Source organism: Gossypium raimondii, chromosome 6 (genome assembly GCF_025698545.1).
Source record: "Gossypium raimondii isolate GPD5lz chromosome 6, ASM2569854v1, whole genome shotgun sequence".
NCBI classification, from domain to species: Eukaryota; Viridiplantae; Streptophyta; class Magnoliopsida; order Malvales; family Malvaceae; genus Gossypium; species Gossypium raimondii.
The window spans coordinates 4,289,581-4,361,669 of NC_068570.1; the positions used below are offsets into that span (position 1 = coordinate 4,289,581).

A 72,089-nucleotide genomic window follows, 5' to 3' on the forward strand; every position below is an offset into this window, starting at 1 on the left:
TATTTGATGTTGTTGGGGATCGACCCAATTAAGCAACGAACAAGTAAAAATAGCAGAAGAAATTGAGAAATTGAACACACAAATTTAACGTGGAAAAACCCCTCCAAAGAGCATAAAAAATCACGGGCAAAGATAATTTTACTATAATGGCCAAAGAATGAAGAGTACAAAAGATGGAGATAAAAAACTAAACCCCAAAAACCCGAAAACAAAGAACCCTCAAAACATAAACACAAAATTCTCTAAATGTGTTATGAGTTCTAATCTCTAATGGGTGTAATTTATAAGGTTGTAAAAGAGCCTATTTATAGGCTAAATTCATAGGTAAATAATAAAATAATCTAAACTAATCAGTGTTTGATTGAAACAAATAAACATAGTTTAACTAGAAGATTATTTCTCAAATTTGACTGAAATAGGAGTCATACTTAACAAATCTCCACCTTGACTCATATTTCCACAACGCCATCTTTGCCAAAGCTTGCCACAAGCCTATCTTAAACTATGCAGGGAATTAACTGAGTCGAATCTATGCTTAGAAATTGGAAGACTTCTAGCCTTCAACTTGTACACTGCCAAATCAAAACTAACTTAGGTCTGATTTCACGAACACAGTGCCCTAACTTTTCAAAACATGCATCCAAAAGAGAACCTCTTCAACGAAACAGTCATACCTTTTTCCCTCCTATGACTAAGTTGCCTTCGCTCCAAACGAGTTGACTTCGACTCCGTAACAGACGAGGGATGTTCGATTTCACCTGTCACTGTAGAACCTTTCAGAATATAAAGACTGCCAGTTCTTTTACCTTTTAACAAAACGAGAGCTCCACGAGATACTTTAATGTCGCTTGACTCGATGTTGATTCTACATCTTTTCAAGTCTAAAATACTCAAGGAGATGGGATTCTTTCGTAAATTAGGTACATACTTGACATCTGAGAGTGTCCTAATCGTCCCATCGTGTATCCTAATTTTAACGGTACCAATACCAATTACCTTACTAGATGAATTGTTTCCCATGCGCAGAACTCCACATTAAACCGAACTATATATGAATAACCATTCTCTATTGGGACACATGTGGAAAGAACATCCCGAATCTAGGATCCACTCAGACATGAGCTTAGAGTTATCGCTCGTTGACACTAACAAGAAATCATCACCGCTTTCATCGGCCAAATTAGCACCAGCTACATCTTCCTCATTACTCTCAGCAGCTCTTTTATTTCGCAGTTTATAACAATCTACTTTGACGTGACCTAACTTTTTACAATAGCGACACATTTTGTCTCGTTTCTTTGATGCTACCAAAACGGAAGCTTGCCTATCTTCCTTGCTATCCAAATGAAGCTCATTGTCGAGTTTTTCTCTACTCAACAAATGACCCTTCACATCTTCGAACGAGAGTTTGTCTCTGCCATAATCAGGGTCTCCCTAAAAGACTTGTATGAAGGGGGTAAAAAACACAATAATAGCATAGCTTGATCTTCATTATCAATATGAACCTTAACATTCTTTAAATCATTTAAAAGAGTAATAAATTGATTGATGTGATCTTTAAGAAGCTCACATTCGTTCATGTGAAACGTAAATAGACGTTGTTTCAACACTAAACGGTTAACCAGAGACTTAGTCGCATAAAGAGTTTCTAACCTTTTTCACAAGGCGGATGAGGTCTTCTCCATCAATACCTCCTGCAATATCATATTCGCGAGGCAAAACTGAATTGCAAACAAAGCCTTTTCATCAAGCTCTTCCCATTCTATTTTATTTATATTCTCAGGCTTTTTCCCGGTAACAACATTTTTCAAACCAGATTGAACTAGAATTGCCATCATCCGAACTTGCCATAGATTGAAATTTGTCTCACCATCGAACTTCTCAATTTCAAACCTTGTTGCTGCCATATCTGAATGAGTTGATCTATGAAAATTGAACTAGCTCTGATACCACTTGTTGGGATCGATCCAATTAAATAACGAACAAGTAAAAATAGCAAAAGAAATTTAGAAATTAAACACACAAATTTAACATGGAAAAACCCCTCCAAAGAGGATAAAAAACCATGAGCAAAGATAATTTTACTATAACAGCCAAAGAACGAATAGTACAAAAGATGGAGATAAAAAACTAAACCCCGAAAACCCGAAAACAAAGAACCCTCAAAACGTAAACACAAAATTTTCTAAATATGTTATGAGTTCTAATCTCTAATGGGTGTAATATCTAAGGTTGTAAAAGAGCATATTTATAGGCTAAATTTATAGGTCAAATAATAATAAAATAATCTAAACTAATCAGTGTTTGATTGAAACAAATAAACATAGTTTAACTAGAAGATTATTTCTCAAAGTTGACTGAAATAGGAGTCATACTTAACAGATGTCCAGAGACATCTTTCATCTATTATTCACTTAATTTCTTCTTTAGAACATCTAATTTAAACATTTAAAACTTATTTCCAAAGTATGCTCAAATCAATTTCAATCATTTTTAACACTAAAGTATCTAAAAGTATCATTCAAACATATTGAATCAACCACCATTCACTTGATTAACAACATATATACTTAAAATTATAACAAAAGGCATTTATTCTCAAAGTAGAGCAAGTAAATTTTCTAACATAGGTTGTATTGCCTTTCTCCTAAAATGATCTTATGTGCGTACTATGCTAAGTCCAGAATTCAAAATACAAAATAAAAAATAATGCAAATACATGTTTCTTTTCAAGTGATGCGATATGAGGTTGAAACCAAAACAAAAATTATCTTTAAGGGTTTATAGCCTCCAACCTACGAATAAAAAAAAAGTGCTAAACATATACAAAGCTTAGTAAATACTCAACGAAATTGTCTTCCTTACCTTATTGTTAAGCCAAATTTATAATCATTCACAATTACAATTGGATTTATAACTATGGGCTTGCATTCACTATAGTTAAAACTTTAACCATGGAATTAATAAAAGATATTTTCCCTAAGTTACACTATCAATTATCCATTTATTTAATGTGTCATTAATTATAATTAATATTAAATTTATCTTATCTCTCTTACCTCAGCTACTAGTTCATATTCTTAGTTACTCCTCAATATTTATATCACTTTAAACACCCCCATTAAGTTCACCAATAAAGCCCCATTAAGTTCACCAATAAAGGATCATTATTTTCCTTAAGAAATGTGTATTTATATTCATTTTCAATTTTGCCCCTTAGTAATTTTTGGTGACTCCACTACACCAAAATAGGCTTTTAGCGGCATTTTTAGTGGCGTTTAGAAAAAAACGCCTCTAAAAATTGAGCATTAGTGGTAATTTACATAAAACGCCGCTAAAGATCGAGCATTAGCGGCGCTTTCAAGAAAGCGACACTAAAAATGAGCATTAGCGGCGTTTTCAAGAAAGCGACACTAAAAATGAGCATTAGCGAAACGCCGCAAAAAATATAAGCCCACCTTTTGGGACATTAGCGGTGTTTTTGAAAAAGCGCCACTAATGCTCAGAGCTTTAGCGGCTTTTTTAAAAAAGCGCCACTAATGCTCAGAGCTTTAGCGGCGTTTTTAAAAAAGCGCCGCTAATGCTCAAGCTTTTATTGGCGTTTTAAAAAAAGCGTCGCTAATGCTCAGAGCTTTAGCGGCGATTTTAAAAAAGCGCCGCTAATGCTCAAGCTTTTAGCGGCATTTTTATAAAAGCGCCGCTAATGCTCAGAGATTTAGCGGCATTTTTGAAAAAGCGCTGCTAATGCTCAGGCTTTTAGCGGCGTTTTTTAAAAAAGCGCCGCTAATGCTCGAGGCTTTAGCGGCATTTTTAAAAAAGCGCTGCTAATGCTCAGGCTTTTAGCGGCGTTTTTAAAAAAGCGCCGCTAATGCTCGAGGCTTTAGCGGCATTTTTGAAAAAGCGCCGCAAAAATATTTTATCTGTCTATTTACTATTTAATTTGTTTATTTATATTAATTAAAATTCAATTTATTTTTAATTGAATATTTGTTAAAAATGGATAAATTTGAAATAATGACACGTAGAAATAATTTGAAATAAAAACATAAAAAATATTTGTTAAAATAGAAAATTAAAATACTATTATTTAAAATAATTTTAAAATTTTTGGGTACATGACTGATTGATTTTTAATTTATATATTAAATAATTTCATATATAATTGCAAAAGATACGATAGTATTAATTTTAAAATATTTAATTAATTATAATTATAGTTTAGGGTTTAATATATATGGTTTATGGTATATGGTTTAGGGTATATGATTAATTTAGGATTTAAGGTCGGTTTAGGAGTTACAATTTTAAGGTTTATAGATTATGGAATCAGGGATTATGGATTACGGATTCTGGTTTAAGGGTTGTGATTTAGGGGTTAGGGGTTAGAGATTAAGAGTTAGGGATATATTTAGGGTTTATGGATTCGGTGTCAGGTTAGAGCTTAGGGTTTAGATTAATTAGTGTGTTTTAATTTATATTAAATAAGGTTTAGGGGTTAGGGGTTAGGGATTTGGGTTAAGATTTAGGGTTTAGATTAATTAGTGTTTTTTAATTATATATTAAATAAGCTTTAGGGATTAGGGGTTAGGGATTAAAGGTTAAGAGAGGGTTTAAGGTTTATGAACATTTCGCTTCTTTACCCTTTTCAAACTCAATTTCTTTTTCCTCTTTTTTCTTTTTCTCGGATCTTCTTTCTCCCTCTCTCCAAAGTTCTTCGATCCTTTCGGTCTCCTTTCCGTCTCCAAAGTTCTCCGAAGTTAGCTGCATACGATTAGCAACTTTGTGGAAAGAAGGATTTTATTTTTGTTTTTCTTCCTTTAATTGCTGATTATTTCTGGGTTTCGAGAATAGATTTAAAATTAGCTCAAGTTGGATATTGCAAGGTTCAGTCGAAGTTTAGTGTTGGAAACTGCAATTATTGACTTAATTCGCTGAATCGATTAGAAACTGCATGTCCAGTGAAACGATTACCAAGTTAATTTTGTCATTATTTTGGGTTGAGGGGTGGGGGAACGGGTTCTGTATCTTCTCTCTATACAAGTTAAATAAATTTATATTTAATTTCTCTAAAAAAAGATTATTACCATTTCCCCAAGTTCTTTCTCTCCCTAACAAAAAGGGGTCGTTTATCTTGTTTCGTTTTAGTTTTTTAGGGTTTCGTTTAATCAAAGGCCGTTGAAGGAGGACGATTTAATGGCGGTGGCGACGGCACAAGGGATGGACCCAGCGGTACTAGACGATATAATCAGATGGTCGACGGAAGTCCGGTCAGCCAGGCCAGGGAAACAAGTGCAATTATCTGAATCTGAGATCAAACAGCTTTGTGTTGCTTCGAAAGATATCTTCGTTCAACAACCTAATTTGCTTGAACTTGAAGCACCCATCAAAATTTGCGGTAAAGTTTTTGGGCTTTTTTTAAAAAAAAATTTTTTTGCTTTATGTTTCGTTAGGGATTGTTATTAGAAAATATTTTGTGGGTTTTGAAGGAAAGCTGAGGATTTAACATGTATTAAATAGGTCGTGATAGTTTTGGTAAAGGTTGTAGTTTTGTAAGTGTTAAATATATAATATTTTAGGGAATAAGATTCTTTTTTAAAAAATGGGGTTTCAATATGTAAGATTTTTGAACTAGATAGAGGTGATTTTCACCTTTTTAAAGCTTAATTTATCCTTTTTTTTATAGTGGCAAGCAGAGTTTGGAAACTTCTAGAGATAACCGAGAAGTGGAACATGGTTTGTCTGTAAAATTGCAAGTTCAAAAGTTAATTCTCCAAGCTACATCACATGAAGATTTGTGCCAGAACTATGTTGGGTATGATGCTCTGCTATTTCGCTGCTTTCCTTGTTTATATTTGTGGTGCATGTCTGTCTATATATGTGTTCTAGAATTTTGTTGAAGGGTATATATTGGATTTTTATTTACATAGTAGGATTAAAATGACAAACAGGAAGGCACCTCAACATATTTTGAGTGTGTTCCTATTCTTCTCTTTTTTTTTAGGTTTGATATTCTGTTCAATCTTTGTCAAGTATCGGGCAAGTCCAGTTGGTGTCCATTAGACTTATTCACATATGATATATAAATTTTATGCTTGCTGTGGATGGGTAGTGCCCATTGATAAAGTTAATGAACTCACTCACTCACTAACTAATCTTGACATTTCCATGCTCATTTGCTGCAGGTGGTGTCCTTCTTGGTGATCTCAAGAACAAAAAAGAAATGGTATATTTGTGCATAACATTTTGTATACATCTGTAATTTATGTGTATATAAAGTATATATTACAGATATCTCGTCTCTTTCTGGCCTTGTGTTGCATACACATTATTTTAAATTAATAATTTTTTGCAGTTTTCTCATGTTTATTCTCATCGACTACATACGACCCTGTGAGGTTAATCAAAATTTACTTATTTCGATAAAGGATTTTTTTGTTACATTTTAATTGGTTCATAGATAAAAGATTTTACATTTTACAAAGGTTACATTTAGATTTTTAATTTTGTTTATAAAATTTTTACATTTTACATTTACATTTTACAAAGCTCTAGCATATGATTTTCTTTTGATGATCATCGTCTTAATTTGTTTACTGCATAAAATTTGTTCATAAATTTTATCATATATTAAGATTCTCCTGTATGCTTTAAAACAATGAACTTAACGTGCAGGATCTTTTCCATCTTTCTGTTGCATGTATCATAAGAATTTGAGTGAAACATAGGAAAATAATTTAGAATCTACGAAGTCTTTTGTCTGTTACCATAATACTCTGTATAGTTACATTATTCTAGTTGTTTTTTACTCATTGCCTTGTCTATTGTGGGTCAGTGTTGGCGCTGGGTGCTCTCGACTACTCTCTGACATGCAGGCTTTCAAGGTGATTTTTTAGCACAAAGAAAAATCCTCTATCTTTACTACTGTTGTAGATATATATGGATGCAACAGAAAACTCTTCCTAGTTTCAATGCATAATCTTTTATTTCTCTTAACACTCGTGTTAGGCTGCAAAGTTTGGGAGATTAGTCGATTTCTTGTGAGAAGATAGGAGATTGAGTTTGGCAGATTACTTGTTAGAAGTTAGGAGATTAAGTTTGGATAAAATGATATGGCTGTGTTGAGTCTCGATTTCTGTTGTGACAGTATCACCAAGTTAAAGATTTTTGGTGTTTTCTGTTGGCTACAAGTTGTACTTCTAAGAAAACCAGCATTGTGTTTTATGTAGGGTGTAAAAAAATTGCTCAAGGAATTTAATTATCTAAAGTTTTTGCCTTCTTTCCAATATTTTAGGGGTTTGGCAGTACTTTTTATATATATTTAAGATGTTTAAGATTCTTTGGTTACTTTATTCAGTAATAGAGGATTAGGATCAGCTTTGCTACTTAGTATGTATGAAGGTTAGGTTTTGCTTCTAGATACGTATTTTATTTTAATATCAGTAGCTTTGGGTTATGAAATATTTATGTATTTGTATTTTTATTATTTATTGTGATTTGAGCTTCTGGCATTTTATATTATTGATTCTGAATACGGTGAAGTTGTTTTGGAGTTGTCAATCATTCTAAAATGGGGGCTCTTTGCGTCTGTGGCTTTTGAATCTACACTTGCTACTGCAGTTTTCTGGTGGTTGCTGATCTTATGATTGATGTTTACTTTGGGGCCTTGTCCAATTAGATTTTATTTGGTTTGGAAAAACTTTAATATCTTATGCTTGTATTTGTTATTTTGGATATCCAATTTTACTCTTATTTATCTATTGCATTAAGAAGACATTGTTTAGGGGTTTATTTCCTGCTATCATTCACTTTACTCTTTGTCAAATTTTTGCTTCTAGGTGAGACACCGTTTAAGGAAAGATCATGGGATTGAGGGTGGAATTCTTGTTGTTTTCTCTTTAGAGAAACCTAAAGCTAAGCTGCTTCCTTTTAGAGGACAAAGTGGTGAGGAAGACAACCCTTCAGATTATCAAGTGAGGATGCTTGCTTCTTACTTTTGCAGTTTTAAAGTACTCTGTTTGATCACCTAACATCATGTAGTGGGGAAATTCATCCAATATATTGAAGCAGAATTTGAAATGAGAATTGAAAGTACATTTGGATGGAGCTAAAGTTGTGTTTCTTTTAGCGATATATTTGAACTTGCTAGTGTTAGGTCCCTGGTTTTTGCTATCTCTAGATTTAAGGGTAGAAGGAAAAGGAAAATATTTTGGTCTACATTAGTATGTAATTGTTTAATCCAACAATTTAATGTGTTATTCTGCTGTCAGATAGTACCTGGGCAGGTTCAACAATTTAATGCATTGTATTTTTTATTACCTTGCAATTTGTATAGTTATAGGCAGGTTCAATTAGTCAGTCTATTTTTCATATGTATTATTTATTTTAGGTTTGATTCTAAATTTTTATTTTTACTTTAATATTTACGACAACTTGAGTTCTAACTTTTGGATTTTAATTGTGTTATTTATTTATTATTTTAAATTCTAAAACTAAATTCATTAATTTTTATATTTAGTTTTAAAGTTAAAATTTTCATAGAAAATTTAATTTAAATAATATTTTTTTATTTATCCTTAAAAAGTATATTTAAAGTTTAAATTTAAAAAATAAAACATAATATAATATTTATCATAAAAATAAATATTATTTGATTAAAATAATTTTTTTAAAGGTTATGTTTTTAGCGCCGTTTTTGCGAGAAGCGTTGCTAAGCTAAAGGTTTGTTCTTTAGCGGCATTTGTGATAAAAGCGTTGCTAAAGGTCATGATTTTTCGCGGCGTTTGTGGGAAAAGCGTCGCTAAAGGTCGTGGTCTATAGCTACGTTTGTGGTAAAAGTGCCGCTAAAGGTCTTGTTTTATAGCGGCGTTTGTGGGAAAAGCGCCGCTAAAGGTTGTGGTCTATAGCGCCGTTTGTGGGAAAAACACCGCTAAAGGTCGTGGTCCATAGCGGCGTTTGTGGGAAAAGCGCCGCTAAAGGTCGTGGTCTATAGCGGCGTTTATTTCTAAAAACATCGCAAATGTTAGCGACGTTGTCAATTAGATGTACATACATTAAAATACTCCAACTTAAACCTGTTTTGGTGTAGTGCTCATACATTAGATGTACATACTATAATCATCTGTCACTCTAATATACGCATCAAAATACTCCAACTTATAAGTGCATCAAAGTTCCATAAACATAAGAAATTTGAATTCATCATATCCCCTATAACCTCTAATCTCGTACCTCGCACATTATTCTATTTTTATTGACATGCCAATTACATCTAAACTAAGTATTACCAAATTACTAGGGCTAATCACAGTTCTCATAAAATCTGCAAGTTCATTCAACTCATCATCCATTCTTTTCACTCAAATTCAACATTATTCACATCAATTTATAATATTTTTTTTCTCAAAAAAGAGGGGTTCTACCCCTAAATCCAATGGCTAGTGTTAGTGTTGAGTCAAATGGTCTAAATGGCTAGATATCACTATTAAAAATGGTCCAAATTTTCCTAAAATTAATGGCTAAGATTGCAAATGAGATTTAAAGTTGAATGACCTGGATTTGCTCCTACACACATTCTTTTGAAAAATTACCACTTTATAGTTGATTACGATAATGTTTGTTTTGAATAACCTCTTCTTTTTCTTCTTCTATTTGAAAATGAAGCTCCCAACAATATTAAAATTAATCTAAACAAAAACCAAAAATTATTTACGGATAGAAAGTTAACCAAAATTACCAACAAGCTTACTGCACTTTAATTTTTCCAACTTGTTGTCTCAAGTGTTTTCCTAAGTGTTGTTTAAACAAGGAATGAAACAATGACATCTTAAACAGTTAAAATCCAAATAGTATTAATCGTAATTTAATTTTCTTGATTATTCTATTTATCCAAAGCTTATAAAGTTTTTAACAAAAGAACCTTAGTGATAAAAAAATCTGTACATATTATTTTTTATGAATCTAATCCTCTTTCTAGAAAGGATTCTCCTGACATTAGTAATATAGACATTTATCAGCTCAAGTGGAGAAGGAAGCTAGTTATGCAAGAGAGCTTGTCTATGTCAAAGATAGACACATCGTAAGTGATCCATGTAAAGGGTAATTGCTAGATCCTCAAGTAAAAATACTTGCTAAAGGAATTGAACCAATTTGAGAGATACCCAGATTTAGTTGATAGATCTAGTGACCACCCCAGTATTCAAACCAAGTGGGTGTTTAGGTACAAATTAGATGAAAGTGATACCACAGTTAGAAATAAAGTTAGAGGAGTTGCCCAAGCTTATAGTGAAGAGAAAAGCATAGATCTGCATCTTTTATTTCCCCTCCCCATCATTCGTTGCCACCGCCCATCACACTTCCTCCCTAACCACTCTCTTTTTCTGAAGTAAGGAGTCCTTGTTTTTCAAAATAATAACTTTGGCTTAGGGGTTGCCCCTTGGCTCCTCCTACAGCTATGAAAAACACTTTCGATCTCAAAATCTATTTGGATGGGCGATTGGGTGCGGTGCGTTTAGTTTACTTTTTGTGTCACATTATAGTATCGCTATAGTATCTAATTTCACCGCCACCGCTCTTTTTACATTAACCGTAGGTAAACACACTGCCCATCTAAACTTACCCTTAAATACTTTTGAACATAGACTAAGGGCCATTCAGCCTCCATTTTTTTCCATCTGGGATGCTGTAATGAACACATCATGCAGGTGTAACGGAGGAAAGAATATCCAGAATTTATGTAAGCAATGAACATGTCACATACTTCAATTCTGGACAAAGAGAAAAAACTAAAAATATACTCCTTCCTGCTAAGACATTTTTGGTTCTTTTACTCCTCAGGAACATGTCTTGTTCTGTAGTAGGACAGTATAGTAAAGCCGGTGGGTACCACTAATCTGTCTTATTGTTCTAAGCTTTGCTGTCAGAAAATAATAACCCGGTAGAGATTTGAAACTTATTTAGCTACTCTTTAATTGACAAATTATGAAGCCAAATCTTTAATTGACACAGTTTAATCCTTTCTTTTTTTATTAAAAGCAGGGTGAGATGGGATCTAAAAAAAAATCTTCAAAAGGGAACTCCTAATCCACTATTATAATCTTGTATATATTTATTTCTGATAATATCAATGATCGTATCCTCTGAATTTTGTCTGGTTTCTCTAACATTTTCCCGCTTGAAAAGGTCATCTCATGTGGTCCCTGTCTGTCACAAAAAATTGTGAGAACACAAAGGTAAAACAGATCCAAACCCAAATAATAATAAACAAAAATGGGGGTTAAGGGGAAAACCCAAGTTTCGAAAATTCAACGTTATAATCCATCAAAATAATCCAACTTTCAGCATTCCTACTTTTCTGGGGTTGACCCTTTCTTTTTTGGTATTTATCATCTCTGACCCTGCAATCCCCCTGAAGTTTTCTCTTCACTTTTCAGGTTAGTTGCCCATTTTTCACCATAAATACACAACTTACTTTTTGTCTTTGGATCTTCACATCTTTCATTTTAACCTTTGACTGCATATATTATTTCTATCATTTTTCTCATTTATATTTTTGGACTGTTTTTATCTAAAATTTTTAAGCTATGGGTTAAATTTGTAATCAAGTGAACTTAATGTGATTTGGATCCTATGACTATGTTTGGTTAGAAGTTTTCAATCCCAGATACAGAATTCTCTGTCACATCAATTGGTTTATTCTTTGGTTAGATCCTTGTTTTGACCAACAAAAGAAAAAGGAGTTTGGGTTTAAATTGTTTCAATCTTGTCTACTTTGAAGTCAATTGTGTTAGTGGTAGATCAATAATCTTGTTTCCTATGATGGATGATCATGCTATGATCTAAAAAAGGGAACTTTGCAGAAGAATTCCTGGTTTCAACTGGACAGGAATGAAAGGAAGCAAATGAACTAAAAATGGTTCCTTTTTGTCTCTTACAGAGATGGTTTTCTTAAAGGCTGTAAAGAGGGGGGAAAGGAGACAAGAAACTGACAAAGAAGTTGCAATAAAGAGCAATCTGATGTTAGTTGTTGTTATGAATAGTTGTAATGAAGGAGTTCTAATTTTGAATTTGCATTGCATTTCATTTAATGCTTGCTTTTGCAACACAAAATGTATTAGATGTAGTGACACGGAGATTAATGATACTACAATTGCTAAGGATTTAAGGTTAACTGCCAACATACAGGGAAACATTTGTTAAACTATGAGTGCGGATTTAAAGAAATCCTCTTCAAATGGCTCTGAGAAGTCCCTAATAAATGAAGAGCAGCAGGCAAAGGTATGTTCTGTTTATATGATCCCTTATCCTTTGTTTCTCATAGGTCATCATTTTGACCTACCGTAGATTTCGATGTTTGCAGATTAGTGAGATAAGAAGGTTAATAGGACCATTGCCTGAGAAGTTGGCCATTTATTGTTCTGATGCAGCCATAGCAAGATATTTAAGGGCACGAAACTGGAATGTCAAGAAGGCTACTAAAATGCTGAAAGAAACCTTGAAATGGAGAGCAGAATACAAACCAGAAGAGATTCGTTGGGTATGTCACATGCGTCCTCCTATGATTCATCTGTAGTTTCCAATAGGAAGTGCCAAATGCATGCTGGATTTGGCCGTTTTAGTATGCTCGTAGCAAGTTCTCTATTTTATTTAGTAACTTGAGGGTACTAAGGTCTAGGAATTGACAATCTGTTGCCTTAGATCTTTCTTAGCAATTGCATTCTTTTGCATTGTTTTCATGCATTCGTTATGGTTCATTGAAGTAGGAATTTAAGTCCACTGAATTTAACCCTTAGAGAGAAACCCATGTTCAATCTAGTTATTAAGGCAGAATTCTAGTGATTAGGCAGGTCAGAGGCTTTATCCTCTTTCATGTGAACAATAGCTGGTTCAGGTCAAATTTTTTTCTTTGCCATATGGTATTTTAACGAAATTTTTTAATTTTTAATTTCTTTATTTTTTATGATGTAGGAAGAGGTTGCTCATGAAGCTGAGACGGGAAAGATCTACAGATCAAATTATATAGATAAGCATGGAAGAACAGTTCTTGTTATGAGACCTAGTTGCCAGGTTTCATCTGACTTCCTCTATATCTCTATAATTCATATATCTGGTACTACATAAAAGTAGACACAAATTTGAGCCTATAGTATTAGATTTCATGTCTGAATATTATCCTATGCTAAGAGAAACTAAAGAAACAAATAACATATAGATCCCAATCTAATGGTTTAAGATTTTTGGTCATGGCAATAGTAGGATTTTCCTTTTATCTCTTAAGCCATTAGTTAGTCCGAATAACAGCTTAAAGCATCAGTGTCTTTTGTGGACTCAAGTCTAATGACATGTTTTATAGTCTTACAGATTAGTAAGTTTGTATTATCGTGCAAGTTTCAAGGTCAAACTACTTAGCTGTGCATTGGTTTGCCTTGACATCTCCGTTTTGTGTTGATTGCAGAACTCAAAATCAACAAAAGGACAGATTAGGTATTTGGTTTATTGCATGGAGAATGCAATTCTAAATCTTCCAGCAGACCAAGAACAGATGGTCTGGTTGATTGACTTCAATGGCTTCAATTTGTCACATATATCGCTGAAAGTGACACGGGAAACAGCACATGTTTTACAGGAACATTATCCAGAGCGTCTAGGTGTAGCAATATTATACAATCCACCCAAGTTCTTCGAACCATTCTGGACGGTAACCATTTTGATTTTTGTCTTCTATGTTCTTTTCTTCCAGGAAATAAAATTATCCCTGAGATTCTTAAGGATGTCCCTGAAAATTGCTCAGATGATTATTTATGCACAGTACACAAAGATATATTTGAGCGTATGAAATTGCTAGCATCTTAATATGGAATTTGCATAAATGGTTCCAAGTCAGAGATTTTGCAGATCTGAAGAGATTCAGATCTGAAGAGATTTTGCTTCGGTTTTCAGCACTATGGTTGTTTTTCTATCAGTTGTTATTGTAAGGGCATCTGCCTTTGCTGCAATCATATTCATTTATGCTTTATATGGGTGATTGATTTAATATTGGAAGTTTGTTCCTTGGCAGGTGGCCAAACCATTTCTGGAGCCCAAGACTCAAAACAAAGTAAAATTTGTATACACTGATGATCCCAATACCAAGAAAATAATGGAGGATCTTTTTGAAATGGAGAAACTGGAGTCTGCCTTTGGTGGAAACGATGACTCAGGTTTTGACATCAACAAGTATGCTGAGAGGATGAGGGAAGAGGACAAGAGGATACCCGCATTTTGGACAAAATCAGAAGCTCCGCCAGAGCCCATGCCGACATCTTCTGTTGATTTGAATTCTTTTGATTCTGATGCCTCTGACAGTGGCAAGGTAGATGGTTCCGCAAGTCATGTTTCAGATTCAGAAAGCCTCATTTCCGATAAAAGTGTCTTGGTTACTAAGGGCAGTGATAATGGTAATGGCTCCAAGGAATTGCTTTACAGATAGAGGAGACTCAAAACTTGAACCATGTCTTGGCTGAGGCTAATAAGGTACAATGATCTGACTGTAAGCGGCACTGTTTAACTGTTCTAGTTAGAAATATGAAGCCAAGGTAGAGAGCTCCCCTCAATTGCATCATTAGCCTATTACAACTTCCGTTTTGAATGGATCTCATTGTTTGTCGTTCGGTTAATTTGATGTATCCTTTTGATAACAGCTTGTCTTGTTTTATCATTTCTCACTCTTTGATTAAAAGTTTATGCAACATAGGTTAACCATGCAGTTTTGTCTTTTTATTTCTTTTTATTATTATTAAGGTTTCCTTGGTATTCAAGTAATCGTATCTTAGTTTACATTCCATACAGACAGAGAGAGAAAGTAACCGATAAACTTTTTCTTATTGCACCCAAAAAAAAAAATATTCGAACTCAATACAAAGACAAACCCTTCTGTCCATATTTTCTCAACAAACTGAAGACGGTAAAAACTGGAAATGAGTATTGTATATCTATAGCACACCTACCTACCTAACCTAATCATCAGCAGGGACTTGCAACTACGTTGCTGCACCATATGAAAAATCAACTGTACGACAGCTAACCTTCGGAGCTATTGGTCCAACATTGTAAACAGAACAATTGTAGATGGTGATGTCAGTAGTGATGCAAAAAGACGGCCCTGGAAAACTTACAGAAAAAAATTTTAACATTTATCGAGAGTTGGAAAGAGGGCTAGCATACAGGATCCGATGTTACCTCTATACTTAGAAGGACATATGTCAAGTCAACATGTCATCTAACTTCTGCCTGTATTGAGCCAACCTCTGCAGAAGTTAATTGGTAGAAGTATTAGTCCTCTTAAATTGAGCTTAATAATCCAAGGTAAAAGGGTTGAAAGAGTCATCGAAAACAAAAGGATAAACAGATAAGTATATCCTAATGCAAAGTTTATTGTTTTTCTTTTTGAGGTCGAGATCTCTATGGTATCAAGGTTAAGACAGAATACAAAGCATAGTGTCAACATGATGAATTCAGCAAGAAAAGCTTCTTTCATAATCAAGTTATTTCCAAGTAAAGCTACTTTTATGATAGAAAGCTATGGCCATATGTGGATATATAGATGACACCTTCCTTTCTGCACATAAGTTCCGAGGCTATTCCTCAAGCTCCAAGACTTCAAGCATGGAACAAGGAAAATTTTGAAAACCCCAAACATTTCTTGATTCCCTACCTCCTTTCCTTCTCAAAAAGGACTGAAAAATCAACTACTTGGTCCTTTTCTATTTTCAAAGCTCTTTTATAAATTTCATGCTTCATGAAGCAAAATCACATATATAAAAGCAGTAGAACAAACTAATTTTACACAGGTCCATGACATATCGATAATAATGCTGAGAGGAAGTTGCATACCCTAGTGTAAGCGTAGACTCCAGCCTCTGTTGGTGCTACTGGACTTCCCCTCCTAATGAACTTTCCCTCTTTAAAAATGTAAAGCATGGGTATCCCAGTGGATAGTTCTAAAGTAATAACCTGTCTCGTGAAGAATACAAAATGAATACAGCATAATAACAAAAAGAGTACCGGGAAAAATTGAAAACATTCCGAATGGAACCGAAAGAAGGGTCCATACCTCCTGGGAGGTTAGTTTGTCAAGATACATGATAATGGACCTTAATGAATTCCCATGGGCAGAAATCAAGATATTCTTTCCAGATAAAAGTTGGGGTTCAATCTGCAAATTAAGATTTGCTATGAGGTGCTACTATGTCGTATTAAAGGACTTCAATCATTTGATGATAGATAAAACCAGATATAGAAGTTACATTATCTCTGAAATATGCAACAGCTCTTTGAGCACACATTTCCAAACTCTCGCCATTGGGTGGAGGTATATCATAACTTCTGCGCCACTCGTGAACTTTTTCATGACCAAATTTATCCGCAGTTTCCTGTTTATTCAGACCTTGTAATTCTCCATACCTGCACGAAGAAGATAGTAAATGAATGATTCATGCAAGAAAAATGAAAAAAAATCTGAGGCAGCCAATAAGAGGACGTCAGAAAGGCATGAGCAATATGACTTGATTAGTCATGATACGGAGAAAAAGAAAAAAAATGATTACATTCTTTCATTCAATTTCCAAGATGTTATAACAGGAATCGATTGTTCTATGGTGTCTTCACTGTATATTTTACTCCACGCTCTTGCTCGCTCATCCTCATTATGAAGGATAATTGGCACCTATCATCAGGTCAATGTTAATAGGTTATCAGTCTAATCAATCAAAGAATGATAAAATAACTGCTCTTGGACTTCTAGTAAGTAGATATGAGGTTTTAAATAACTTCAAAACCATTTAACCAAGTCAGTGGTTTTATCAATGGCAGCATCAACTGCCAAGTATCATCAAGTCACCTTCTTGCGGCGATGTTGAGTCATAGCTAGCATAGCAGTCATCTGTGCACGAATTAGTGACGATGTGTATATCATGTCGACAGGTATGTTGCTGATTCTATGACCAGCTTCAATTGCCTCTTCTACTCCCTTATTGGTTAATGGCACATCAACACAACCTGTAAAAAGGTTCTTCTCATTCCATAAAGATTCACCATGGCGAATCAGTATCAAAGCTACCTCATCTGCAATGAATAGCCGGAAAATTAAAGATCAGAATATTCCCCAAAAAAAAGAACCTAATTCTTGTTCCCCAAGTTATGAGGAAATACCAAATCACTTGCATTAGTTGGAATCAATAGTGCAGTTCGATGGCTTATAATCATGAAGGAAGATGGAGCATTGTCATTTGGTATATTATTTGCTAACTGAATAAGACACTATGTCTAGGACAATCTGGCTTACTTGATTTCATGTGAGAATCAAGGGTGTCACTACTTGAGGGAGCTAAAAGAGGACCAACAACAGAGGTTTGAGATGTTGACGGTTGAATAACGTTGAATTTCCTCTTTCCCGAACTATAAATCGCTCTCTTTGGGAACTCAACTTCCAACTTAAACCCTTTGGGAAGCAACCGTACCGAACGGTTCCCGACATTGCAGTGAGTTCCAGAATTGCTGAGAAGCTGAAGAGTTCCTCCAACTGTTTGTTGCAACATAGCATTGGCCATTCTGAAAATCCAAAATAAGCAAAGCAACGTGCAAATCTAAGAACACCTTCAATAACTAGACAAAAATGAAGCACAAATAGGAAAAAAGAAAGTCATCATTATAGACAAACAAAACACCAATGATTATGCCACTAAGGGATTTTATTCAGTCTAAATAAGTAGTTAAATTAGGGTTAAAGGCAAAATTTAACAAAGCTCAAATCATCATTAAAGGAGAGGCAACAAACTCAAGAAAAATAAAAAAACCTTGCAAAGCCATTCATTTAAAGTGAAGAAAGGGCAAATATCTTGGCCGCCAAGAAGACGATCATAGAAACAAGAATTTAGCAAACACCCTATATTTTATATAATACGACAGATCCAAGAAATAAAAAAGGGAACTCCGATCAAAAGCTAAAAGTTAAACATTTCCCATATGGGGTTTTGTTCCATAAATCAAATACACAGTAAAAGTTTCAATACAGAAAAAATGAAGAAGAAAGAATAAAGCAAACCTTGAAAGACAACAAGTAAGAAGCAAGAAACGCAATGCTGAAAGAGAAAGATGGCATTTAGCTTTGATGGGTACCTGAAAAAACTGACTTTGGGGTGGGGTTTATATAGGAAAACTATAGTTGCAGTTTTTGTTGTTTCTTCAGTATGGGGTCACCTCACCTTGGGAAACTGCTTAATCCCAAGTAACCTTGAAAAAGCTGGGATTTTCTTGGGTGTTTTCTTGATTTTGTTTTCCCACGTTTTTTGTTTTCTTCTTTTTCAAATTCTGTTATTAGTTATTGAAATATGCATCAATTTTGAATTTAATCATTTTTAATCCTAATATAAATAGTAACATTTAAATTTATTACCCAAAATGGCATGATTTTTTATGAACATTTTCAAAATAGCAAACTAAAAATTGTAATGTATATGAGTGACATTTAAAAATTATAATCGTCTCTTTTCTAAAAGGTTTTTTTAATTATAGATCTTGGTCGGTTTCTTGATATTAAATAGACACAAGACCACTTATGAAGTAAAAAAATATTATCGGTGTATCAAATATTAATTTTTTTATAATTCAAACTTTATTATAACAAAAAGGAACTTTATGCGTCACCATTATTAATTTGAAATTACAAGTAGAATTATAAAATATATGATTCAAATGATAATCAAAATTAAAATTTGGAAAACTTGAGAGGTAAATACCATGTTTGACAACCCTTGATGAGATTGTAAGGACCACATGCTACTTCAACTCCAACAAATGAATAAAGAAAAAGAAGCAACCCTTCAAAGCCTCAAGGTTAAAGCACCTAACTCCATTTTTCAATTCTCCAACCCCCCATCTTTTGGTGGGTTTTTATCTTACACGTGCTTAATGTATCATTCAAGGGCTTTTTTTTTTTGTTTTTTTGGTCACACCTACCAAAACCTACCTCAAAACCTGAGGTCTTTGACCAATTTAAATTTTGCTTTGTTTTTTTTCCAAGGTAAAAAAGGGGACACTTCATGTTTATGGGGGCCTAATACTTCTTTGCTGGCATCCTAAAGAATATGCTCTAGCATTGTTCTTTTGCCATGGGCTGTTTGGAATCCTGGCCCTCTGTAAATTATTGTATAACCCAAACCATATAAAAACTAAATTATTGTATAACCCAAGTGCAAAAGACCTATATGGTTTCAACAAATCCAAAACTTATATAATAAATTGTTTTTGAGATAGGAAAATAAATTGGAAGTAAATTCCTGCTGGATGTAAATTATTTCAATATTTAATTTTTCTTATATGAAATATTGAAAAGAGCATTTATATGATGCAATTCATTGAATATGTAGATAAACAAAATCAACGTTTGCAAATTGCTTAGATCTATATATGGATTTAAGTAAGTATACCGCTCATGAAATTGAAAATTTGATCAAGCAATTAAAACTTTTAGATTTGAATAAAACATAAATGAACCTTGTGTTTATAAACGTATTGGGATGGAAAGGTAATCTTTCTAATTTTAATCTTGATAACATTTTACTCATTGGAAATTATATAGGGGCATTATTATCGATTAAATTGTGATTAACTCAACAATTTAACATGAAGGACTTGAGAAATCCTAACTTTGTTCTAGGTATTCGAGTACTAAGGGATAAAAAAAAACAAAATAATAACATTATCACAAGCTTCATACATGGACAAAATATTGGAAAGTTATGCAAATATCGATTCAAAGAAGGGAACTCAACCCTCTATATTGGGGTTTCATCTTTCTTTGGAGGACTGCCCTAAGATAGCTAAAGAAAGAGAGTACATGAGAAAAGTTCATTATGCTTCGGTAACAGAAAGTTTCATGTACACTATGTTATGTACACGTTCAGATATTTGTTTGCAGTAAGGTTGGTGAGTCGATATCAAGCAAATCCTGGTCAAACACACTGGTAACACTACAACAAGATAGGTCAATAATGACACTGAGAACTCTAAGGAGACACGAAATGGCGTCGTTATAGAGTTTGGCGATGCATTCACATGCGTTACCACTGGGTATGTCTTCTTAGGGTTGGCGATGCAAAAACTCACGCGTCTCTATAGCTCAGTCAATATAGATGCATCCATTATGTCTCTACATCTAGTTAGTGGAGACGCATGTACGTGACGCTATAGTTCAATCTATTGTGATGCGAGACATGCATCTTCACTATGTCAATAGAGACACATCCATTGTGTCTCTACCTTTAGTTAGTGAAGAGGCATGTATGCGACTCTAATGCCCCAAAATTTTTAATTTTTGCTTTTGTGTATGTGTGACACAAATATTGTCTGCTTTAGTGGTTAAGTGTTTTGGGGCGTTTGGGAGGTCCCAGGTTCAAGCCATTACTTGGGAAAATTTTTGTATTTTTTATTTTATGAATAAGCCCTATCTTTGGTCAGCAGGCTTTTTAAGTAAAAGCTGGTAAATAATTAATAGAATGGGCCTGCTGGTCTGGTGGTTAAGCGGAGTGTTGATGTGAAGGAGGTTATGTGTTCAAATAGCGGTATGGGCATTATTTTTTCTCACCTATCCAGGAGAGTTTTAGATGAACTAAAAATCTGAATGGTGGAGTGATTTGGGGTTATCAGCTTCTATTCTTAAGGGTTTCTTGTGGGCAATTTCAGCTTCTCTTCTCCTTTCCACCCTTTTTGCTGCCGTTTTTTTCTTCCATTGTTTACTTGTGCTGCCAAAAATTTCCATTGAATCCCCTCCTTTTTTCGTTTTCTTTTTTCCATCTTTTTCATTTGTGTAAAGCGTGCAATAGTGTTGTATGGAGCAAATCAAGGGGCTGGTGGTTTCTAATCGACACTGTGGTTGTGCGGAATCGTGGTTACTTAAGCGAGGTTTTGGAGGCTTGGGAGTGCTTACTCATAAAAAATGATACAGGTCTGTACCCAATTACGCAGAAAACGAGGTTTCGGTGAAAGCTAAAAACCATACTGTCGACGTCACACGGGCGTGTGGTCGTCCATGTGGTAGACCGTGTACCCTGACACGGGCATATGATCGACGAGGCCAGGTCGTGCTTAAAGGACATGGTCGTGATGGCTAGGTAGGCCGTGTGTGATACACGAGCTGGACTGAATTGGGCCGAGTGAGCCACACGAGCGTGTGGGTCCACACAAGTAGTCCACATGGGCGTGTAGAATTTTAGGCCAGGCCGTTTGGGATCACACGGCCAAGGCCAATTTGGGCCGTGTGGGCCCACACGGATAGGCCACACGGTCGTGTGAGCCCATCTTTACTGAATTGTTTGCTAAGGTTGCACGGGTCGCCTAAGTCGACTGTGAACCCACTGTAAGGTCGGTAAGCACTATTTAGACCCTTAACTCTATGAACTGAATAAATGATGATTGAACTGAGCATGATAACTGTATGCCTGCTTACTGATATATATATATGTATATTTACTGATAGTTGCATATAAGCATGTCATTCACTGTATGGTTGCATTGCATTGGGTTGGGATATGAATATTTGGAGGAAGTGTACTGAAACGCCTGTAGGCCTAAGATCTGGCAGCTCAGCTGCAAATTACTGTTTATGTGCCGCATTTGGTACTACTTGGAGTTCAGGGATGGGTGGGTGATTTAATCCCCACATGGAGTGTATGGTTGGACGGAAATGGTGTATAGAGGCTAGTTGGGTAGGACTTTGCTACTGAATACTGTATATCTATTACTGTTACTGTGATGGGCTAAGGCCCTTGTGCATACTGATACTGATATTGATACTGAATTGGGTTAAGGCCAAATTGCTACTGATATTGAAAAAGGGCTTAGGCCCATACTATTTTGACTGTGCATTGTGTTTATTGTTTGTTTGTTTTTTGCGGGATTACACACTGAGTTTACGTAAACTCACCCCTCTCTATTTAATTTGCACAGGTAATCCCTAAACCTAGACAGATTGGTACGACAGAGGACTCGACGGTGACCACAGTTTTTGGACTTCACGATTTTTAACTTATATTTGGGTTACATTATTATTTTTGGGTTATTTTGATGTAATTTGTGGACTTTTAGGGACTCTTGCTTTAATTTGGACTTTTATTTATTTAAGTATTTTATGGATTTATAACTGCTAGTTGTAGGAAATTCAGTTTTCAAAAAGTTAAAGTATTTTCTAAACTCACGATCACCTAAATTATTTTTGGAAAAGCTTTCGCAACGAGATGTGTTTTTTTTAAAAATAATTTAAACGAGTAAAACATTTTCTTTTAGAACTAATAAGAGTTTAAGGAAGATAATAACATGGGAATGTTTTCTTTCGCGACAACTTAGTTATCAAGACACACTATCATGTGACATTGCCAAATTCGGCCATAACGTTTAGGCTGAGTTTGGGGTGTTACAGCGACGATATAGTTCAGTCTATGGTGACGCAAGACATGCATCTTTATAAGCGTGTCAATGGAGACGCATCCATTGTGTCTCTACCTCTAGTTAGTGGGGACACATATGTGCGACACTATAGCTCAGTTTGTATAGACACATTGTCTGCGTCTTGATAGTATTGTAAGAGGAGACACATTGTCTGCGTCTTGATAGCATTGTTAGAGGAGACGCATTATTCGTGTCTCCACTTCTAGTCAGCGGAAACACATATTTGCGTCTCTATAATTCAGTCTACAGAGACACATCTTTTGTTCTTTATAACCTTTTTAGAGAAGATGCATTCTTTGTGTCTGTAACACCCCTATACCCGGTTCGACCTAAGGGACCTAATATAGGAATATTACATTTGGTGCCAAAGTGATTTTGGCTAATCACTAATATATTTGAACATTAAAAAAAGTTTTCACTAAATTAAATTATATTTTAGTCCCTACTACTTGGAACACACTTGATCTTCCTAAGTACATGTAACACCCCAAATTCGGCCTAGACGTTATGGCCGAATTCGGTGGTGTCACATGGAATGGATTTTGAAAACGGAGCTAACACGATAAAACCTTTTTTTTCTCAATTTATTAATTCTTATATGCTTTTATCTATTTCAAAAACGTTTATCCAATTAGTTGATTTGTCTCAAAACGTATCTTTTAGCGGAAGCACAGGAAAATCGTTGTGTTTAAAGAAAATGGTTTGTATTTTTAGAAAACCTTGTTTTAGGTAAAATCATTGCAATTTAATAGACAAATTGAAACCAAATCCTAAAACCAAAGTCAAACAGTTATAAAAGTCCAGAGAGTTCCAGATATTACAAACTCTCAAAATTAAATGCCAAAAACTTAATTAAAATCTTAAAACAAAAATTTAATAGTTTACGAACGAGTGGTCACCGTCGAGTCACCCGCTACATCGATCTGCCTAAGTCTGTAGATTACCTGTACAGAACAGACAGAAGAGGTGAGTTTACATAAACTCAGTGTGTAACCCAACAAAACTAAGCATGTATAGATACACATTATCAAATACCAGTCAGATACAGACTTGGGCCTAAGCCCATCTCAGATACAGAGTCAGATACATAATCAGAAATAGATAACAGAATCCTACCCCCATCCTCTACACACCATCTCCGACCATCCCAACACACCATGTGGGGTTAAAAGCACCCATCCAGCCCTATACACCATATTGTGCCGGTACAACACATAACATATTTAGTGCAGAATGAATATAGGCAAAAATTACCTTTCAGAACACTTCCTCCGTATATAACATTCCACCCCCAATAACAGATACAGAAATAACAGATACTGATATTACATATTAGACATGCTCATTATGCGTAGTTACAGATAACGGAATAATCAGTCATGCATACAATTATCATATCGAGATCAGTATATCAGACTATTAAAACATATATATTAGGATTTATTTAGCCCTTATCGACCCTATAGTAGGCCCACAGTTGTTTAGGACGACCCGAGCAATCCTAGGGAAATTTCAGAATAATGGGATCACACGCTCGTGTGGCCCACATACCCAGATTGGCCTTGCCCGTGTGGATCACACGGCCTGGCCCAAAAACTCACACGCCGTGTGGCCCACACGCCTGACTTGGCCTAGCCCTATGGCTCACACGGCCACACCTCGGCCACCACATGACCGTGTTCTACGCACGACCATGCCTTCATCGATCACACGGCTGTGTCGTCACACACGGCCTACCACACGGATGACCACAAGCTCGTGTGGCGTCGACAGAATAGTTTTTCAAATTTTGCCAAATCTTTTTTTTTTGCGTTTCAGGTACACACCTGGTACCAATTTGATGCCAAAATGAACCCGAGCATTTCGAAACCGTCGACGGAGAACCTTTATTAACACTACTAAATCAAAGAAACGAAATTCATTGCTCTCAACCTTCGCCAAATACCCAAGGAGAAAGAAGAAGCAAAACAATGAGGTTGCCGACCAATCGAAACAAGGCAGAAGGAAGAATTAAAGGAAAGAAGAAAAGGAAAAAGAAAACGACAGATTTGAGGAAAAACCAAGTGAAACTAACGTCAGTTTCTTTTTAGAGAATTTTTTTCTGTTTTTTTAAATAACAGATAAAAATAAAAATATCCCCAAATCCCTAATTTTACTCCAACTAATCCATTAAACCTCAACCACCTAATAATCCCGATTGCTTCCATCTTCTAACCGACGCCAGAAGTAAAAATTAATACACTTGTTATTGCCGGGATTCAAACACAGAACCTCCAACACACCAACCCCTTACCACTTGAACCAGTAGGCTCATTCTGATATGGATTTACAAATAATTAAATATAAACCCATTGAACAAAGGTAAGGCTTAGGTAAAAAATTAACAAAAATACTAAGGGTAGGGCTTGAACTTAAGACCTCTCACTCACACCCAGAACACATAGCCATTAAAGCAGACAAATACTTGTCTCAATTATTTACCAAACCAAATACAAATTATTTGGGGCGTTACAATACATGTCATTCTATTCAAAATTTTGAAACATACCCTCTTGGCACTTGGAGATGTGATGAGATGGATGCTCACAACCTCAACTACAACTCTTCAAAATCATTATACCTACGCGTTGAAAATAAACACATTAAGTCGGTGAAGACTTAGTAAGTACCCATGATATTCAAATTCTATTAAATTTCTTAATTCCCAATATCTCGTTTATTTGTTTATTTATCATATTCATTTGTAGCTTTTTACTTATTTCACAATTTAGTCCTTAAGTCCTCGAATCAACCTATAAAAGTTACTACTCTTTTTGTACATGTATCATATTTCACCATTTAGTGTAAATTTTCGTGATTTCCTCACTATTTCTTTCACAATTTATTTTTACATATTTAACTTACTAGTCATTATCGTTCTTATACTTCCTCAAATACATTCAAATTACTTACGTCTTCACTTTACTAATTCAATATTTTAAACATGAATCCGAGATAAACCTTTACCTTGTAATGAAAATTGTTTACTTTTTTAGCAGAGGTCCAGTAGACTAAATAGAACACTTACGATATACAGAACTGATACAGAGGTGCATTATTTTGCACTATTAAACAGAGAGCACTAAAGTGCTATACAGAAAGCACAAATGTGTTAAACGGAGAGTACTAATGTGCTAATAATCGGAGAGCGCGTTAGGGTCCCTTAATGGCATGCCACTAATATCCTAGTAGTTCTAATCTCGTCTACTTGGGCAAATTATATCATACACACATATTACTTTTACACTTTTTGGATAATGCTTTTACATACTTTACAATTTAATCTTTGTAACAATAATCCATATACTTATATCTTCACTATCTTTAATACATGTAATATATCTCTAAATTCAATATTCATCTATAATTAACTAATAATCCTTATCATGTATTTCATATATCACATTTATATATTTTGTAATTTAATCATTAGCACAATATTTTGTGTAGCAATATATTTTATTTTAATAACACATATAATTTAATTCAATACTTATTAATATTCCAAAATTCACTACAACATCAAATTTTCTCATTTTAAGTATTATGCACTTCACTTTTCTATTTCTAATATAAATTTTCTCAAATTTATGATTTAACCCTTAATTTCCACAACTTAGGAAATAATTGTAGTTTAGATTACAAATTCATATATTCTTTTATTTTTCACTATGTGCTTCATTATCAATATTTCCTTGTAAACTTTTATAACTTTCCAATTTAATCACTTTTTGCATAAAAGTTCTCTATTCATTATTACACAATTTTTCTTTGACATCTCACTTAATTTACATAATTAATTCCACTATCTCATTTTCCACATCAAATTTCTATGTATTTCACTTGTATTATTTCCACCACATGTATTTCTCAAGTCTTTCAATTTAGTCCTTGTTTCCATAAAATTTCACATTTTCCATAATTTCACTTATCTAATACTTTGTATATTTTTCGCTAACACATAACCAAACTATTATACTTTTATTATAATTTCCTCATTCACTTAAGAAATTATTTCACACTATATATATATTTACTTAATTACCACTTAGTTTACAAAGATCACATTTTAATCCTTAAATAACAAGGAAGTTCAAGGGTACTTACCTTTTTTCTATCAAAATCTCTTGTTTTGCCCTTCTCCTACCACTTGATTCACTTACTCAACTTCTCTCTTCATCATGTCAAAAACACAATATTTCCTCATGAGAAATCTTTACTTTAACTCCATTTTTATGCTTTTCTATCACTACTAAACTTAAAAAATAACATAAAACCTTAACATCCATACCTTATTCTCTTGAAACCAAACTTTAACTTGACTTTCTCTTTCCTCCAACTTCTATTTTCTTGAATCTAACTGGATATTCTAGCTCCCCATAGTCTCCTTATTATTTTTCTCTCTTGGTAGCTATGAAAATTCTTTTGATTTCAAACTGAAAATGGTAGATTTTTGGTAAAAAGACCAAATTGTAAAGAAAAGAAACTGTTTTTCTTTCTTCTTCTCACGTTAGTAGCACGGAAAGATGAAGAGAATTCTTCATCTTTCTTTTCTTATATACTAAATAAAATAATAATAAAACATGAAATTTAGACGAATATTTATTTATTTATTTATTTTAAAATATCACAAACATCATCATTACCCTTCAAAATATCTTTCTTGCTAGATGACCATTTTGTCCCTTATGATCTTTCAAAATTCCTCCATTGAATCATCACTCATTTTAGTAAAATTGTGATTTAACCCCTCATACTTTTTCCACTTATTCAATTTGGTCCTAATTTATCCATTATCTTTTGTTTCTAAATCCATCCACCTTTAAAATATTTTCACTATTGGTCCTTCAACTTTTTCATATTTACACTTTAACCCCTCAAATTTTGAGTATTTACTCTTGGGAAAAAAATTCTAACTTTTGCAATTTAGTCCTTTCTTGAATTAATATATCATAATATACTTCCTAAATAGATTTTGTTGACATAACTCAAAGTTTCCCCCCTTTTTTTCACTTTATTTCCTTATTTTACTGTATCAAAGATAATATATCACTTTCTTACTGTAGCAACTTTCGGGGTGTTATAGTGTCTCTACCTCTAGTCAGTGAGACATAGTGCACCTCTATAGCACAATTTACAGAGAGACGTGGTTTGCATTTCTATTGCCTCTAGTACAATATTCGGTGGGGCTCGAGTCCATATTACTAATCAATTATTAATAATAGAAATAAATCACTAAAAAAATACTAACCAAATAATTAAATTAACTTGATATATCAAGTTTCCAAATGTAGCTTGCTTACAAGTTGTAACATCTCAGTTTCCAATGGTGCTGAAAACGGTGGTTTTAAGAACCCCATTTTTTTATGGTTGAGTTAGTAAATATTATTTAATAATATTTACAAGATAAATGTAGTCTTACTCTGAATTTTGATTTTATAAATTTTATTAATTGTTTAGTTAGTCAAAGTACAAGTGATTTATATCGAAAGTCATTGATTTTAAAAAATGAAGTATCGATACCTCGTTTTCATAAATCGAGCTAGTAAACATTTTTATTAAATAATTGTGGAGTTTTTATTTAAGTATATTGAAGTCGGTCCAGAAATTGTGATGATTAGATGGTTAATTAAGAAAAAAGAGACTAAATCGTAAAAACGAATTGCTAAAGATTTTAATTATTAAAAGAGTTAAATGGAAATTGAACCATTAGAAGACATAGTGGACGGTTGGTGGGGCCTTTGATTGTTAATTATATTAAAAAGAAGAAGAAGAAAATTTTCATTAATTAAAATTATAAAGTATAAAATGATAAAAACAAATAAAAGAATATGAAAAGAAAGGTTGTTCATCATTTTGCTTCTACCATCAAAACCAAAAAAGAAGAAATTGAGGAAGCCATTGTTCCTAAAATTTCAAGCTTCGAACATTTGCATGATCAAGACCCGATAAATAATCGAGGAAAAAGGTGAAATTTTTAGATTAGTCCCTAATACTTTTATCCTTATTGGTTGTTCCTGGTAAGTTCATATGGGGCTTATTTTATTAATTGAAGATATATATTTTTTGTTATATTGTGTTGTTTTATAGTCGAATTGTTGTTACATATTGTTTTGACATCAAAAGGATTAAATCAAAAAATATGAAGTATTTATATGTAAATTAGATATTGACCAGGTGACAATAGATTAATGGTATGAAATAAATACTATGGAATTGAATGTAAATTAGTGAAATATTGATTTCTGCAATGGACTAAACTGTTTAAGATGGAAAATAGTGTATTTTGATGTAGGTATAAGGAAAATACAAAGTTTTCGACAAATAGCTAGAGGTTACGGTTTGTGTTTCTATAACCTGAACTATTTGTAAATTGTTGCATATTGAACTGTTGTTGCATGATAAGAACATAAGGTGAGATAATTTAGTATATGTTTATATAAATGTGTAATTGAATGGATATAGAGATAATTGATGTTATCATTGTTGGGGAAAATGAGTTTGAAAAACGTAGCGAAAAATAAATTTAGGGAAAATAAAGTTTTAATTTTTTTTCAAAATAAGATCTTGGTTGTGATATCTAAAGTAATAAATACTTAATCAAAATTGGACCTTTTCGATTCATTTAGGATGAACGCTTCGATTGAGTACGTTCTCTGCTATCCTCAAGCTCACGTCTACCGAGTGTGGGCCCGCTTCGAATAAAAAAATTCACAAAAATTACCAATGGGGTAATTTTATAATTTTTCTAAACTTTTGGGTCAAATTATAAATAAAAAATATCTCTAGAAATTTTCTGAAATAATCTCTTCAAAGAATTTTCTCTTTACAACTTTCTTTTGAATTCAAGTATGTGTTAAATAATGACCCAAGACTTTCTTTATATAGGAGAGTTTATAAAGTTTAACTATGATTAAACTTAATCACTTTAATATTAAATTAATATAATATAAATATTAAGTTAATATTAAATTAAATTAAATTAAATTAATATTTACAAGATAAAAATTAAATTAAATTTAAGATTAAGATAATCACTTTGATATTAAATGAATAAAATACTATTAAGATAAGTATTAAATTAAAATTTAATATTAAACTATTAAAATAATGTTATTTTTGGAAAAGTTAATCTGAAATCAAATTCTCTAGTAAAGTCCCAGTAGGAGTGTAACTCTTCCATTGCTTAACCACTGAAGACCAACCGCCATCGGCCATCGGGACACTGCCGTCACAGTTGTCGGTATTGCCATGTGCAGTGATGCAGGTGTGACACCCTAACGACACCCCAAGCCGATTCGGTTGCCACTGATTCAATCCGAGTTACTGACAACCTGGTCGGTCTGCTCTAGCCACTGGTTGGACCATCGACCCGGTTCAACCAGTTTTCGGGGCTTGATCTCGATTTGGGCTCCTGTGCCCAATTTACAATCTTAGGTCCAATTTTCAAGTTAAATTACACATTCGGCCAATTGTCTGACTTGAAAATTAATTTAAAAAAATATCATATTAATTTTAATTAATTTGATTAATTTAATTTTACTTGATCAAAACAATTTTTTCAAAAATCACTTAGATTTTCCAAATTAATTTTTCCAGAAAATTCTTGAATCAAATTCTCTAGTTAAACAATTCATACGACCATCTAATTTAATTGCACATCAAATAAATCAACTGAATTAAATTATTTCCAAAGTCATAGAATTTTCTTCTGATTCAAATGCAATCCGATCGAGCTTTTGTTGGGCTATCGGATGAACCAATTGTACATATATAACTAGGCTCTAGTAATTGCAATTTTGTCTAGAAGCATCGTTCTGATAATTCACAATTACTTAATCATGAAGCCAGTCCACAAAAAGTACTATAATTAAAAACTCTTTATGATATACTCTTTACGAAAGCAATTCATTCAACTGCTTTATCCAATGACCTCGTCATGTGTGTGTTCGTAACACCCCAAGCCTAAACATTATGGCCGAATCTGGCAATGTCACATGATAGTGCCTTTGAAAACTAGTTGTTGCAATAAATTCAGTTCTGTGTTATTATCTTTCTTAATCTCTTATTGAGTTAGTTGGGATTTGAAAGTGAGGTTCATTGCGGAAACTTTAATAAAAACAATTTACGTGATCGTGAGTTTTGAAGATACTTTAACCTTTTTGAAAATCGAATTCCCTACTACTAGCAGTTATAAATCCATAAAATAAATAGAGTAAAAACCCAAACCAAGAAAAGTGTCCATCAGTCCAAATTACAACCCAAAACTTAACCAATGAAAATAAAGGTAAAAATAAAATTAAAATTAAAATTAAAATCAGTGATCATAAAATAAAACCATAAGAGTCCAAAAAACTGTGGTCACCACTGAGTCCCCCAGTGCACCAATCTGCTTAAGTCTAGGGATTACCTGTGCATATTAAATAAAAAGGGTGAGTTTACGTAAACTCAGTGTGTAATCCCGCAGAAACAATAAACAATCAGTGTTCACAGTGCACAGTCGAACAATCTTGGCCCTAAGCCCTTTCGATGATCGATGTGATGTTTGGGGCCTTAGCCCATCACGATGTCGATGAGCGAGAATGAGATATCTGATAGCAAAATCCTACCCAACCAACCTCTACACACCATCTCCGTCCAATCTTACACTCTACGTGGGGATATAATCAACCCACCTATCCCTACACTCTAAGTGGTACCGAATGCGGCACCAAACAGTAGTTTGCAGCTGAGCTGCCAGTAAACTAGGCTTAAAGCCTTTCAATACACTTCCTCCGAATAATATCAACCCCCTACCCAATGCAATACAACATACAAATGATGACATGCTATTATCCAATTTCAGTACATGTGTTTAATTCAGTGTACATGTATTAACATGCTCAGTACAAATATTATTTAGTCAATTCACACATTTAGGGGTCTAAGTAATGCTTACCGACCCTACAGTAGGTTTATAGTCGAATCGGGTGACCTGTGCAACCTTAGCATCATTTCAGTAAAAATGGGCTCACACGCCTATGTGACTTGCCCTTGTGGGCCCACACATCCGTGTGGCCCACACGACTTAAATTGGCCTTGGCCGTGTGATCTAAAATCCCACACGCCCATGTAGATTACCTGTGTGGCCCATACGACCCAAATCAGTCTAGCCCGTGTCTCACACACGACTTGCCTAGCCATCACACGGCTGTGTCCTTCATGCACGGCCTGACCTCATCGATCACACGGCTATGTTGGGGCACACGGCCTACCACACATCCATGTGATGTCGACAGTGGGGTTTTTGGCTTTTGCTGAAACTCTTTTTTTACGCAATCAAGTACACACTTATATTGTTTTTGACGCAAAACCTACTTCAAGCAATCCCAAACCTATAATTGACCAAACCACCACTCAGTTAATCACTTAATCGATGAATTAGAACTGACCCGAACAGGTTACTCCATTTGAGCGATTGAAACTTACCCCCAACGCTTCAATTCGATTTGCTTACGAAGTAGTACTAGAAGATTTTCGATTCTGTAATAAGATGCTACCCAAAATATCAGAATAACCCCTAGTCAAAAACTTATCATTCTCAACTACAAACCACATAAAATCACTTACCGGAGTTGTCCACAAAATGCCAAAAATACGAAACAAAAGGGTGATTACAGCCGATATGGGAGCAAAAATGAAGGAGAAAGGGAAGAGAAGAGTAGGTTTCGGCAAAAAAGAAAAGGAAAAATTAATAGAAAAATTGGCAGAGTTTATGGAAAGAACATAACGTAAAAAATATGAGTATTTTTGAAAAACTAACAAGAATGAAAACTCTATCAAATTTCCCAACTCCCCCACTACTACTCAATCTCAAGTACTTCGGTATTTTAATATATCCCAAACACCTACACGGCAACAGTAGCAAAAATAATTCCCTCGTCTATGCAAGGATTCGAACACAGGACCTCCAACAACCCATCACTCCACTTATCGACCAGACCAGCAGGCCCATTCTGTTAATTATTTACAAACTTTTACTTAAAAGCCTTCTAACCAAATATGGGGCTTTATTCATAAAAATACCAAATTCGCCCAAGTCATGGCTTGAACTTGGGACCTCCCATACACACCCAGAACACTCTAACTACAGAAGCAGATAGATATTTGTGTTACACATTCACAAAAGCAAAAGATTAAAACTTAGGGCATTATAGTGTTAGCCTCATATGATATCCTTGATTCCTTTGAGTTAAATCCGTTCACTAAATACAATCATATTTTATCTCATTGTCACCATTACGTCTTCTTAATGATTAATATGATCACTGTCAACAAATGACTATGACAAATTGCTCATTTAAGAACAAGCAACCCATGATCATGTTTCATATTTATCAATCCACACAATGCCAATGAGAGGATATCATTAACTCTTTAATTGAGTTATGAACTCCATTGTTGTTAGTAAAATCGTGTCATACGCAAGTCATGTACCCAACATACCGACTATGGGCTCGATCATCTTTAGAGTATAATGTAACACCCCTAACCCGTATCCGTCACCGGAATAGGGTTACAAGGTATTACTGAACTTATAACACAATTTGATATTCATTTCTCATATAATTACCAATCCATAACATATATCATTCATATACAATAACACTGTCCCTTAAACAAGCCTACGAGGCCCAAAACATGCATTAGAAGTGGTTTGGGACTAAATCGATAACTCAGGATAATTTTAGGAAACTTAAAAAATTTTCTCAAAACAGGGGACACACGCCTGTCTGAACAGGCCATGTGTCTCACACGACCACAAGGCACGTCCGTGTCACAGACTATGTGGACATTCGAAATGGGAGCACATGGCCGTATCCCAGACCATGTCTAGGCCGTGTAACTAACTGACTTGTTTCTATTAAATGCTTCAGGGGACACATGGTCGTGTCACTTGACTGTGTGTCATACACGGCTGAGACACACGGCCGTGTGGACAAAAATATGCTATTTACGAAGCCATTTTACCCCCCAAATTGCACATACCTACATTAAGTACAATTTCATCCAAATATAAACCATGCCATTACAATTCCAACCATTTCAATACTCAATTCACTACAATTTATGTAACACCTCAAACCCGGCATAGAAGTTTTGGTCGAATTTAAGATGCTACATTGATCATCGAAGTGATCGTGAGAAATTTTTTACAAAAACCAATTATCACTACAATCTGAATATTTAATTACTTAAAAGTCATTTAATAAAAATTACAGATAAGTTTAATAAACAGTCGAAGTCAAATAATCGAGTAAAAGTTTAAAACGAAATTATAGCACAATATTATAAAACTTTACAGTTCCCAAAATAGTGTAACCAAAACAACCGATTATAACCGAGACTGTCTGAGGCCTCCACGTGCTAGGTCCAGCATTAAAATCTAGAAAAGTACCTGAAAGGGGAAACAGAAGAGGGGGTTAGCTACACAAGCTTAGTGTGAGAGATACAAAAAGCTAGAAAGCAGTTCAGACGCGGAACATACTTACAGAGCTTATGAGAACCAGTTGGTACATTCACAACGGATGTACCAGAAAATAACAACATCTAGAGCTTGTTAAGAACACACTCAGACACACAGTCGCAGTACCATTCAGTCGCAGTAACAATAGTTCTCAATCAGTCATACAATTACTATAACTATACAGTCGGCCATTTACAGTCAGTGTCTACAAACTCACACAGACACTCAGTCGCACATACCATCCAGTCATAGTGACGATGATTCTCATTCAGTCACAATAGTGACTTAGTCAGATAGTTACAATCAGACAGTCTAACACGCAAAACTGTCAAACGGATAAATAGATCGCACTTATAGAATTAGACGGTAAACCCGAGACAGAAGTCTCGTCAGACAGTAACGGTCCACAGGTATCAAATCATAATCAGTCTCAAGTTTTACTCAGTCAGATCGATACAATCAAAGTCTATCACTCAGAATAGTCAACAGATGCGTATGAATGTGGTTGAAATGCATAACCCACCCATCCAACCAATTCACCTCTCTGTCCATCCCTACACTTATTGTGGGGTTTAAAACACCCACACATCCCTACACTTACAATTAGTACCGAATGCGGCACATATCAGTATAATGCTGCTGAGCTGCTAGTCAATAGGCTTGAGACCCTCTCAGTAAGTCCACGACCCTCAGGGTATTGGGACTGCCCATGACCTTCTGGGATTGAGGCTAACAGTAAGCAGGTAAACTGCCAGATCAATCGATAATAATATGCAACAATGTTGACGTATAAGCTGTACAGTGCCATGCGATAACCCGTAGTACAGCTGCGCAGTATGAACTGCCAGATCAGATATGGGTACGTAGCATAGCTAAGTACATACAGTACAGTGTGATGCGATAAACCGCTATAACAATAAATTATAGATTAGCTGCTAGATCAGTCAATGGTACGTAGCATAGCTAATGTACATCTTTATCTGGCAAAGGCGATAATCTATTGTCTGATCTAGTTGCGATAAAGCGCTAGTTTAGTTCATGTCGTCTTCCTTCTCTTCAAAACCCCACCCAAAAATGCTTTATGCATATGTATGTATAAGTGCAGACAAATGAAAAAAAACAGATTACTAATTTCAGACAGTCATTCACATCCAGTCAGTCAAAATCAGAGAGGTGTATAATCACTTACCCAGATACTGGTTCGATAGCAAAGTAATCTCACATAAAAGTGACAGTCATATTTAGTCAATCAATTTCTGAATCAATCATCAATCGAAAACATCTCTTAGGCAGAGTACACGATCACAGATATCGAGGGGAAGATACCCTCTCTAAGCTTAGCGTATGTTCGGGATACACGGAGCCATGATTACACTTAATTTGACTTAAAATCCAAAATCAGCGAGATAGGGCCACACGCCCGTGTGTCCTAATCGTGTGGGAAAACCCAAGCCTCGTGGGATCCAAACGCCCGTGTAAAGGGTAGCACACGGCTGTGTGACAGAGGCACACGCCCATGTGAAGTAGGGATACTACCGTGTGAACAGGTCATGTAACTCACTGTCCAATTTTGCTAAAATCAAATACAGGGCAGACACGACCATGTGAGGGTCTCACACGTCCGTGTGCCATACCAGACACAGTCGTGTATCCAGGACACACGTCCGTTTGGGATCCCTAAATCCCCAAATTAGCCACACGGCCATGTGACTCCAAATCACTGAATCCTTAATTCCAAAATTCACACGCCAGTGTGCCTAGGGGATACGACCGTGTGAAAATCAATAATATCCCCAAATTGGCCACACAGTTGTGTGGCACCCAATTTAGCCTGGAACCCTAGTTCCCAAATCAACACGGCTGTGTGCCTCGGCACACGCCCATGTGGCAGTCAAGAAGGTCACGAAACCACCCCAAAATCGTCGTTTTGGCCACCAAAATCGTCTTTAACCTTTACGCTATCAAAGTATATCGAAAAGCGACGACTTCCCACCACTTCCTTTGCCCAGAACCCATAACTTTTGGGTTAACACACACACACGAGACAAACCGAAACATCAGTTCAAAATAAAATAGTTAGGGTCTGAATCCCACACCTGTTCCAATGATGAAAAAACGACAGAGGAGCGAGATTCCCAAAGCCAAAAAGCCAAACCGAACTTTTTAATAGTATCCCCAAAAATAAAAAAGGATAATAAGAAAGAGGAGGGGGAGAAAACAGAATAACGTGAAAACCCAAGAATAAAATAAAATAATAATCCTTTTCCCTCTAAATAAAATTACTCAAAATAAAATTAATATTAATAAAACAAATAATTAAATAATCAACATAAAATTAGGGCAAAACACTAAAAAAAGCCCATTTTTTTAAATTTACCGAAATGGGCCGATTTTTTAATTATTTACCGGAATGGCCCGTTTTCCCCAAAATCGCGGCCAGCTAAGCGCGATGTCAGGGTACGTGATAGGTCAGCGCGTCCACGTCAGCGCGACCTACTGACGTGGACGCGCTGATTTGTCACGTAGTGCGTTTCCGGGGACGCGATTTTGATGTTGATATTATGTTGGGTTTTCTGGGTTTTAGGGTTTAGGGTGCAGGCTTTTTAGGGTTTAGGGGTCCCAAAAAAATTATTTCGAGTTGACGTTTCTGGTCAAATAGTTTAAAATCGCTTCTACCAGGATGCTATCAGAGAAGAAATTGTGAAATTGCGCCTACCGTGGGCGCCATTTAACACGATTGGTCATGTAAGAAATAATTTTTTGGCGTTTTCGAGCAAATAGTATAAAATCAACGATACCGGATGCTATATGAGAAGAATTGTGAAATCGCGCCCGTGGGACGCGATTTCGCTTCTGATTAGTCATGTAGGAAATAATTATTTTTGGCGTTTACGAGCAAATAGTGTCAAATCGTGCCCTCGTGGACGCGATTTTGCTACAGTAGCAAGTTTGGGCTGAGGCTATAAATTAGGTAGAAAATGTTCTTAGAATGCATAAGTCATAGCAGAAACATTTTAGAGAGGCTAAGAAAGTTAGAGTTGCAAAATGAGTGAACATATTAGTGCTGTTATTTACTACGATGGTGAGGTTTGCCACACCAAGAATGGTGTTGTTTTTTTGTCGGAGAATACGGTGCGACTGTCATTTAGCCAAAACATAGATTTGACAGAACTTTGCAAAAGAATTAGGCGTAAAATCTTCGGAACGAATCCAATGAAAGTTCTGTCAATCACGTATCGATTTTGTTCTTCTGTTGATCCGGTGACATATGACTCGTTCGACATAAAAGGTGCTCGTAGCTTGGAGGCAATGGTGCAGACTCATCTTGCTAGCGGAGCAACTTATATTGAGTTATATGTACAATTTACGTCGCCAACTGATGTACTTCCGTCTAGTGTTCGAGATGTATACACGACCCCTGGTCGACACTCGGTTAGCGGGTTAGCCAGTACGGAACAGCCCATGTTCGGTAGTGGTGTCGAATGCACATCCCCACCAAGATACTCTGTCGGTGGATGGGGCATGTACGTCGGTGGCTCGACGTTTGACGCTGGAAATGCGAGATGGGGAACTGCATCAAGTTCTAGTGGATGGCAATCTACATCCAATTAGGGACGTTATCAAATGCCCAGAAGAAGGGATGACGTACTACCTACGACATCAACCGGTGAGGGGACGTCGTACGCTGCAGATGATTGTGGGTTAGAAGATGAGTCCGATGTGGATCCACCTCGAGAGCCCGGGCCGGATGATGCAGAGGTGGGATTATTTTCTGAACCGGAGCCTATTCCAACAGAAGATGAAGATGGTGATAGGAGTGCAGATGATGAAGAAAATCCACGATTCAGAGCATACTCACCTCCAGCCCACATACATAATGTCAATCTGTCAGCAGATGATGAGTTAGAGTTTCCAGATCTACCACACCGGTTGCGCGATCGTACAAGTCCGGGGGTAGATCTCGGTGAACTTGAAGTTGGTAATCAGTTTACCAATAAGGATAGTTTTATTGGTGCTTTGAAACAGCATAGCATCAAAAACGACGTTAATTACCACGTCGTTAAATCAAAATCTGATAAGTTTGAGGTGAAATGTGCGGTGCAAGACGGCACATGTTCATGGAAAATCATCGCCTCGTGAAGGAAAAGGACAGAGTTGTGGGAGATCAAAAAGTACAAAGGTCCACATACATGTGCTGCAGGTACAATGTTGAATGTGTCTGAATAATATTTTTATTTTCCAATGTTGCATTATTTAATGTACTTCCTCCCTCTGTAGGTGTTTCAGAAGATAATCCGAAAATGGATTCAACTATGTTGGCTAGCTTGATACTACCCACGATAAAAGCAGATCCTAGGACTTCAGTGCCGGTGATAATTGCCAATATCCGTAGCCAAATGGGGTACACGCCCTCTTACCGTAAGGCTTGGATAGATAAGCAAAAGGCATTGGAGAAGATGCATAGTGGGTGGGACGCCTCATATAATGAAATATGGCAATGGTGTCAGGTGCTAGAGAGATACGTCCCAGGTGCCATCACAGACCTTGAAACGGAACATGCGTACTACAACGGCCGATTGCTACGTGGATGCGAAGTGTTCAAACGCCTATTTTGGACCTTTAAGCTGCCAAGATACATTTTCATACTGCAAGTCGTTGGTACAAATTGACGGTACCTTCATGTTCGGTAGGTACACTCATCGGCTATTGGTTGCAGTGGCACAGGACGGCGGTGGGAGAATTCTTCCAATTGCATTTGCAATAACACCGGGGGAGTCGTCTGATGACTGGGATTTCTTTCTCTCTAGATGAAGGAGGCATGTGTGCCGCCAACCTGATATCTGTGTTATTTCAGACTGGGGCGCCGGTATACTAACTGTATTTGATCGAGAGGGAAGCCTGTGGCAGCGTACACACCATAGATATTGCCTGAGACACGTTGCTTCGAACTACTACAGGCAATATCCATCTAAGATCGAACGACGACAAGTGACCAACATAGGTATTTACTATATAACTGTATTATTTCGTTTGTCATTTTGAATTAGTTTTATTGGTAGAAGTGGTATAAAATATTCGCTATGTTCTTATATTGGTAGGGTATAAAATGAATAAAAATCGTTTTCACGAGATGTTGGCAATCTTACGATCCCAAAACGGAGAAGGGGCAGACTACCTTTGCAACATACGTTTCGAACAGTGAGCACAAGCATACGACGGAGGCCTACGATATGACCATATGCCGTCGAACCTAGCAGAATGCATAAATTTTGTTCTTAAAGGAACGCGCCATCTACCAACAATAGCGGTTGTACGAGAGACATATTTCCGTTTGGCGATGCTATTTCCAAAGCGAGTGGCAACTTATGCAGGCCAAATGCAGGGTGGGCATGTATGGTGCAGTAAGGTAGTTCAAGAAATTAACAAGGCGAACGCGAGGGCAAACACCATGCACGCAGTGTGTCACGATCGAGACAATTTATGGTTTCGCGTGACGGAGTTTGACAAACCGCACCAAGGTGTTGTTGGCGGACAATATCGTGTACACTTGCGAAACAGGACTTGTGACTGTGGGAAGTTCGACGCACTTCGTTATCCATGCGCTCATGTTATTGCAGCCTGTCAGAAACTCCGTCTGGATCCGCTGAGTTATGTGGACGAAGTGTACAAATTAGAAAACATGTACCACGTATGGAGACACGTTTTCCCACCAGTACCAGATGAACATAGGTGGCCGCCCGTATCTCTTGCTCCTTTTAAGCTGTTACCGGATAGAGAATTGAGTCGCATGCCGAAGGGTCGACCTTGCTCCACTAGAATACGGAACAATATGGATATCCGAGAAACATCCAGTCAACAGAAGTTGTGCGGATGGTGTAGGAACCAAGGGCATACAAGTCGATCATGCCCTAATCGCAATAGTTGAATGTAATAAGTGATGCAATTACATTTTATTCAATTATTAATTGATAATTGTATTAATTGTTAGTTAAATTATCAAATTACTACTATTTCTTAAATGTTAGTACCAGTCAAAACATTTTACGAAACCCAACATTATGTAAAACTGTGTAAAATTATTATGCCCGAAACTTTTGTTAATGATTAGTCAAATTATCAATTTATGTAAAATTATTAAGCGAAAATAGTGTGGTACAAATTAGTAAGATTATCAAATTAGGTTAGGGTTTTTAATTAAATTAAATTAGGTTAGGGTTAGGGTTTTAATTAAATTAGGTTAGAGTTAGGGTTTTAATTAAATTAGGTTAGGGTTTTTAATTAAATTAAATTAGGTTAGGGTTAGGGTTTTAATTAAATTAGGTTAGGTTAGGGTTTTTAATTAAATTAAATTATGTTAGGGTTAGGGTTTTTAATTAAATTAGGTTAGGGTTTTAATTAAATTAAATTAGGTTAGGGTTTTTAATTAAATTAGGTTAGGGTTAGGGTTTTAATTAAATTAAATTAGGTTAGGGTTAGGATTTTAATTAAATTAGGTTAGGTTAGAGTTTTAATTAAATTAAATTAGGTTAGGGTTAGGGTTTTTAAACAAATTAGGTTAGGGTTTTTAATTAAATTAGGTTAGGGTTTTTAATTAAATTAAATTAGGTTAGGGTTAGGGTTTTAATTAAATTAGGTTAGAGTTAGGGTTTTAATTAAATTAGGTTAGGGTTTTAATTAAATTAAATTAGGTTAGGGTTAGGGTTTTTAATTAAATTAGGTTAAGGTTTAGGGTTTTTAATTAAATCAAATAATATCAAAATAACTTGGAAAAATTTTTATGTGTATTACATCGTCATAAACTTCTATTTCATTACATCAAATGATAAATTTTAATACGGTAATCAATGTCTATGACCGGGGGATTCGGTTCCACATGGCGGCCGTCGACGGTTACGCGCTGGATTCCTCTTTCCTCTAGCTTCCGGCGGTGGTTGTTCTTCCTCCGGTGGTGATTGTTGTTCTTCCGGTTCGGCATCTGGTTGTCGGACTTGGGACGATGATCCACCTTCAAAGAATAGTGTATGTAGAGGTGTTTGCATCATGAACGGCGACGGAGTTTGAAAGCCATGCGTTGCTGGCGATTGGTAAAAAGGAGAGCTCCCCGACGGCCCCCCTTGCGACCCCTCCTGCACCGCTAGCCTAGTTATCGGTGATCCGCTCAGCATTACAGGAAATGGAGCTGATCCGGGCATTTGGCTCCAACCTGCCATAGGATTAGGAAAAGGATACATGTACGGGTTAGGGTACATATAAGGGCTAGGAAACATACCTGGCATCATAGGGAAAGCCGAATGCGTGGGTATCATCTGTTGAATTGCTGCGTCGGTGCTCTCGTTGGGGACGGTGATTGCATGGCCGCTGATGATGAACCGGGTGAATGTCTGGGCCTCGTTGAGGGGCTGCCCTCGTAGTCTTGTCCCCTTGGATTTAGAGGCCCGCGCATTTCCCTTCCGACACGTATTTGCCGCTGCCTCTCCTCCGGCGTAAGTAAATACGGGTTCCCATGGATCCTAAACCATGGCATGTATTCTGGAACGCACGCTAACTCGGGAACGACGATTTGTTCCCGAGTAGGTAGATACTCATGTCGATTTTCCCACATTTCTATGTACTCTGACCAGTATCTAGTCCAATCTGTACCTAATAGCCGAAGGTCGATTTTGTGGTGCTCGTCAAACACCTCGTGGTCCGAGGATCGGTTGTCTACATCAAGCGTCAGAGGACTCATGCATCTGGTGGGGCTCCACGGTTGCATAGTTGATCAACATCACTTTCATGTGCCAAGCGTTCGGATTTTGTAAAAACTCTTCCGGGATTACTGCCCGGACTGCCGGATCCTCGTATGGTGTCTATTGAAACTACATGAACATGATAGAAATATTACATATATACATAATACTAAATACTAAATATCAATCCACTAGCGAATGTATGGAAATATCTATTTGCAATAATACTTACTTCCTCGAAGCCGTTGCTCCAATAGAAGCCGTATATCTTCAAGTTCAGACGGTAATCCACGATAACTTGCCAGATGGTTCCACCTAATTAAATAAATTTTTAGCATACTTGTATTCTTACAAAATCTACATAACAATTTCAAAATGTAATATAAAATTTACCTCGTTACGAGTGGGAATGTATATGGGTGGTTCACTCGAGGACGTAGAAATGGAAAGCGAAACCGTGCCCATGATTGCAGTAGCGACAGGCAACCTCCGATTTTTGCTCTCCTCGGTTTGGTCGCCCCGCACATCTCCCGATATAATGTTGCCAAGACGGCAGACCCCCAACTAAATTCACCGGCTGCTCTAAAATCAACGAGTTTTAGCTGCCACCTTAGATGTACACGGCAACGTGACGTGTCGGCCATCAGATAGCCTCCAATTATTTGAAGAATGAATGATCGGGCATATCGAATTCTTTCAATTTCGGTTGAATTTGCATTCAGATTGGGGAAGGTGGCACGTAACCAGCCCATCTCCACCTTACCTCCATCCATTTTATCCGGAACAACGCCCAAAAGCTCGTAGCACACCGCCTCCCAATTGCTAGATTGGGCAGACCCAGTGACTGGGTGCCCGTCCACCGGCAATCCCAAATGCAGATGGACATCTTCTAGAGTGATAGTGCACTTTCCACATGGAAGATGAAATGTGTGCGTCTCGGGTCTCCACCTCTCGATGAGTGCACTGATCAGTTTTGGCTCCAACTTGCATCCCCGACCTACCGTCGCCACGTGCCAAAATCCCGCTTCCCGCAGGTAGTTCTCTACTAACGGTGATGAAGGACCATGCATATTCCGAATATTGCATTCCAATACCCGATCTTCAGACTTTTATAACAAAAAATAAATTAATATTTATCTAAAAATACATAAATAAAAATATCTTAAATAAAATTTAAAATTTAAATTTAATACTTACCATTTTCATTTGCTCCACCGATATGAGATTCCTATCAAGACGAATCAATGATTCGGCCATTGTTGAAAATATTAAAAATTTTAAAATTATTTTAAAAAAATAAAAATATTTAAAATTTTCTTAAAAAAATGAAATTGAATGGAAAAAGAAATTTAATATGGAGTTGAGAGATTTTTTGAAGGAAATTGAGAGGGTTTTGGAAGGAATTTGAGAGTTTAAGAGAATTTTGGAAGGAAATTGAGAGAATTTTTGAAGGAATTTGAGAGAATTTTTGAATGAAATTGAGATAGGATTTGTTTGTGAAAAAATAAGGGGTAGGGGGTTTTTATAGTAAAAAAAATTGTGACCGTTTGGGAGGGGCAACAGTCAAATTTTTGACCGTTGGGGAACTATTCACTTGCTTTGTCGGTAGCGTCCCACGTCAACGGTCGCTACCGACGTGGATGCGCCGACTTTACGCATCTCGACATCGCGCTTAGCTGGACGCGATTTCGGGGAAAATGGGCCATTCCGGTAAATAATTAAAAAACCGGCCCATTTCGGTAAATTTTAAAAAAAGGGCTTTTTTTAGTGTTTTGCCCATAAAATTAAATAATTATTTAACTCATCAAAACGCACATGTAAAGACTCAAACTCGGAACCTTAGGGTTCACTAACAGTCATTCAACCACCAAACCAGCAAACTCATTCTTGTCACTAAATTGCACAAATAACCACATATATGCAACCATCTCACTGACCCTATGTAGAAACCCAAAACTTCTAGGCCCAAAATTCGAGGCGTTACAATTTGCCTATTCAAAACACATATCAATACCACATGTTTTACTAGCCATTAACCACATGCTTAGTATACCTCATACATCAACCATTTAATCATTCAAATGCCAAACCACAACTAAACATTTTTAACACAATTATGCATCACATATCAACTTGGCCATTTGCATAAATATTTACACAACCAAAACAACCAAAATAAGACATCTCACATGGCTACATACTAAACCAAATACTTTCCAAATACAAACCAATTCAAATGGCTAGAATCCATAACATGCATTTAACAAAATAACCACATAGCCTATACATGCCATATCACCATATACACAAGTTCAAAAGTACCAAAATAGAAGATCGATAGTGTGATGAAGTCTCTGATGATCCCCGAATTCGAGCTAGCTTTAAATTTACTATAAAACATAGAAAATAAAACGAAGTAAGCATTATAGATTAATAAGCTCATATGATAATAAACTTAACTTAATAGATAAACACAATTCAATCAAATTAAACATAGCAAGGTATAAATCATATCGATCCACAAACCTTTCCTTTGTTCAATTCATTATTAAACTTGAAGTTCAAAAATCACTTCAATTCGATGCTTGTATAGGTTCCGTACATACCTATTCCACTTGTATCGGTCTTACTTCTATCCACATCTTAGTCATACCCGTTGAACTATTCGGAATTATTATAGGATACTCGGGAACACATTGCACACTAAGTGCCACATATATAGTTGAAGCTATCTCAATATCGTATCACATATCATTCTCATTCACGAGCTAACAACGAGCCTGCTCACACAAGCTGTCAGTCAAGACATAGCTACACGATGCTGCTCATACAAGTTGTCAGGTGCCACAACACATACCGAAAACCCAGCCACTAGTAGGATGTACGAGACCAACACCTGAATCACATAATCAAAATAACCCTAATGTCATGACATTCGTATCCTAAACTATTCCTAAGGTTCGAACGGGGCTTTAAACTTTCAAATCTTTGTCGATCGTATCCGTAAGCTCATTTCCAATCACAATCACAGTTCAATTCAATAGTAAAGTATTAAAAACAAAATTTAACAATGCTTATTAACATACGAACTTACCTCGGACGTAAAAATGACAAAATGAGTCGATTATTCAATTACTTTGTTCTTTGATCTAAATCCGAATTCCTCCTTTCTTGATATGCAAGTATGAACCCTAGCTGAATATACAAGCTCCATCCATGGAGTTTTTCATTCTTATTTTCGGTGGAAGAAACAATTAACAAAGATGATGACTTTGTTTTTATTATTTTACTTAACTTAATTTATAATTTACTATATTAACCTTTAATTAAACATAAATAAATCACTTGAAATATGTCTATTAATGTCCACTCACATTTCAAATGGTATAATTACCACATAAGGACTTCCACTATTTAGTTTCATAGCCATTTAATAGTTCAAGCTATTAGAACATCACTTTTAAGCTTTATGCAATTTAGCCCTTTCTATCGAATTGAGCATTTAAACGATAAAATTTCTTCACGAAAATTTCACACAATCATGCTATCATGCTGTAAACACTTAGATAATAATGAAATAAATTTTTTAACCTCAAATTTGTGGTTTCAAAACTACTGTTCCAATTTGACTAAAAATGGGCTGTTACACATAAGCCTTGTAACGCCCTGATTAATTTATTTTTGTTTCTGTAAATTTGATAAAAATATCTATCTGCTTTAGTGGTTAAGTGTTCTGGGAGTGTGTGATGGGTCTTGGGTTTAAGTCCCACTTCTGCCAAATTTTGTTATTTTTGACCCAAGCATCACCCTAAACAGTCACTAATTTTCTGAATACTTAAACAACTCAAAATAATTTATTTCACTATTCACAATAAAACTGTCCACTTGCATAACAGTCACTAATTTAATTATAACTCAAGTTATGAAACTCAAAATTTAGATCCGTAAATTTTCCCTAAAACTAGACTCATATATTTTCTTATCATAAAATTTCCAGAATTTTTGGATTAGCCAAATAGTACAGTTTATTCTTTAAAGTTCCCCCTATTTCACTGGTCGACAGTTTTGATCCCTCATCACTAAAAATCAATTATCCCATTGTAAGGAATTCGAATAATGTTTTAGTTTGTTTGCTTTGAAAATAGACTCACTAAGGAATCTGGAAATATAAATAAATTCTCATAATTATTTCTGTACAATTTTTAATGATTTTCTAAATTCAGAATAGAGGACTTCAAAAACCATTCTAACACTGTCTCACTAAAATTCAAATATCTCATAATATATAACTCCTTTTCCTACAACGTTTCTTTCATGTGAAAATAGGCTCAAGAAGATTTAATTCTATATCTCATTCACTCTCTAATTCCATTTCTAAAAGTTTTGGTGATTTATTAAAATCACGTCAATGCTGCTGTCCAAAAACTGTTCCATTGCAAATTTTTACTCTTTTATAATTTCTTTGTATTAACTATCATTTAGGCATACATAACATCAAAACATGTTATTAAATAGCCATTTCAATAGCTATTCATTAGCCATATCATAAGAACACACACACAAAATAACTAAGTCCCTATACATGCCATAACTTAAAATGTTTTGATTCACAAAATACCGAGATGATCTGTTGATAGTGTGAAACGATCTCCGACGCCCTTACGATCCCTGAATTGGCTTGGTGATACTATAAAAAAATAAGAAAAATAAAGGGAGTAAGCATTAAAGCTTAGTAAGTTTACAAGCAAATAAATAACAACATTTATCATAAATAATTATACTCATAAATTATCATCAAGTATCATGGTCTTTGCTTCTTCTTTACTTACTCTCTTACTTGTTTACTTACTTGCTTACTTAAATAACTCTTGATTATAACTTACTCCTCCCTTGCTAATATTTCTTTTCTCAACTGATAACTGAGATACTCTTAACTCTTATAACTCACCTGAATCTATTTATTATGCTTTTACTTGAACTTTCATGTAACATAGTTTTTTACTAGCCCGTTGAACCACTTGGAATACTAAGGATACTCGGGTCTCCTGTTTGATAATAAGATGCCAAAGCCATGTCCTAGACATGGTCTTACATGGGATGTTTCCTGTATTGCCAATGTTATATCCTAGATATGGTCTTACAGGAGATTTCTCATATCGGTGCCCATGCCATGTCCCAGACAAGGTCCTACGGGGGACCTCTCATCTCGGTGCCAACGCCATGTCCCAGACATGGTCTTACATGGGACCTTTCATAATCTCAATAATGCTAATGCGATGTCCCAGACATGGTCTTACATGGGATCTCATTCCCTTAATGTCATGACGTCTTACATGGGATCTCATTCCCTTAATGTCATGACACTTGTATCCGATACATTCCTAATGTTTTAACTGGACTTTTTAACACTTATTCTCTATCATCTCATACTTGAGTCAACATTAAATAATTTCATGAAATAAGTACATAATTGCTGGAAAATAACAACATTAATAATAATTATTGAAATATTGCATTTATTTACCGTAAACTTACCACGGTACAAAATACGATCAAATCTATCAATTTAGTCCTGAGCCTTTTTCTTTCCCCGGTCTAACTCCGGTTTTCATTCCTCTTGATATATAATAGCAAACTTAGCTTATTTAATACTCACATTCATCAAAACAGTCCTTGACCCGAACTTTGGCCAAATTACAATTTTGCCCCTAAACTTTTACATATTTATACTTTTGCCCCAAAGCTCGAAAATTAAACTTCATACCTTATTATTATGTTTTATGGTATGCTGAACATCTTTCCCTTCTATGGGAACATCAAATTCCCACTCTAACATTTACTTATGAACATTAGGTATTTTTACCGATTTTGTCATTTTACTCGTTTTCACTTAAAATCGCCTAGCAAAAGTTGTTTAACATAATTTCAAGTTTCATATTCTACCATAAAAAATCAAAATGAACGCATTTCACCTATAAGTATTTTTCCAAATATGAACCCTAACATGAATTAATGGTAGAATAAGCTAAATCGAGCTACGAGGACTCTAAAAACATAAAAAAACCATTAAAAACGAGGCTTGGATGCACTTACAATTGAGCTTAGAAGATTGAAAAACCCTAGCCATGGTTTCCCCTTGTGAAATTCGGCCATAGCTTGAGCATGGATAAAAATTTAGCTTGTTTTGTCTTTTAAATTCATTTTAATTACCAAAAAACCCTTCATTTAAAAAAAATCCTATTTCACTTATCTCATGTCCATTTTTGTCCAACAATTTAACCAATGGTCTAATTATCATCTAAGGACCTCTACTTCAATCATGCACTTTAATTAAATCCTTTATCATTTAAAACTCATATTTACCCACTTTTGCAATTAAGCCCTAATATGCAATTCAGACATGCAATCGCTGAAATTTCTTATCGGTATTCAAACACATGCATCCAATAAATTGGTAAATAATAAAAATTAATCACAATAAACTTTTTTTATCTCATATTCGTGGTTTCACAACCATTGTTCCGTTTAGGCCCTATTTCGGGATGTTACACAATTGAGCTTCGAGAAGCTCAAGTTTATTCTGACTCAGGCTCCTGTTCTGATACAACCTAGATTCAGTAAGGATTTTATGGTCTATAGTGATGCATCGCATATCGGTCTGGGATGTGTATTAATGCAAGATGGAAAGGTTGTAACTTATGCGTCCCGTCAGCTTAAGGCACACAAGGGGAACTATCCAACTCACGATCTCGAGTTGGCTGCAATAGTCTTTACATTGAAAATATGGAGGCACTATCTGTATGGAGAGAGGTATATTATCTACACTGATCACAAGAACCTCAAGTATTTCCTTACTCAGAAGGAGTTGAATCTTAGACAGCGCCGATAGATTGAGCTGCTCAAAGATTATGACTACACGATAGAGTATCATTCTGGTAATGCTAATGTGGTGACCGATGCTCTAAGTCGTAAAGTGATGACTGATTTGAGAGCGATGTTCGCTCGACTTAGTCTGTTTGATTATGGGAGTTTATTAGCCGAGTTGCAAGTTAAGCCGACTTGGATTGATCAGATTCGAGATAAGTAGTTAGGGGATGAGTATCTGGGTTTACGGTTCCGTCAGATTGAGAGTGGTAGTACTTCAGATTTTAGACAAAATAAAGATAGAGTTATGTGCTTTCGAGGTTAGATTTGTGTGCCGGATGATTCAGATTTGAGATAATTGATTCTGAAGGAGGTGCATAGTAGCCCTTATGCTATGTATCCCTATGGTAATAAAATGTATCACAATCTTCGTGAGTTATATTGGTGGTCGAGATTGAATCTTGAAGTTACTGATTTCGTTGCTCGTTGTCTAATGTGTCAGCAAGTTAAGGTGAGCACCGATTGTCTTCAAGTTTGCTACAACCAGTTTAGATTCCTCTATAGAAGTGGGAACGAGTGACGATAGACTTCGTTAGTGGGTTGCCCTTGACACCCACTAAGACGGATTCTATTTGGGTTATCGTAGATCGATTGACCAAGTCTGCTCATTTTATTCTGGTTCAGACCGATTATTCTTTGCAAAAGTTAGCAAAGCTCTATATCTCTGAGATAGTTAGACTGCATAGGGTACCTGTGTCGATTATTTTTTATAGAGATCCTCGCTTCACTTTATGGTTCTGAAAGAAATTACATGAGGCTCTGGATTAGACCGATGGTCCATCTAAGAGGGTGATTCAGATATTGGAGGATATGCTTTGGAGTTGTGTGATTGATTTTCGAGGTAGTTGGAAGGATTATCTGCCGCTAGCTGAGTTTGCCTACAATAACAATTTCCAGTCTAGCATTCAGATGGCATCTTACGAGGCTTTATATGGTTGTAAGTGTCGTACTCCACTGTGTTGGACTGAGTTGGCTGAACGTCGAGTGTTGGGTCCTGAGTTGGTTTCTGAGACCAAACATAAAGTTAGACTGATTCGGGATCGTCTGAAGGTAGCTTCTGATAGACAGAAATCTTATGCAGATATGAAAAGGTGTGATATTGAGTACTCTGTGGGGGATTTCGTGTTTCTTAAGGTTTCTCTGTGGAAGAAAGTTCTGAGGTTCGGTCGTAAGGGCAAATTAAGCCCTAGGTTTATAGGGCCGTATCAAATTTTAAGGAGTGTGGGACTGGTCACCTATCAGTTGGAGCTACTTCCAGAGTTAGACCGTATCCACGATGTCTTTCATGTTTCAATATCGAGGCGGTATCGATCAGATCCATCTCATGTTGTCTCTGTTGAGAAAATTGAAGTTAGACTAGAGTTGACTTTTGAGGAGAACTGTTTCAGACTCTGGATCGAGATGTTAAGGTTCTGTGTCTGAATCATAGCACTGAGGAGGCCACGTGAGAATCTGAGGACTCGATGCGTCAACAATATCCTCATCTGTTCTGATCAGGTAATTTCGAGGTCGAAATTTCTTTTAAGGGGTAGAGTTGTAACGCCCTGAGTAATTTATTAGTGCTTTTGTAAATTTGAAAAAAAATATCTATCTGCTTCAGTGGTTAAGTGTTTTGGGAGTGTGTGAGAGGTTTGGGTTCAAGTCCCACTTCTGCCAAATTTTGTTATTTTTGACCCAAGCCTCACCTTTGTGGAGTGGGCTTATATTAAATAACTTTGAGCTTACTGGTTCGAGTGGTCAGGGCGTTCGGGTGTTAGAGGTTCTGTGTTTGAATCCCTATGTGAGCGGGGGTATTTATTTTTGCTCGGTTGACTAATATAGTTTTAATTTAACTTAAATGCTGAAGTGATTGAGATTGTGTAGTTAATGGGAAGTTGGGGAAATATCCAATTGAATTTTATTTTTATTTTCTTTTTCCCAAAAATCCCTTTCCTTTTTTACGTTCTGTTTTCCCTCTTATCCTCTGTCAGATTTTTGCTTCTCCCTCTCCTTATTGATTATCCAAATCTACCTCATTCTTGTGCAATGTTTGACTGTGTTTCTTGGGTAAGTTTTGCGTTGTTACGATCTTATTGTTTCATGGCTAGTGTTCTAATAGGGGGTTTTTGTTGTTACTCTTAGCTAGGGGAAGGTCAAGAAATAATTGGTACTCCTTTAGCGATTTGATCATTAAGGGTCTCTGTTCGTTGGTGGTAAGTTTTTGAACTCATTGGTTGATGTTGTAAGGCTACGTATATGGATTGGTTTCAAATTAAGTTTTGTAATTGTTTACTAAATTAAGGTTTTTGGATGCTGTTTCTTAGGTTCGGTGGTCTCAAGAGTGTTTGTGCATCAAATCAGAAAAAGGTGTGTACCCGAAACACAAAAAAAAAGGTTTCAACAAAAGCTAAAAATTGCACTGTCAATGCCACACGGCCGTGTGGTAGCCTATGTGTAAGACATAGTCGTGTGATCGACGTCAGCATAGCCGTGTGCAAGACACGACCGTATGGTGATTGGAGTGTGGCTGTGTGAGCCACACTGTCTAGGCCAAGTTTGGCGTATACGGGCATGTCACACGGGTGTGTAGATTTTGGGCCAGGCCGTGTGGGCCACACGGGCAAGGCTAATCTGGGTGTATGGGCCACACGTGCACGTGGGCTCACACGGGCATGTGGACCCATTTTTTTGAAATTTATCCTAGGATCGTACATATCGTTCCGATCGACTGTGGGCCTACCGTAGGATCGATAAGGGCTAACCAAACCCCAAAACTGTGAATCTGATGGTCTGATATTCTGATTTGAGTATGGTAATGCTATGCATGTTTGATTATTTTGATATATGTACATAAACATGTTGAACATGTCTAGTATGTTATACTATATCTGTTCTTGTATATGATTGTTGGGTGGGATTTGTATATGAGGAGGAAGTATTCTGTACGGTGATCATCGCCTATATTCTGGCAGCTTGGCTACACATTATCTGACATGTGTCGTAATGGCATGATATGGTGTGTGGGACGGGTAGGTTTTTTTAACCTTACATGGTGTGATGGGATGGTCGGAGCTGGTGTGTAGAGGATGGGGGCAGGATTCTATGTTTCTGATCTATATATCTAATTTCGTGTACTATATCTGAAAAAGCCATGAGCTCGACCTCAGATTCGTATGTTTACATGCTTTAGTCATTGGGTAACACATCGAGTTCTGAAAACTCACATCTGCTTGTCATTACATTCAAGTAATCCACAGACTTAGACGGATCGGTGCAGTAGAGGCTCAGTGATGACCACTCAACCGTAAACTTCTTTAAGTTATTAACTAACGATTTTATTTATGATTTTGGTTTTCTTTTGAGAGTTTGTAATTTCGGGGACTCTCTGGACTTTATGGTTTTTAACTGTTGGTTTTTGGTTTATTGATATCCTGCATGATTTGATAAGATGTGTTATGAACTCGACGATTTTAAACAAAAATGGGTTTTTCTAAAAATAAAAATTGGGTTTCTAAAATACAATGAATTCATTAAACTTCCGCTGTAAGAAGTGTTTTGACAAACTAATTATTTAGATAACATTTTCAGTATATTCATGAACGAACTCGTGGTATAAAAATAGAATAGTTTATCAAGTGGACACCGTTTTCAAAACCCATTTCTTGTGACATCACCAAATTCAGCCATAATGTCTAGGCCGGGTTTGGGGTGTTACAAGCATCTACTTATATCAAAGCACATGAATTGCATACGTATGGTCAGTGACTAACTCAGGATTTAGGTAAATCACACAATGAATGTCACAAGTGAAGTAATTCACAAACAGATTCAGAATTAATTCATCTTGGGTCTAGTACAATGTATCATTCTACCAATGAATACATCTATGTCTCTACCCGTGGAGTCAACTGCTCTAGCCATCTGTTCAATTGGAATTGTAGACAACATAATAATCCTTCTCAATATTTGAATCAAATGCTCACTTTGATTCTTTTAAGGGATTACAGACTCATTTAGATTATCTACTAAACTAAATTGTCTTTCTCGCAATGTAAAGGTTCTTACAATGCCACTTATTTTTAGTTTGAACTTAGACAATCAATATGCTAATATTTATTTGTCGCAATTTCACCATGCATGCAAAATATAAAAGACAGAAATACAAAAGACATAATAGTGAAATGTGAAATTAACTTTATTTATTTATTCATTGTTCAAATAAATAGAAAAAATTACATATTTACTACAATATGGGCACATTTCTCAACAATCATTAGTATGATTAAATAAATTATTGATGAATATATATGTGAATTGAGATGTAGTTGTTGTTATTGATATGACAAAAGGATAAGAAATGGAAATGGAATTGAAATGCAATATTGAAATTTGAAATGAGTTGGAATATTGATAGAAATGTTCATTAAAATTATGGATTTAGAAATGGAGATAGAATGTACCATTATAGGAGATATCTATTAATATGGGAAGTAAAATTACCATATGTTAACATCACTAAAATGTATTAAATTTAAACAATGAGTGCATGAGTTGGCACAATTGACATGTTAATTTTATAACATAATCTAATTTTTTAACTTAGGCATTTTAAATGTATTATATTATGTTTTAATGTTCAAATTATAGAAATATTACTGAGTTATACTTAGCGTACACTTCTGTTTTCTGTGCATAGCCAAGGTACTTTCCAACTCGATCGTCAACTCAACATCCAATGGCAAATCCCAGACTCAAGTGTTGGTGATGTTTTCATTTTTTTGTTGGCATGTACCTAGGATGTCTTATGGCCATATTGATTATTTTGTACTTTGTGGCATTTGAAGATTACGTATATAATACCTAAGTATGTGATGAAAAAGGTCATATTGTTAATGTCTTGCTAAAGTAATTTGGTTTATGTGATTCTTGGTATAAAGATTGATTGATAATATATTAGGTGATGTGGTTGATTGGTATATTGTTGAAAGTGATGAATGGTATGCTCTAATTGATTCTTGGTTATGGAATGATGATTTGGTAAGCTTGGTGACTAAACATGAGATTGTTTGAATGATCATTTGGTGTTTGATTAGATAATAATGAAAGGGTCATTTAAGGTCTATTGAAGTGATATATATATATATATATATATATATATATAAGTGCCCTTTTGGTTGTTCTTAAACGACATCTTTCAAGTACACACGGCTTGGCACACGACTGTGTTTTATACATGGGCTCATGGTATAACCGTGTGGTCTATAAAAATTTAAGTGATTTTGGTGCACACAGGCATAAAGAGTTACACAGTTTGCTCACACGACCATGTTGCCTATCTGACACGGGCATGACTATTGTACACCATTTAGTGACACAATCGTGTGGTTCATCATACATGGGCTAAGCTTTCGCACACGACCAAGAGACATGATCGTGTGACTCTTGTATGCAGATTTTTCCTTCCTTTTTAAATTTGTTTCAATTTAATCCCCATTAATTTGCCTGCTTAGTTTTGACCTTTCGTAAGCTCAATATTAATTCAAAATTGATTGAATCACATGCTAATTTGATTAATTATGAATTGTTGATAATCAATTGAGATTTGAAATTATAATGTGCTTGTAGCGCCTTATTACTCGGGTTTGGCGACCGGACCAGATAGGGGGTGTTACGCAAGTCGACAACCAAAATCTAACATTACATCTCCACAAAATGGGAATCATAGCAACAAAAAGAATAAAAAGAAAGTAGGTGATTGTTTTTTTTAGCTCCATTCCAACTCAAGCATGTCCAAAAACACTAGGAAGTTCATGTTGTCTTCACTAACCAATAGTAGTGGTAAAGTGTCACATCTTATCTCCACGGTCCAATATCATTCGAGCATTGCATCAAAGGATCATCATATGAGATAAAAATCTGTGATCAAATAGCAGTAATCACATTGAATGTCAGAAACCGCATGAATTAAAATGTAACATTATATAAAATAGTACTTTCGTTGCATGGAATCAAAGATTTGAATTGATCTTCGTGTCTCCATTGACCTTCATAAACACCTTTCGGAGCTTTCCTAAATATCTCTTCTTCGAGTGGTTTGTCCTTTATTAGAACATAGTTCTGACGCTTTAGCCTATACTTAAATTATCTCCATTTCGCACTAACGGAACAGTTAAGTGCTCAGTATTTTTCAGGCCATTGAGCGAATAGAATTCTTATGTGAACTACATGGTAGTGGCAAACAAAACAGTTAATAGAGACGAAATCAGGACTTCTAAATGCAAGCACACACGAGATGAGAAATGAAGCTGGTTTCCCAAACATTGTGAAATGAAATAATTGTACAACATAATGAAATAAAATGTTCATTGCAACACTTAAAAAGGGCATAGAAAGATAGATATTTGAAACGAAATCCCAACAATTTCCATATGCAGATAAAAGACTTTAATTTACATAACAATCGCTATGCCAACGACATCAAATATGTTAGCAATATACTTTTGTTTCTCACCTGTAACTAAATAAAAATAATTTAAATAATCGTTCAATTTTCTACTGTAATACTCCCTAGTTTTGTAAACAAAATTTGATATTGTACAGTCAATTTTTCACTTCATTTTCTAGTTGGTTTCAATTATATCAGTCAAGTAAACAATCTGCAATCTTATATTTACAATAAATAAAAAAAGCAAAAGAACAGACGAAAGTGCTCAACTTTTTTTTCATTTTCTCGAGAAACAAACGGAAAATAACAAAAACGTAGAATGTAAAAAATGAAATATCAACTGTGAATTTAGAAAAATGGGTCTGAATCTCCTGTAAATTGTTAATCTTTGTATTTTAATCCAGTCTTTTTTAGTTTATTTACTTTTCTAAATTTAAAATTTTAGTTCGACCCAAATAATATATGTTAAATTTATTAAATTAAATTATGTTTTTTAAATTTTATGGGTAAACATATTATCACATGTGTAATGTCATATCAACTTATTTTTTTCTACATAATATTAAAAATATTTTTAATGGATTTAGTGACCGTCGTTTGAGTTATAATTGAAATTTCAAATATCAAATAAGAGTCGACTTAAAAAAGAATTTACTTACATCAGTGTAAGTTAGTCTTGATAAAGGGCGAAAGTTGTGCAAGTATTGATAAGGGAAAAAAATGAAATATCAACTGTGAATTTAGAAAAAATGGGTCTGAATCTCCTGTGGGAATGATTTGGAAGATCCAAAACAAAAAATAGTGGTATTTGCCAACAACAACATAATGGAATATAGCACCTATGAGTACATAAGAAATGTATTGAATCGATTCATTAAAAAGAATCGATCCGATCGTAACTTCGAATATGGAATTAAAAGGGATCAAATACGAAATAATACTTTGAATCATGGAGTTTGAATCGAGTTAGACAACAAATAATCGATTCAAAGAAGCAAATAATTGATTTAAAATAACAATAATGAATTGATTCAAAGAAGCAAAAAATAAAAGAAAATGCCTATATATTTCACAACAAACAATAAATTTATGTAATGTATTTACGTATTTTCCCTTAATAATACATAACATTGCGGTGTTTAAGTTGTGCAAAACAATTTAGCAACCTACGGAGATAATGACTGATGTCTCTACAATCTATAGCTTAGGAAATTTGAGAAAGCATCTCCATAGGTAATCTAGAGAGATATAGCCTAGTGTCTCCATTGGTTAGTTCCAAGAAGATACGATAGAAGCGTCTCCTTAAGTTAGGCCTAAGGAGATGTGCCACAGTGATGTCTCTTCAATGCCTACCTAAAGAGACACTAATTATGTGCATCTCTACTTATTGATGTGAGTCAATTTAAGAAAACGCAACCCTAACGCATTTCAAGTCATATGTCACCTTTGACATATTTTGTTATAGTGTAAGTAGTTAAGCATATACTCAAGTATTTATGGAGAACGATGGACTATATGCTTGTGTATTCCGAAGGAGAACTTGCTCCTATTAGTTATACTGATTCTAACTTCCAAACGTGTCGGGGTTCGAGAAAATTGACATCGAATTGAGTCTTTGTCCTAGGCGACGAGTCCATAGTGTGAATAAGTATCAAGTAGGGTTGAGATATGAAAAAATCTATGACATTATAATAGTACAGAAATAAATAAACACACACACCAAAAAAAAAAAAAACCACATGAGGACAAAGTGAAATATGTCAATTTTTTTCCCAAAATTATCTAATACAAAAAAAATCTTCGACAGGAGGTTGATCGATTAATTCAATAAGAAATGAGGGTTAGCGCTCGATTTCGTTGGTCCCATCCAATTCAAGTGCATGCAATTGGATTGTTTCCTTTTTCAATGAAGGAATTTTTAAGTCCAACCAACCTATTTTCAAAATAGGAAGTGGATAAATAAAAATTTTGGGAGAGTCTTTCATTTGTCCATCATTATAGGCAACACCATCCATATTATCCATAGAATTAGAACCCGAACTCTATTTATGATTCCTTATTTCTATCTCATTAGCCTTGTTTCAATTTCATTTCGTATTTTATTTTAGCATATCGAATTTTTTTTTTTACTTTACGTCCAACCTCTCCCCCCTTTTTCCATCTATATTCCCTTTCTTTTTCATTTCAGGGCCGAATTACGCCTGTTTTCACATATGTAAAATGTATCATAAGGGAAACTATAGTAATTGACGAAATAGTGGATGTAGTCAAAATCGCATCTAAGGACAACCCTTTGGATTTGTTTTGCCAAGATTTTGGTAGCTAGGAGTATAAGGGAACATATGGAGGGTATGGTAATGTGAAATATGACTAATTTACCCCACTAGAACAAGTGAGAGACTCTTGGGATCTATTGCCCTAGTTTAGTATTTTTGTCTAAATACACTTGTATTTTTCAAACAAATTGATTTAATAAAAAATCATTAATTAGATTAATACCCTTTTTATATTGTTCTCAATATTTTTACACATAAACCAAAATAAAAACAAATATCGACTCATTGAAAGCAAATAAACAAGCAAAAATAAATAATGTTTTTATGAATTTAGTATATTTTTCAATGTCATCATTTTTAGTCCTTATATTATTTAAAATTTAAAATTTCAGTCTTAATATAAATAACAACATTTGAATTTATTAACTAAAATGGCAAGACCTTTTTGTGATTAATATGTGAAAATAAAAAATAAAAAAATTATTGTTTGGATTAAAACCGAAATTTCAACAATCAAAATTTGAAAGAATTAAATATGATCAAATTAAAATAAAGAAATTAAATTCAAAACTCATATGTAATATAGGGGCTACTAACATAAATTAACCTTTTGTTTTCTAGTAAATATCTAATATTAATAATTTATATACTAAATTCATAACTTACTAATATTACGTATGAGAAAAACAAAAAACATGGGAAAACAAAACCAAGAAAACACCCAAGAAAATCCCAGCTTGCTTATAAGAAAAACAAGAAAAAGAAGAGGTTACTTGGGATTAAGCAGTTTCCCAAGGTGAACCCATCTGAAGGAACAACAAAAACTTCAACTATAGTTTTCCTATATAAACCCCACCCCAAAGTCAGTTTTTTCAGGTACCCATCAACGCTAAATACCATCTTTCTCTTCCAGCATTGCGTTTCTTGCTTCTCACTTGTTATCTTTCAAGGTTTGCTTTCTTCTTTCTTCTTCATTTTTCTGTACTGAAACTTTTACTGTGCATTTGATTGATGAAACAAAGCCCCATACGGGAAATGTTAACTTTGAGCTTTTGATCGGACTTCCCTTTTTTTATTTCTTGGATCTGTCATATTATATAAAATATAGGGTGTTTGCTAAACTCTTGTTTCTATGATCGTCTTCTTGGCGACCAAGATATTTGCCATTTCTTCACTTTAAATGAATGACTTTTCCAGTTTTTAGTGATGGGGTAATGATACCAAGAGAGGTAGATTATTTTTCTTGAGCCTGTTGCCTCTCTTTTAATGATGAGTTGAGCTTTGTTAAATCTGCCTTTAACCCTAATTTAACTCCTTATTTAGAATGAATAAAATCCCTTAGTGCCATAATCATAATGCTCAGTTATTTCTTGAGCAAAAACATTGGTGTTTTGTTTGTCTATAGTGATGGCTTTCTTTTTTCCTATTTGTGCTTATTTTTTGTTCAGTTATCGAAGGTGTCCTTAGATTTGCACTTTGCTTTGCTTATTTTGGATTTCTTTCTCTTTGTTTTCAGTTGAATACCATGGAGAAAAGGCTTTATAATGCAACTAAGAATGGCGACAAGAATGAGTTACTTTGTTTGCTACACGAGAATGCACAGCTTCTCGACAGATTTACCAAAGGTCGTTACCCTGAAACACCTTTGCATATAGCTGCCATGCTTGGCCATTCTGAATTCGTTGATGAACTTCTCATCCGAATGCCTGAGCTGGCCAAGGAATTGGATTCCCGAAGGCGATCAGCACTTCACTTAGCAGTAGGTAAAGGTCACGGGCAAATTGTGATAAGGTTACTCCAGGTTAACCCTGATATGTGCCTTATTTGTGACATTGATGGGAGGAACCCACTTCACGTTGCAGCCATGAAAGGCCGCCTTGCTGTGCTGCGAGAGTTGTTTCATGCTAGACCCTGGCCAGTTCGGTCTCCAATGGCCCAAGGTGATACCATTTTGCATGCCTGTGTGAGGTGAAATCAGCTTGAGGCCTTGAAATTATTGGTGACCGAAGGAATTTCGGATCGTCTAAACAACGAGGGTAACACTATCTTACAGATGGCAATAACGGCTAACCAAACACAGGTATTTAGCATGAATTTTTTTTTTTAAGTTTGAATATTTCAAAGTAATAATTAATTAATGAAAAACATATATATATAAAATGCAGGCCATAAAGTTTCTCATTCGTAGGGAAGATGTGGACAAAAATATCGAGAATAAAGATGGCTTGAAGCCACTCGAGCTTTTATCACAAAATCAAAGAGATGAGCCAAGGATGAGTTATTGTCTGACACAATAAGGAGCAAGATCTTAGTATCCACACAAGAACCTGATCAATCAAATGCAATATTGGAAGCTAGGAGAAGCAATGTTGATTGGTTGAAAAGAAAACGCCACAACCTAATCCTGGTGGCTTCCCTGCTAGCAAACATGGCATTCCATGCAGCCGTCAATCCCCCTGGTGGAGTTTGGCATGACAACGACCCAAGCCACAGGGCAGGGCATTCTGTATTTGCAGATACATATCCAAATACATATACCCAATTCCTCATGTCAAATACATTTGGTTTCATGGCATCTCTCATCATCATCCAATTGCTTATAAGCGGATTGCCAATCCGGCGTAAGTTGTTTAAGCGGGTTTTAATAGCCGTCATGTCGGTTGCCATTGCTGCCATGGGATTTGCATATGCAGTCTCTCTCGTACCTTTAACATCCGATCCTGCATACTCTTGGCTATTCATAAGGTTTTGGACCATCTTCATGATCTTACTGTTTACTGCGCGGGCAGTTCGACAGATGATCAAAATTTTCAAGTTTGTGGGGAACTTAATAATGAGGTTCATAAACTAGATCTCTGCTGAAGCTTAATAATTTTGTAGATTTTTTTTTTTTATCTTCACAGTATGTTGAGGAGGTTAAATGCATGGCAGTAGTTGCCAATTGGAGGCTCCAAAGTATTAATCACAAAGCGTAAATAATGAAATAACAGGGTATGTATGATCTAATGTTCTCATATTCAGATTAGGGTACCGATAACAAAGTAATCATATTTTCTTCCATAAAAAGCTATATTATATACATATGCTATTTTCTTTCATCTTTGTAGTTTTATAATATTATATGGTCCAAATTAATTTTTATAATAGTATATGGTCCAAATTTTTAAGTAAAATTATAGATATTATTTCAACAATTCTATTAAGTATAATTTCTTATAAACAATTCTATTAAGAATAATTAATTTATTAAATAAAATGATCTCAATTAAAATATTATTTCAACAAAATGATTAAATTTCACATAAAGAAATCTATTAATCATATTTTATTAAATGAAAATAATATTCAATGAGTGCAATTAAAGATATCAATTTAAAAACTATTAAGTTCATTTTACTATGAATTTGAAATATCAAAACTTATAAATTATTACTTGAATTTAGTATATAACACCCCAAAAATTAGGGATTAGAATTTTAGATTTATCAAGAATTAAAATGGAGCATTATTGGTTAGAAGTCTAATAGGAAGTTTTGAGAACTTAGGTTGAAGTCCTACAAATTTGATTTTACCTCTTTGATTTTTCTGCACTTATAGAACCTAGGTAACATGGTTTATGCATTTATTTGTGTGTATTTTAAGTATGAATGTGGGCATTAGTCCAGTGGCTAAAGCCTTCCTAAGTTCTCCCTTCCCCCGTCCTACGTTCCATCCATGCCATACTTATTTTTAATGATTTTTAGATCAATGGGCTATTTGCCTATTAGCCCTCAAATTTTGCCCCAACTCAACTCTTTAAGTCCTTTCCTAATTCCACTGAATTTCTCTATTTGATATTCTCTAACTCTCTCTCTATTTAAAACCTTGGTTTTCTTTCAAAATTCTCTACTTCAGAACTCTTCTAAGCCCTTAAGTTTTGCTGAAAAATATTCCCTAAGAGTTTTGAAAATTCAATCAAATCCTCATCAATTGTTCTCCTCCAAATTGTTGAAACTCATGTCAATAGATCGTTGAATCTCTATCGAAATTGGTAAGCATATCCTTCCCTGTCTTTTACAACCCTTCAATTCTAGAAAATATCAATTTTTTATCAACCTTTTAGTTCGATTATCTATTTTTAATGTTTTTGTCGAAAACCTCCATAAATCTTGAAAGTTCGTTCTTGATTCTTGTATTTTGTCAATTGAAAGACCCTTGTAGGTGTAATACCTGATTTTTGCCCCAGGTACAAATAATAAACGGGCCCAAATGAAACTGCCAAATTACAATCGGCCTATATGGCCCAAATCCAAACAAAACAGAGGCCCAAATTAGACCCTAGCCCAAATCAAAGCTCGAGGAGCAGATGGAACCCTAGGGCAGCGCCGCAAGCCAAGCCTGACTCCAAATCTTCCCCGATCTTCACCTGCAAGGAATAAAGCAGCAAAGATAGAAAGAAAATCAAAGATTCGTAAATCGAATCAAACAAGATTTGTTTCTTTCTTTTATTTTTTATCATGGCTATAAAAAAGCCATCAATACACTGTACTAGGGATCGGAAACAAATCAAATAAAAAGAGAGCTATTGTTTTTTATAGCAAACAAAAGGTTCAATACAAAGAGCAAAACAGATCAAAAGGTTGATATTTGTAATTTTTATTTATTTTTATTGTTATATCTATTATTTTTTCACAAACAAATAATATAAAAGAAAAAGGGTGAAAGAACTTAGCTCTGGTTCGGATCTGTGATGCCGAGGCGATTGAGGGAGCCACCCCCGAGGACTGGTGGTCGGAAGCCAAAAGGTTTCCATGGTTTGAGGGTTTTTTTTTTGAGAGTTTGAGCCTAAATCTAGGCTTGGAAGAGTCGAGAGAGCCAAAAGGGTAAGTTTCCCCTTTTCCGGCCACCGCAGACGGCAGTGCCGGCATCGGAGATCGGTGGCTGGCGCGGTGGCCGACGACCGACCGATGACTGGGCCTTAGCCGAAGAGCTGGGGAGGGGAGAGTTTTTTATAAGAGATTTCTGTTTTTTTTTTAAAAAAAAAGAAAGGAGAGAATGAATTTTTTATAATGATTTTTGGCTTTAATAGCCAAGTGAAACGAAGTCGTTTCACCAGGCCTCCCCAAATGCCAAAACGGCGTCGTTTTGGGGAGGCCGACCCGCATCCGATCCGACCCGGCCTAGGATCCGCGTGTTTTTATATGGAGGGGAAAATTGCACTTTTAACCCCTCCGCCTTTTTAATATTTTACAATTAAGTTTTTTTTAATTTTTTAATTCGCCCTTTAATTTATTTTCAATTTCAATTTGGCCCTACTGGAACGACGCCGTTTTAGAGGAGAAGGAAAAATTTCCCTTCCAGCCCCTCTATGTAATTCGCGTGTTCGATTTAGTTCTTTTGGCTTTTTTATTTGCGGATTGACCCCAAAATTTTGAATTCCAGTTCAATTTAGTTTTTATTATTATTTATTATTATTAATTAATTCCAGTAATGTAATTATTATTTTTTTCATTTATTTTTTTCTTTTTTTCCTAACAGTATTCTTTTATATAAAAACATGTGTATATCTATGTTTTTTGTATTTTCAAAATGCTTAAATACCTATTTATTTTAACATGTATTTTATAATTTTATATATATACATATTTTCCTACTTTTCTCTATTTTCACAAATGCACTATGTATTTTGTTTATATAAATCTTTTATAATCTAATTTTATATATAAATTCATATGTATTCTTCATAGTTTAATGTGTATACCTTTTATTTTTATTTTTGCTATTTATTTGTGTTTTCATTTATATTATTTTGCTCGTTTATGTGATACTTTGCATGTCATTGTTTATTTTTATGTATATTAGTTTTATTTATTTATTTGTATGCATTATTTTTATTGCATTGTATATTTAATGTAGCATCACATCATTTTTTTACTCGATTTCAAACTTTTCAAAATTGAGATAATGCTTGTATTTAGGATTTTCAAGGAAATTGAGCCCTAACGTATTAGGTTCCGATTTTCTTCGTTAAATCTAACAATCGAGCATTTCTCTTTAATCAAAAAAATAAGAACTCATTATTGGGAATTCAACACGTTGTGTCCTAACGTATTGGGTGTGATGCATTGATTTCTCGAAATGAAGATTTTTTCTAAAAAATAATAAAGGAAATAGTCCAAGTTTGGGATTTTAGAGGAATTGTGCCCTAACGTATTGGGTCGCAATTTCTTAAATCTTGAATAAATGGATATTCTTTTAAATTTTTATTACACGAGTATTCTGACCTAATTCATTTTTTAGGAACTTGGAATGTCGTGCCCTAACGCATTGGGTGTGACATTTTCTTTCTCTGAAATGATAAGGGTCTTAATACGTAACGTTTTTTTAAGTTTTTGCTAAGGATTATATATTTTCAAATTTTCGACATTAAGACATTAATTAATTAACCAGGTACTAATTTTGGGCGTTTTAAGGGTGTTAATCCTTCCTCATACGTAACCGACTCCCGGACCCGTTTTTCTAAAATTCGTAGACCAAAGTCGTTTCTAGGTGATCCAATCACACCTTAATGAAAGATTGGTGGCGACTCTAAATTTTCATCGACAACTATTTTTTTTTCAAAAAATAAAAATGGTTTCGACAGTGGGTGTTTGGATCAAACGAAAAATCGGGTCAAAATTCGAATCTACCCAATTGTACACGGGCATGAAGCCTAACTGTGTAGTTCACACGGCCATGTCCCTTGTTTTCACCTGCATCTATGTCTTACACACAGCTTGGACACACGACCGTGTGGCTCCTGCACCACACTCTTTCGCTTCGTACACATCCTAGAGCATCACACATGGTTAAACGAATGGCCATGTGGATCCATCACACATAGTTGGTAATATACTATCGGTAAATTGGTAATTAAATATTAAAATAACATAAACAAAAGAATGAAATGGGGTCATCTTCCATATTTGTCTTCTTTCACCAATTTTGAAGCAAAAGAAAATAATTTCTGAAGGTGAACTTTCGGCCAAAATAAAAATCTCATGCATGGTATTTTTTCGAGTCCATTTTTAATTATTTTTATGTTTTCGAGCTCGTATTAGCTTAATCTAGTTAACTCGGGAGTCAAATTGTAAAATTGTTTATAGATTATGCCATGGGTGAGTTTGATATGTTTTTGAATTTTTATGGTAGATTGTTAAGCTTGGTTGTTAAATAGACATATTTTGTTAAGTATTTTTTGATAATTTTAAGATTTAGGGACTTATTTATGAAAATGGTAAAATTCAAGGAAAACAATATGAATTGATGATAAATATGGGCTATTATAAGACTAGGTAAAAATCGGCTAGCATGAATTTTAATTAAAAATGGTTATATTGCAGGTTTCAGATTTAAGGACTAAATTGCATAAAAGGTAAACTTTGAGGGTAATTTTGTAAATTTTTTTTGTTAAGGGTTATAAGCTACATTAATTATTTTAAGCTATTTGGATGGTGTAATTGAATGAAAATTATTATTTAGATCATGAAATGCTACAACTGGATTTAACTTGAGGAAAAGCTAAAGTTTCGAATTAGTTGTCAACTCCGTTTTAGCAACCGTTTTAATCAAGGTAAGTTCGTAGAAGGATTGAAATCATTATTTTCTATTTTTGATGATTGTAAACAAATATTTATGTTATGTTTAAATTAAATTGATAAATATGTGATAAATTATTATTATGGATCAATTAGAGAAATTAACCAAATTAAAGGATAGGTGAGCAATTAGTAATGTGATTGGTGAAATTGTATTTGGTGATCGGGAATTATAGATTACCTCTTTAAATGTTTACTTGATTAAGGTAAGTTCATAGCCTTTTGATATGTAAATGTAATTTTCTTGAGATTATAATATGGTTTCTAGTTATTTGTATAAATGTATGTGAAATTCATAAGTTGTTTATATAATATTGGATAATGAAATCAAGTTCATATGAAAATAAATAATGGACGGTGACAATCCTTGTGATTTCACATTTTTGACATGAGTATATGGAATTTATATTATGTGCACGGAAACGATGAAGTGCCTCTGGTTGATAAATATGTGTAAAGGTAACAAATTTTCTTATACTGCCCGATTGAACGTAGTAATCGCTAGGATACACTTGGCATGCCAACAGGGTTGGTATGCGCTCTTATACAGGATTTGTACTTTAGTGCCTCCATTTGCACTTTGATGCCTTTGTATACAGTTCGTTGTCTCTATTCGCACTACGGTGCCTCTATTTGCACTTCAGTGCCTCTATTATGCATTTACAATGCTTCTGGTGTGGTGTAGTTACCCGAGTATCTAAGTCAAGTTACTAGTTCATTGGGCTATGAAATAATTTAATCACAATCTATTTATGTGCTTATATATTATGTATACTTATAGTATTGGTAAGTGAAAGATATTGTAATGAGTTTCTTTGTTACAAGTATGGATTGTTACTTTGAGTAAATGTGATTTATGGTATGAAAAAGTCTTTTGAAATGGAGGTTGTGTTGATCTATTTGGATTGAAAAGGTAACATTTCAATTATGTGGATGAATGATTTATATAATGAAATTATTTTCATGATATGAACGGTAATTAAAGCTTTAAAAGTATATGACTATATAAAATTATCTATGATTTAAAGTAAGGATATGAAACATATGATAAGTATAGTTAAAAGAAAATGAAGGTATATAGTAGTCATATGATAGATGAATGGTGAAATTGAAATGTTCGATATGTTATATGCCTTGATTGGGTTGGATTTATATGTGTATTGTTTCACCTAATAACCTTGTAAGGTATGGTGTATAAGAAAAAGGAAATTTGGTCCATGACTAAATGGAATTACTCATGGTTAATTAATTTAATACAATTGGTAAGTTTAACTCTCTTTATATGAGCTTACTAAGAATTAGTTGGTTATATAGTTGTTTTCTTTGTTTCATAGATCATCGAAAAGCTCTAACGGTTGGACACTTCGTCGGAGCACGATCACACTATCCATCAATCTACTTTGGTAGCTTTTGAATATACTGATATGGTTATAAGTGGCATGTATAAGGTTGTATGTCAATTTGGTATGTATTGGATTGTGCCAAACATTTATGTGCCTTAATGCTTTTGTTGATGGTTTATATATGAAATGTATTTATGAGATGTTAATAGTTGTGCATGACCTTTTGAAATTAGGAAAGAATGTTTGGTTGATATGTTTTTGGATGTGGATATTTGGTATATTTGAAGTATGTTAAATGATTAAACTTATGATGTGAAATTAATCTATGTTAAATCTATGTTAAATGTGATGCCTTTAAATGACATAATGGTTAGAACATATAGGATGGTTAAATTGGTATGTTTTGTATGTGTTTAAGGTCTGTTTTGGTCATATAAATGTGCATGGGAAATGTGTGTTTTGGTATGCAAGTATAGGTTTTGAAATGACTTGTTTTAGGGGCTAAATTTGGAGCACATGGCCTGGGACACGGTCTGTCACACGGCCGTGTGCCACACACAATCACCTCACAAGGCCATGTGTCATCTATATTTTTAAATGCAGGTTTCACATAGTCTACAACATGGCCGTATGTTTCAAAACAGTTTGCCACACGGTTCAGCACACGACCTACGACACAACCGTATGGCTCTATTTCAAATATACACATAGGCGGACACATGGACTGGGACACAATCGTGAGTCCCTACATTGAATGTCCACATGGTTTGAGTCATGTCACATAGCTTGGCCACATAGCTGTGTAACCCCTGCTTTCCCAATTTTTTAGTTTTTTTCCTAAATTTTTTTGATTTATTCAAAATGACCCCTATCATTTTTAAATTGGTTTTAGGACCCCAAAAGCTTGATTTAAGGCCCAAATGTTGATAAACCATAAAAGTAACATGTTTTAATCCCATGCTTGGCATGTTTTTGGATGATTTATTGTATAAATTAGTGAATTTGATGCTCCTAATCATTTAAGTTCGTGTTTTTATAATTAGGTGAGCTTAGGAAAGTGAAAGGAGCGAAAAATAGGCCAAAATTGGACAAAAATAGCTAATTTCAGGATCCACACGGTCTGAGAACTTCCACACAGGCTAGCCACACGCCCGTGTGAGCCATATGGGCTGGCCACACGCCCATGTGCCAGGTCGTGTCGATTTCGAACCCTGCTTCCCTTTTACGCAGAAAAAGCCAATTTTTAAGGTTTCTGAGCATTCTAAAGTCTATAAATACACACTAGAAGAGAACCTAAAGGGAGCACACAAAGTAGAACGAAGAAATTACTCGAAGAACGCCGTTGGAATCAACTCAGAAGCAGATTTCTTTCAAGATTGAAGATCTCTAGTCAAATTTCCTTCAAAGTTTTATTGGGTTTTTTATGTCTTGTTGTTATTCTAATTTTGAGATGTTTTCCTCCCAAATTATGAACTAAATTCCCTAGATACCTAGGGAAGATGAATTTCCTAAATTACATGATAAATACATATTTCTTGTTCTCAATTATGAATGCTTAGTTCTTGCTTTAATATTTTCAGGATATTAATTCAAGTATGATGTGCTTATTTCAGTGGAGCAAAAGTCTCTGTTTAAGAGTAGATCTGGCATAATTGAGTGGAGTTGCATGCAATCCTAGAAATAGGACGACATAAATCTACCAGATTAGAGTCAAATCTAATAGGGGAATCCATAGATTGAGTTAATACAACAATAGGGGTTTTAATTAGAAAGAGATTTCAATTAATCAACCTAGAGTTAGTTATTCTTATTCTCGAAAGATATATTAACATAATTTAGGGATTTCTATGGATCAAGGCAAGTGAATAAATCATTTAATTCAGATTCAGAATAATAAGTGAAGTCTAGGTGGATTCTTTCCTGGGTATTGTCTTTCTCTTTAGTTATATTAAAGTATTTTCTCATTCTATTCTTTGTCGTGCTTTTAATAATTAGTTTAGTTAAATTTTAGATTAAAAACATCTCATTTAATTTATAGGCTAGATAATAAAAAGATAATAATTACTAGTACTTTTAGTCCTCTTAAATACGATATTCCCGACTCACCATAGCTATACTACTATTCGATAGGTGCGCTTGCCTTTGTCGTGATTTTAGTTAGTTAAGTGAATCATTCATCAAATGTGTATATTTTCTATGATTGGAATGAGTTATTGGAAATTTATACTTAATTTGAATTATTGTTCTGTTTGAAGTTTAAGGTTATATTTTGTACAGTAACGCTTCGTAACCTTAATCCAATGATAGAGATGGGTTAGAAGAGTTGCATAACCAATCATCCGATTTTATTATAAGTTTCAATCTCATCCTATTGATCTTAATATTATCAATTCATCAATCAAGATATCATTTCATACATAGCATAGTAAGATTCGTCTCAATTCCAAGCCAATTTCATAATTTCACCCAGTTCTACTATTTTTAATTTTATTCAATTTAATCATTTATCTCAATAATCAATCCAATAACACCAATGGTCAAAGGTTATAAGAAAGATTTTGGGGTGGATTACAAAGAAGTTTTTGCTCCTGTTACAAGGCATGATACAATCAGATTGGTGATTTCACTTGCAGCCTAGTACTCTTGGCCTATCTTTCAGTTAGATGTGAAGTCGACATTTTTACATGGTGAGCTCCAAGAGCATGTATTTATTGAACAACCTACTGTTTATGTTAAACATGGAAGTGAAAATAAGGTTTATAAAGTAAAAAATGCTTTATATGGACTGAAACAAGCCCCACGTGCCTAGTATAGTTTAATTGAGGCTTATTTCTTGAAAATTGTTTTTACCAAGTGTCCTTATGAGTCTACTCTTTTTATTAAAACTGGCGATGAAGAGAAAATGCTTATTGTGAGTTTATATGTTGATGATCTTATTTTCACTGGAAATTACAGTTCCATGTTTAATGAATTCAAGAAGTCTATGATGATTGAGTTTGAAATGCTAGATCTTAGTATGATGCATTATTTTATAGGCATAGAAGTAGTGCAATCAGCTGATGGAATATTTATTTCTCAAAGGAAATATGTTCAAGATATTGTGAACATGTTTGATATGAAGGATTACGATATAGTAAGCACCCCCATTGAGTTTGGTTTGAAGTTGAGAAAAGAGGGAAAGAAAGTGAACAACACTCTTTATAAGCAGATCATTGGTAGCTTAATGTACTTGACTAGTACAAGACCTGATATAATGTATTCTATGAGTTTGATTAGTAGGTTTATGGAGAATCCTACAGAGATGCATTTATTGGCTATCAAGAGGATCCTTCATTACTTGCAAGGAACCAAGGATTTTGGGTTGTTTTATAGAAAATGTGAAATTTCAGATTTATTTGGGTTCACTGATAGTGACTTTGCAGGAGATCTAGATGATAGAAAAGCACTTCAGTTTATGTTTTCATGATAGGAACCGGAGCTATTTCCTGGCCATCCAAGAAACAATCCATTGTTACTTTGTCAACGACTAATGCTGAATTTGTTGCTGCAATAGCTTGTGCTTGTCAAGCTATTTGGCTGAGGAAAATCTTGGAGGAGTTGAAGTTCAAGAGAATGGGAGCTACAACAATTTTCTGTGACAACAATTCAACTATCAAACTCTCAAAAAATCCAGTATTACATGGTAGAAGCAAGCATATTGATGTAAAGTACTATTTTTTGAGAGATCTTAACAATGATGGGGTAATTGATCTCAAGTACTGCAAGAGCGAAGATCAACTAGCTGACATATTTACCAAACCTCTCAATTTTTTTTCCTTCCAAAATTTGAAGAGGTTAATAGGAGTTTGCACTTTGGAAGATCATTTTTGAAGAATGGCACCAGTAAACTGAAGTTTAAGGAGTTTTTCAGTTTAAAGGAGTGATTGTTAATAAAATCTGGTTGTTAATAAAATCAGATTGTTTTCCTTATTTCTAGGCAAATAGTTGATGCACATAAAAGTTTTAGTGGTTGAAAATTATGGATTTATTTTGTTTAGATTTTTCCTTAGTTGTTAGTGTCTATTTTTAGTTTTTTTGTTATGTAAAAGCCTATATAAATAGGCTCTTGGATTATGAATCAATGTACTCATCATCTTAGTTTTCCCTTTCCTTATTATCTTCATCTTGTTGTTATCTCTTTTAGTAAGTTAACACCAAGATCATGTAAAACATGTTTTATCCATAGCAATTCATAGATACCTTGTGCCATTTCACGAAATACTACCTCTGATCTTGTTATAACCTTTTGTTTCTCTCCGGTTGTGGAATGATTTGGTATTGGAATAATTTTAAATGCTAAATATTTAAGCTATTTATAGATGATCTTCATAGACCAAACTATGAATAACCCATTAATGTAACAGACTAAAACAACAATTATTTCTTTAATAATTTTCCGAGCCTAATTTGGTGGTTTTTTTATGGCTTTCAATGCAACCAACACATTAATCAACAACAATTTTATCCAGAAATGGAAAATTGACTACTTTCTCATTCTTCATTTCTTGTTTCTTTCTTAATTTCTTTCTCTTTGTTTTCTACAATTCGTTCTTGAGTCAAGATTTTTCGTCTTTTTGTGAATTCCAAATTAGAAAATGGAGAAAAGGCTTTATAATGCAACTAAGAATGGTGATAAGAATGAGTTGCTTTATTTGCTACAAGAGGATGCGCAGCTTCTCAATAGATTTATTAATGGTCGTTACCCTGAAACACCTTTGCATGTAGCTATCATGCTTGGCCATTCTAAATTTGTTGATGAACTTCTCACTCGAATGCCTGAGCTGGCCAACGAACTCAATTCCCGAAGGCAATCACCGCTTCACTTAGCAACAGCCAAAGGGCACCAGCAAATTGTGACAAGGTTAATGCAGGTTGCCTTGTTTGTGACCTTGATGGGAGGAACCCTCTTCACATTGCAGCCATGAAAGGCTACCTTGATGTGTTGCTAGAATTGTTTTATGTCAAACCCTGGGCAACTCGATCGTTGATGGCCCAAGGTGACACCATTTTGCATGGATGCGTGAGGTGCAACCAGCTTGAGGCTTTGAAGTTCTTGGCGACTGAAGGAATTTCAGATCAAGAGTTTGTGAATTGTCTAAACTACGAGGGTAACACAATCTTGCATATGGCAATAGTTGCTAACCAAACACAGGTGTGTACCATGGATCTAAACTAACTATGAAGTTTGAATATCTTAAAGTAATAAATTACTTGAAAAGATATATAAATATAATCTCTCTCTATATATATGTGCATGCAGGCCATAAAGTTTTTGATTCGTCGGGAAGAGGTGGATAAGAATTGTAAGAATAAAGATGGCTTCAAGGCACTTGATCTTTTATCACAAAACCAAACATATGAGTTTGCTAACGATGAGTCATTGTCTGACGTAATAAGGAACAACATCTTATCATCCAAACAAGAACCTGATGAATCAAATGCAATACCGAAGTCTAAGAGAAGCAATGTTGATTGGTTGGAAAGAAAATGCCACAACCTAATCCTGGCAGCTTCGCTGCTAGCGAACATGGCATTCCATGCAGCCGTCAATCCTCCTAGTGGAGTTTGGCAAGACAACGACACTAGTCACAGGGCAGGGCATTCTGTATTTGCAGATACAAATCCAAATACATATACCCAATTCCTCATATCAAATACATTTGGTTTCATGGCATCTCTCATCATCATCCAATTGCTTATAAGCGGATTGCCAATC

General features: G+C 35.0%; 3 protein-coding genes, 1 long non-coding RNA gene and 1 pseudogene across 11 annotated transcripts in view; 4 read left to right on the plus strand and 1 right to left on the minus strand.

The window, feature by feature from the left end:
• Positions 1–4,612: 4,612 nt before the first annotated feature.
• Positions 4,613–8,441, plus strand: LOC105774471 (uncharacterized). Its single transcript, XR_001127374.2, has 5 exons — positions 4,613–5,395; positions 5,684–5,812; positions 6,183–6,223; positions 6,833–6,881; positions 7,836–8,441. It is a non-coding gene; the product is annotated as an uncharacterized LOC105774471 (long non-coding RNA).
• A 2,802-nt stretch (positions 8,442–11,243) lies between these two features.
• Positions 11,244–14,736, plus strand: LOC105773652 (uncharacterized). 4 transcript variants are annotated; one of them, XM_012595718.2, is made up of 7 exons: positions 11,244–11,429; positions 11,933–12,014; positions 12,181–12,273; positions 12,340–12,532; positions 12,964–13,062; positions 13,451–13,693; positions 14,054–14,736. In XM_012595718.2, exons 3-7 carry the CDS (start codon positions 12,254–12,256, stop codon positions 14,462–14,464), a joined length of 966 nt encoding a protein of 321 aa, XP_012451172.1. In that variant the 5' UTR covers positions 11,244–11,429; positions 11,933–12,014; positions 12,181–12,253; the 3' UTR covers positions 14,465–14,736. The 4 variants fall into 4 exon arrangements, with proteins under 4 accessions (XP_012451172.1, XP_012451171.1, XP_012451170.1 ...); XM_012595716.2 differs by having other exon boundaries at positions 11,246–11,429; positions 12,356–12,532; XM_012595717.2 differs by lacking the exon at positions 11,933–12,014 and having other exon boundaries at positions 11,245–11,429.
• Positions 14,737–14,837: 101 nt separating this feature from the next.
• On the minus strand, positions 14,838–18,284 carry LOC105773650 (2,3-bisphosphoglycerate-dependent phosphoglycerate mutase 1). Of its 5 annotated transcripts, none has more exons than XM_012595714.2 (9): positions 18,151–18,284; positions 17,318–17,583; positions 16,874–17,097; positions 16,581–16,699; positions 16,281–16,437; positions 16,088–16,189; positions 15,868–15,987; positions 15,214–15,281; positions 14,838–15,136 (listed from the first exon to the last, which is right to left on the minus strand). In XM_012595714.2, the coding sequence occupies exons 2-8, from the start codon at positions 17,580–17,582 to the stop codon at positions 15,237–15,239; spliced, it is 1,032 nt and encodes a 343-aa protein (XP_012451168.1). In that variant the 5' UTR covers position 17,583; positions 18,151–18,284; the 3' UTR covers positions 14,838–15,136; positions 15,214–15,236. The 5 variants fall into 5 exon arrangements, with proteins under 5 accessions (XP_012451168.1, XP_012451163.1, XP_052488688.1 ...); XM_012595709.2 differs by having other exon boundaries at positions 18,077–18,234; XM_052632728.1 differs by lacking the exon at positions 18,151–18,284 and adding an exon at positions 17,829–17,978 and having other exon boundaries at positions 14,838–15,067.
• A 31,300-nt stretch (positions 18,285–49,584) lies between these two features.
• LOC105771677 (ankyrin repeat-containing protein ITN1-like) lies at positions 49,585–60,226 on the plus strand (annotated as a pseudogene).
• Positions 60,227–71,294: 11,068 nt separating this feature from the next.
• LOC105771586 (uncharacterized) overlaps positions 71,295–72,089 on the plus strand; it is a 1,047-nt gene continuing 252 nt past the window's right edge. The window contains exons 1-2 of the mRNA XM_052632653.1: positions 71,295–71,525; positions 71,634–72,089. The exon at positions 71,634–72,089 is cut by the window's right edge and continues 252 nt beyond it. Of these exons, the coding sequence (XP_052488613.1) occupies positions 71,295–71,525; positions 71,634–72,089 (687 nt within the window). The remainder of the gene's footprint in view (positions 71,526–71,633) is intronic.

Excerpts from the sequence above, each read along its gene's own strand:
- LOC105773652 (XM_012595716.2), top strand. The coding sequence starts at position 12,199 with ATGAGTGCGGATTTAAAGAAATCCTCTTCAAATGGCTCTGAGAAGTCC. Across the intron at positions 12,274-12,355 it reads ATGAAGAGCAGCAGGCAAAG|ATTAGTGAGATAAGAAGGTT; the intron begins GTATGTTCTGTT and ends CGATGTTTGCAG. Across the intron at positions 13,694-14,053 it reads TCTTCGAACCATTCTGGACG|GTGGCCAAACCATTTCTGGA; the intron begins GTAACCATTTTG and ends GTTCCTTGGCAG.
- LOC105773650 (XM_052632728.1), bottom strand. Across the intron at positions 16,700-16,873 it reads CTCAACATCGCCGCAAGAAG|GTGCCAATTATCCTTCATAA; the intron begins GTGACTTGATGA and ends ACCTGATGATAG. Across the intron at positions 16,438-16,580 it reads TGGAAATTGAATGAAAGAAT|GTATGGAGAATTACAAGGTC; the intron begins GTAATCATTTTT and ends TTCTTCGTGCAG.